This window comes from Aedes albopictus, chromosome 2 (genome assembly GCF_035046485.1).
Source record: "Aedes albopictus strain Foshan chromosome 2, AalbF5, whole genome shotgun sequence".
NCBI classification, from domain to species: Eukaryota; Metazoa; Arthropoda; class Insecta; order Diptera; family Culicidae; genus Aedes; species Aedes albopictus.
Genome location: NC_085137.1, coordinates 10,419,188 through 10,491,276, shown reverse-complemented (window position 1 = coordinate 10,491,276; position 72,089 = coordinate 10,419,188). Strand labels below are relative to the sequence as shown.

General features: G+C 41.2%; 1 protein-coding gene across 1 annotated transcript; it reads right to left on the bottom strand.

Annotated features, from left to right (window-relative positions):
- Nucleotides 1-27,001: 27,001 nt before the first annotated feature.
- On the bottom strand, nucleotides 27,002-37,143 carry LOC109398348 (zinc finger protein 91). Its single transcript, XM_062853370.1, has 5 exons — nucleotides 37,108-37,143; nucleotides 34,798-35,889; nucleotides 34,255-34,738; nucleotides 27,557-27,649; nucleotides 27,002-27,485 (listed from the first exon to the last, which is right to left on the bottom strand). The coding sequence occupies exons 1-5, from the start codon at nucleotides 37,141-37,143 to the stop codon at nucleotides 27,091-27,093; spliced, it is 2,100 nt and encodes a 699-aa protein (XP_062709354.1). The 3' UTR covers nucleotides 27,002-27,090.
- Nucleotides 37,144-72,089: the final 34,946 nt, after the last annotated feature.

The following is a 72,089-nucleotide window of genomic DNA, read 5'->3' as shown; positions in this document are numbered from 1 at the left end:
GGGGTTTGAGAAATCTTACGCGCCATACAAAAATATTTGGGTTCTCATATAAAAAATCTTACAAGGGGGGGGGGGGTGTCGAAAAATCATAAAAATGCCCTTACGTAATAAATGGACAGCCCCTTCCCGAAAAAAAGGCACTTTCCCCTCCAACATCCCAAACTACGGCGCGCGAACCGAACTCTGCAGTCTGGATGCCATGCTGCTGCTGGCATCTCGTTATCTAAAGATCCCAGAGAGAATATCTTAAAAAGCTAGGTTCTGCTCCATATATACTTCTTCAGAAATTTAAGAATGGTCAGTAGACTTCAAGAAGAAATTTTTAAAAATAAAAAAAACAGAGGAAATTAATTACAAAAAAAAAACTCCAGAAGAAACCCAGGAAAAAAAACCCTAACAGTATCTAAGAAGGATTCTAGGAAGAACTCTTAGAAAAATCAACAGAACTGTAGGATAAATACCGATACCAGAAGAAAATACGAGAGTAGCACCTGAATGAACTTGAAAAATCCCTGAAGAATCTTCTAGAGTAATCTCTGAATAAATTTTTAACAAAAAATCAAATGAAAATTCTGGATGAATACAAGAATAAACCAGCACCTTTCAATAAAAAATGAATGAAATATTCTTCAATAACTTTGTTTCGTCAATTTATGAAAAGCCAGGAGTTGAAACTATTGAAATCAAACCACTTACACAGGGGAACCAAATGTGAACACTGTCGCATAATGCAGACTCTTTAGTTTAAAGTAAAGCGTTGCTCATGTGAATGTTTCAGTTTTTTTTTTTCAGCAATACAATATATTTTGCATAGCCTTGCAAATGCAAGTGATCGTTATGAAACTGAACCTATCAAACGATGCTTTCACGCAATAGAAATCTCCGGACGTCAAAGGTGACTAGATTACGGTTTTTCTACTCACGTGAAAAAAGGGGAGTTCAACCATCTGCTCACTTACACGGCCCAGCTGATGGCAGGCACTAACCCGAATCAAATTGACCGCGCATTGTTTTTTCCTTCTTCTTCTGTGTCCACTTGGTGTAATTAATATTTTATGGTGTAATTTTATCCGCCCATCCGCGCGTGTAAACACCGACCACAGCAGGCGGAAGACGGCATCAACAGATCTCCTCATCCAAGCAGGCACAGATCGAGAAAAAAAAACATAAGCAGTGCACAGCAGCAGTCGAGGTGGAGTGTCGTGTACCACGCTTGCTTTGATGTTGTATCACTCCGCAGTCCGCGGAAGGGGAAGCAACAAGCAGAAAGGTCCAAACCGTATCCGTCGTCGAGGCCCTTCTTCCGCACACTCGTTCACTGTGGAGGAAAAAGGCATCCAGTACAAAAAAGTGAAATCATTTACATGCTTTTCAATTAGAGCTGGCGCTTAATTTAATCGTTATTTACGTTTTTTTTTCACGTCCGCTGGACGGCGGCATGCTGGGCTTCTGTTGACTCGTTGCTGCCTTGTTGAGTCGATCGTAATGTCCTCACCGGTTGCGTTGCGGTTACGTCCGGTCATTACGCAATCGGTTGTGCGTGGGATTTTTTCTATCATAATCAAATTTAAAGAACAAACTGACAAAAATATCGATGACATATGGTATTGGATCCGTGGATAACCGGTTTTTCTATAGACATCAAAGTTGACCAACGGCCTACTGTTCTTTCGTGCACCCTTCGCCTTCGCAGTGGAGAGAGCTCGAACCTTCTTGTGCTGTTTGATTAGGTGCGTGCGATTCTCGAAGAAAGGCTCGCGCGTAACCCCTTTTCTTGACGCGGTTATCGACCCTTGTTCTTTGCTAGCGCGTTCAGTTCAAGGAATGAGTTGACCTTTTTTTCATCAAGAAGAATGCCGTACTGAAAAGGACACAATTCAAACAAATAGTTTTAATGATTTAAATTTCCTTCGGGCTATAATGGTCAGTTGGTAGCTCCAATGGCATGGATAAAAGGTGATTTCGTATAATGTGCGAATGGTCTTTGACCGTTGTCCATCACTGCCCTAAAGAAAAGGAATACGATCCTACCGTGGGAAAGCTCGGACTTGTTTGGTCAGTTTTACGTTAATAGAAAGGATTCAGGACATTCTATGCCAGTCGACGGCTAATTGTACTTTTTTTTTCTACTTGGGATATAACAGATATCTATCGTCCGTTCTTGGGATAATACTAATTTGCATATTTTTGCTGTCCCGTTGCTGGACTTTGGTCACTTGGATTTGTAAAAAGACTGACCGTTGAAATAGCGTGAGAACCTCCACAACTTTCAAGGTGAATATTTGACCGAAACGATACAAATGCAAAACTGACATTAGTACAGGAAACTCTCAGCTAATAACTGTTGAAGTGCTAATAGAACACCAAGCGCTCTGACAAAAACTTTTTCCCATTTTGGACGTTACGCGAGAATGAGGAAGAGGAGTTTCCACAAGTAAGTTCTTCATGAATTTATCCATGAATACCTCAAGGTATTAATCTAGGATTTTATTAAGCAAGTAATCTAGGGATATCTCATCGAAGGAATGTTAGAAAAATCCAAGGAACCAGAAAGTACTTTTTTTGCCTTGTTTGCTTATGTAGAAGCTGACACCCCTAAAAGGCAAATTATCGTGTTAATGAAAATTACCCAAGAAACAGAAGAAGCTGAACAACAGTCTTTTAAACTGAAGTTTTCTTAAGAGTGATTTGTTCCACCCTTATACAGCAAAAATGTTTGTTGTTTTAAGAAATTCCTAGAGGCATCTTATGCGAAATACTTTGAAAAATCCCTAGAAGAATTCCTATATCAAATCCTGGTGATTCTTAGCGGAATATCGAAAAGAATTTTCGGAGCAATTTCTGGATCTGGATATATGCATGGAGGAATCTTTGCAATAGATCGTTGGAAAAATATATGAAGGAGTCCTCTGAAAAATAATTGGAGAAACCATATGGAAATTTCTGTAGGGATTCTCTGTTAATTTCTGAAGGAAACTCAACTGGAATTGTATCAAAAATTCCAGCATGAATTCGTGGCGAAATCTTGGCAGATATTTTTGAAGGAATACTAGAAGGGAATGACTGGTGCTGTCACAGTAGTAATTTATGGAGGAATCATATGCTGTTGTTCCTCTTGGAACTCCTGGAAAGGAGTCAATCTCCGAGTATTGTAGCTGTAGAATCGCTTTAATGGGTATTTAAATGCTATATTTCATTCAAATATCCTGAAGCAAATGGGGTTTCTCTTATTTTACTTCATCAACACTTTTTTTTGTAGTTTTCCTAGTGGGTATTTTCATGGCGTGAAATTACTCTATATTCTAATCCTGAAAGCGTGTGTGTCGTTTAGGTGTCTCATAAGCCTCGTCAAACGGAAAATTCTTCACTGGGCTCTGGGTGTTATATGTGTTATCCATTGTCGAAAGTTAGTAATGTTCAGTCTCACAGTGTTCCAGATTTAAAAATACCAGGTAAAAAATGCCAAATCATAGTAGCCTGCTAGTTTTAGCCTAAATGAATGTATGGGGTACGTTCGGTGTAGTACTAGATTTGTAGTAATGAGCTGAATTTTAGTATGGTGAGAAGGTCAATTCTGCGTTTCTGCTATGAAATGGTCCAAAAAGCGTGGGTATTATGATTCCTTGCCTAATCTGATGCTGTTTGAGCAAAACTTCGAATAACTATGTTGCAACATAAACAACATAGTTATCCAAAGTTTTGCTCAAACAGCATCAAATTAGGCAAGGAATCATAATACCCACGCTTTTTGCACCATTTCTTTGCAGAAACGGAGAATTGGCCTTCTCACTATACTAAAATTCAGCTCATTACTACAAATCTAGTACTACACCGAACGTGCCCTATTGGCGCATGATTTAGCGCTCAATTTCATGTTAATGGCATTTTCATTATTTGTAGATTTCTTCCTTAACCGATTCTGCATACATAGACGAGCATTTGAACGGAATATCTCCGCAAGGAGTAGCGAGGAACTATTTGTAAGAAACTAAAGTCGAAGCGTTTGGATTTCTCGTACTGCCCAAGTAACCAATTAGCATTTGAATAAGCTGTATTTTTGTTTTACATCTGCATTTGGCCTGCTTACTGACATTTTATAGCAGATTGAATGCTAAACTGTCCTATATTAACCCTCGAGCAGTCGCGTCTTTGACTACCTGCAATGACGCCACGCTCACGCTGTGTACCACAAGCGTGCATTTTTCATGGTCCGTGTACTCAGTACACGTAGCGACCGCTCCCGGGTTAACAATTAAAATGTTACTTAAAGTCTGACAGCAGTTTCGTAGCATTTCAAATGCATGGTATGCGTTGGTTAACAGCCCTACTAACAAAAGTAGCTGCATAACAGCTTATAGAGCAAACACTATTGGAAGAAAGCTCGCTTAAGCTCATATACAGCAAAAATGTTAGTTGGGAGGCATCATAACTGCTACTTTATAGCCATGAAGCGACTACGGCACCCATCGATTCCGTATTTCTAGTTATCGATCGTGTTTAAAAAAACAAAACAAACAGTGCTTAATTCTTTTGATTTTAGTAGGATGAAAATAGAAGCGTAATTTTAGTAAATTAATAGATACCCGATAGTTTTTTTTTTCAGAAGTTTCTCCAAGGCTTCCTCCAGAAGTTTCTTTTGCCACTTTCTTCAGGAATTATTTAAGAATGTCAAAAAGTATCCCTTAAGTGATTAATGTAAGGTTTAGATTTCCATCACAAACTCTTCAGAGATCACTTCAAGAATTCCTGCGGGATTTTTTTTTTTGAGAATTTCTTAAATATTTCTTGCACAAAATCTCTTGAAAATTATTTGAAGATTGCTTCAGAAATTCTTCAAGGGTCTTCTTAAAAACTACTGCAAAGCTCCCATCAATCATTTATCCAATTATACCTCGTTTAGTTTATTTTATAATTTCTGCAAGGATTCTACCAAGAATTACTTTTGTTTTTTTTTTTCAGAGAATTCTTTAGGAATTATACCATGGCGCTGTCCATAAACTATGTAGACTCAATTTTGGCAATCTCAGACCCCCCCCCCTCCCCCCTCGTAGACTTTCGTCCATACAAAATTTTCGAAATTTGTAATGACCGTAGACTTTGGCCAGACCACTCCGTCCCCCCTCAGAGTCTACGTAGTTTATGGACAGCCCCCATGGTTTTAATTTCCTTCAAAAATACCTTTGAAATTCATCCCAAAATTTCTTCAAGAGTTTTTCAAACAATGTCTTTGATAGTTCATCCAGAAAATCTACTTGAATTTTTTTCAAAGATTCGTTTAGAATTTATTCGAGTATTCTTTTAAAGATAAATTAGAACGATTTCACCAATCATTTTCTTAAGAATTCCGTTTAAAATTTACTACATGATTTCCCAGGAATTTCGCCAAATACTTTATAGAAGAAATTCTTCGAGAATTCTTTCATGTTAGGATTTCTTTCAGTATTTCCATAATAACTCCTGAGTGATTATTTTTCGTAGATTCTACCTCAAATTTCACCAATAAATTAAATAGGAATTTCACTAGAGGATCCATTGAGTGTTTTCGCCAGACATGTTTCAGAAACTCCTCTAAGAAGCCCTTTCAAGAGTTAAGGAATTCCTCAAATGAATACTTCAGAAATTCAAATAAAAAATGTGGGAATTCTTTCAAGAATTCTCACAGAAAGTCCTCCAAGAAATTCGGCCGGAATTCCTTCAATGAAGCCTTCAAGGTATCCATCAGGATTTTTTTTCCATATACCTTCAAAGATTTCTTCAGACATTTTGCTAATGATTATTTAATCAAGCATTCATCTCCAGAAATCTTTCTTGAATATCTAATAGTTAAGTTATTTCAAGGACTTTTGAACAAATTCCTCCAAGATTTCCTTCGAAAGTTGCACCAACGATTGCTTCGATAACTCCTTCAAGCGTTTCTTAAGGAATTCCTTCAGTTGTATTCTCAAGAATACCATGAAGAGTTTGTTGAAGATGTCCAAATACTATTCCTTTGGGAACTTTCTTGGAAGAACATCTGGTTCCGAAAGAATCGATGGATAATTTTTTGAAGTATTTTTTTCTGGATTTCTTAAGAATTCTTTGAATGATCTTCTAGCTATCCTCAAAGATACCATTGATCTTGGTGGACTTCCTGAAAAAATATTTCGAGAAATACTTCAGATAATCCTACGAGAATGGACATTAGTACTCAAAGGATTCCTGCACAAATTTCCTCAGGAAGTCAATGCTTACCGCAGAAATTCCTTCGTGGAATTCTTTAGGAATTCTGGTAAAGATTGATTTTTTTACTTGCACCAAAGAATTTCAGAGGAATTCTTTGGGGTTTCCGACATTAATTTGCTTCCAAATTTCTTCAAGAATCCTTTACTGTATTCCTTAAAGTACTTCTAGCTTAACGTGTGCAACGTATTTAGCTTTTCGGAAACAAACTTGTTTAGATCGCACACCGCTCTTAGGAAGAACACACATCCGGAGTAAATCACGAAAAGGTCTTAACTGACAAAATGTACACAATTTAAGTGATGATGATTAACCTGGGCTTGTTAGGGGAATATCTGTAAATAAAAGAAAATCGGGTTAAGTACGGTTTCTTTGAATTCCACTAAGAATTTGCATCCTTTGACAGATACGTATTTCGACCTCAACTGTAAGGTCGTCTTCAGTGTCTTGTACTTGAGTCGAGTCAAGTACAAGACACTGAAGACGACCTTACAGTTGAGGTCGAAATACGTATCTGTCGAAGGATGCAAATTCTTAGTGGAATTCAAAGGAACCGTACTTAACCCGATTTTCTTTTATTTACAATTTAAGTGATTATAGGAGTGAAAAGGTGCTAGATTGTCCTACTGAAAACTCACAAATTTTCTTTGATATCACTTTTTCATTTCATTTATTTAGTTAACATAAAATTCATGATAATACTGAATCAACAATTTGCCGCCATAATACTCGATTTGCAGCTGCAGCTCTCCAACGTCGGTCACGCCCAACACTCGCCAGATCACGCTCCACCTGGTCCGCCCATCGTGCTCTCTGCGCTCCACGCCTTCTTGTACCAACCGGATGGTTAGCAAACACCAACTTTGCAGGGTTGTTGTCCGGCATTCTTGCAACATGCCCTGCCCACCGTATCCTTCCGGCTTTGGCTACCTTCTGGATGCTGGGTTCGCCATAAAGTGCAGCGAGCTCGTGGTTCATCCTTCTCCGCCACACACCGTTCTCCTGCACGCCGCCGAAGATCGTCCTTAGCATCCGTCGCTCAAAAACTCCGAGTGCTTGCATGCCCTCCTCGAGCATCGTCCACGTCTCGTGCCCGTAGAGAATCACTTTTCTAACTATTGAAAATCACGGTTTGAGTGGAAGGCGTAATTCCACTCTATGTCGCACGAAACAAAAACAAGAAATACGCCTTCCACTCCTAGTGTTATGTTTACGAAAGTGAAAGGCGAAACTGAACTCAAAACGTAAACACGGCGAAATCAAACGGCGAAATTCTGTCAAAATCAAAAGCAAGATGAAAAGGCAAAAGGCGATTTTGAAATTGATATCGATTCATTGAAATTGAAATTGATAGCGCATAGTATTGGGCGAATTTAGCATTTTCGGGTATCGAATCGGGCGTAATGAAATAAATTTAATTTTGAGAGCAAAAATTTACAAATTTGTACTGTTTTCTTAAAAAAATCAAGAAAATGTGCCAGAACTGTGTCTTTTAAGCTTGTTCATGTTAAATTCCTCTGAATGCGTCTATTCGCGAATAACTCCGGACATTACGGTTGGTAGTGGGTATAGGTGTGCGAAACGCTCTTGGGGACCGTTCATAAACCACGTAGACTTTTTGGAGGGATGGGGGGGGTGTTCTCTGTCCAAAGTCTACGCTCCATATAAGTTTCAAAATTTTTGTATGGACAAAAGTCTACGGGGGGGAGGGGGGTCTGAGATGGCCAAATTTTGGTCTACGTGGTTTATGAACAGTCCCTTGGGTTCTGTTCACATATTATGCTAGATTTCATAGTTTTTTTTGTGTAGTAATCCTTCAGGAATATCATCAAAGATATGTCAAAATCAACCCAATGATTCTTTCTAGAATACATTTTAGATTTCATCTAGAAGATTTTTCCTTTGGGAATTTCTCCAAAATTCCTTTAGAAAATCTTTCAAAGATTCATTCAGATATAACCCTAAGAATGATCTCAGAAATTCATCACAAATATTTTTCAATGAGGAACTCCTGTCCTTCTGTCAGATTCCTTTTGAGAGAAATCTCTAAAGGAATCCACGGAGAAATTCGTTAAGGTTGATCTAAAGGTGGCCTTGAAGGACTTTATTAAGAAATCCGTAGAGATATTCCTGAAAGAATGTTTGAAGAAATTTCTAAAAAAAAAATGAAAGAATTTTTAAATCAAATACCTGTGTTCCATCCCAGGAAGCATGTAAGGAGGATCCTGGAAGGGCCTCTAAATTCTGGCTTTTGCGCCAGACGACCGTGATCGTCTGCCAGAATTCTAGATCGGTTTGCCCTGCTAGCTCGTGTTCCCAACCCTTCACAAAAATCCACCTTCAAATAACCTCCCCATAAACTTTCCCAAATTTCCTTCCCCAAGCAGGTATTCCCAAAAATTAATAAATTCACAAAATTCAAATTCTATCCTTACAGTTTAATCCAAAATTTTATTACTTTAGTAGTGGGTCGAAACCATTAAAAGAAAAGTATTTATTAATCAAATTTGTAAAAAGACTTATTTCTAAATTCCGCTTAAAAAGCTATTTTCAAATATTTTCAGCAAAAATCTCCCTCATACATCCTTCATCATGGCAGTCTGACTGCAAACTAACTTTTTGAAACAACATTCCCTAAGTGTGACGTCACTCTGTTTATATGTGTTTTATGTACCTTTTCGTGAGTTATTGCATGCTAATATTGTTTGTTCACGTATTTTCCTCTCTCTTCTTCTATCGGTGGTAGTGCATGTTTGTGTTGGTGCAGTAGAATGGTTTTGTACTTACAGCTTGTCTATTGGTTTGCGGGTTACCTTCACCACCAGCGTAAGGGCGCCGGTAGGATGTCGCTGTCGGGCGTTGCTCGACAATCGTAAACCTCCGAGAAGAAGACGGAGCGCCGGCTACGGTGACAGCGAGAGCGAAGGCGGCGGCGGCGAGACCGTGAGGTGTTCGCCAAAACTTCTGACACGATCGGACGATGCTTGGGACGTCGTGCTATGGGCCGGAGAGAGGACGACGGTGAATCGAGGATACGATTCGTCTTGGCGCCCTACACGTGCTCCGATCACAATGCTCGGCTCCTGCGATCGACGCTTCGGTGGGGTGGGAGTGGGGTGCAATCAGGACTGCTCGAGTACCATGGATTTTCCTCCCGGGGCGTGAGTCTGGGCGATACGCACTGGCAGTGGGAAACTTTCCCCCTACAGATCACTCGCTGAATTCCGCAACCACATGTGGGACGGGTGGTGCCAACGAGGCCGAATCCTTCATTCGATGACCACGCACTCTGAACAGGCTCTTAGTGGCGCGCAGCCACGAGGCGAAGAACCTATCCAGGGGATCGCCCGCAGTCTGATCGGTAGCACACTGATTGGCTTCTGTGTCGCGATTCTCGGACCTCCACTAAACCACCACTATAGCACCAATATCGCAATAAAGCCCCCAACCGGGCACGCGGTCACTGTCGGTGACTGGAATAAAAACCAATTAGCACCCAATAGCACCACATGAAAATCTCCAAAATTTACCTCACGTTAATTCTTCTGTTTTCGCTTTTAATTTGTTTCCAACAATATTTCGTAATTTTGACTCACGATCACTTTCCTAGCTACAAATTTTCATGATTATTTCGTTACAATTTTGATTTACAATTGCTTACTTTTTCTCCTAGGTTTATTGAACTCACTCACGACTTTGATTTAGGAAATAATTCACGGTGTGAAAATAGCTTTGAAAATAGAATAGAAATTTAGATTACTTTGAATTCACTTGTATTAGGTTCACTTTATAATTACTTTTAAAAAACTTTTAATTAAGTTTCAATCTCACTGAATTAATTTCACTTTTAATTTGTACAACTTTACTGTTCGGCAGTCTGTATGGGAAAGACCGAGCTTTCGCTCCGTTAGACCCTAGACCCCTATATTCTCCTCAATTTTCCTTTAATTTCCGGTTTCCATTCTCTTGAAAATTATTCTCTTCCAAAAATTTCCTTTTGCTTACCAGATCGATTTACTAGCTCCTCCTTTTCACACATATCACATTCTCCCTATTTAACTATTTACACCCCTGATTCGAGCACTTACTTAACGGTTGCCTACTTTGTAGGCGCACATTCCAAATAAACTAGGGATGTCTATGAAACCTCTCACGAGTCAGTTTCAAGCAAAATACCAAGGGGTGACATTAACCTTCTAAGCATCGTCACCCCCATCGATTTTCACGTGTCTTGCTTTCTAAAAAGCTGAGCGGTTAGTACGAGAAGTCCCAACTCATAGGCTTAATTGTAAAACCAATAATATTGCACAGTAGGCCTAGCTGCTTTAATGCTTGTAATGCATTTTCGATGTACTGCAAACTTGACTGCAAACATTAATAATGACTAAAAATAGTAGAATGAGTCGGTTCTATCATTTTACGGGATTCTTTCAATGAATAGCTGTGTATGTGTAGAATAGAAATCTTGAAGGAATTTTTAAAGGATTGCTCGAGAATTTTTTGAAGATATTCCTAGAAACAAAATTCTTGGAGGAGTTCCTGAAAGAATCAATGTAACCCTAAACAAAGCTTGGAAGAGTTTTTTCAGCAAGCCATGGAAAAAGTTCTAAATCTTAGAGGTTTTCGTTTGTAGAAGTCCTTGAAGTAACTACTAGATAAATCGTAGGAGATATCTTAGGAATATTCGGAAAGAAACATTTGATGATGTTCGCATCGTACTCTTGTGCTGTGCGGACGTAAGCTCTCTCTGCTGCAGGAAGTTTTACTACCTAAAGCAATTCTACAGTACTTCTCAGTACTACCCACAATAGCACTTTTCAGCGCTAAATTTATACCTACTGATTCCTTTTCGATCCTTGCCTGGACCCGTGCCTTCGATTATTCGTTGGACCCGTTTACGGAAGTCAAATTCCGTGAAACGGTGGTAATCCTACTTGGACACCGATTAGGGAAAAAACCTCCTGGAAGGTCGCTTCAAATTAAATCATGGTTGCATCATCGAACAAAAGGAAGGGTGAATCCTTGAATTCACCGCTTCCTTCCAAAAAAGTCGGTTTCAAAACTGTCGCTAAGCGCGGCAAAGTTAGAAGGAAAGGTGAACTTTCAGCTTCTCCGCTTCCTTCTACTAAAACAATTGTTTCGGATGAAAATTTCGTTGAAATGAGTAATCCTTATGAAACGCTGAACAGTTTTTCGGAACAGCAAATTGAGGATGCCTCTAGCCCAGGTACTTCAATTTCTGCTAAAAAACAACGGGTGCCGCCAATCGTGGTCAGCGTCTGTGAATTTGCTGGTTTTAGGCAGGAGATCTTGAACTCCATAAGGGGAATCAAGGTTTCCTTCCAAATTGCCAGGAAAGGAGACTGCCGCGTATTGCCGGAAACCCTGAAAGATCGGGATCTTCTTCTCAAGTACCTTACTGAGAAGAAGCATAAATTTTTCACATACGACGACAGGTCTGCACGCTTGTTCAAAGTCGTATTAAAAGGTCTCTCTAGTGATGACAAATCACCTGATGAGATCAAAACTGAACTCAACTTATTACTTGGGTTCACTCCAGTCCAAGTAATAAAAATGAAAAAGAGAACCCGCTCTGAGAATCCTCGGCAGGGTATCTCTCAAGAATTTTATTTAGTTCACTTCAACAAAAGTGATCTAAATAACTTGAAATATTTGCAAAAGGCGAAGAAAATGTTTCTTGTTCAAGTGACATGGGAACATTTTCGTAAGCCTGGGGGAAATTTCCAGAACCCAACTCAGTGCCGTCAGTGCCAAGGTTGGGGGCACGGAACGAAACATTGCCACATGGATGCTAAATGCATGATTTGTGGAGGTTCTTCTCACGCTAAGGACAACTGTCCGGTAAGGGAAGATACCAGGAAGTTTAAATGTACGAATTGCGGTGGCAACCATAAGTCAAACTTTTGGGATTGCCCTATCCGCAAAAAAGTTGTCGAATCGCGTGCCCGGCAGATGAATGGGAACGCTAGTCGTACCCGAAACTCTGCAGGTAGAATTTCTAACAACACAAATTCTTCCATCAACGATCGGTTGAATAATTTTCATACCGCTCGTACCTATTCCCCGGAGGTAGCTAACCACCAAACAAACCTTCGAGCGAATAATCTACCCTCCAGCAGTGGAGTGAGTAATATTTCTAATTTTGTTCAAACGAATCGAGCTACCTATGCCCATGTGGCTGCGGGTAAGCAAAATTTAAATAATTCCTTTCACCAAACATCAAATTCGGAAAATGCACGTGATTCAGGCATGTCTGCTTCCGATTTTGACTTTTTATCTGAACAATTGCAACAAATGATTGATGCAATGTTCAAAACTCAAACTATGGCTGAAGCAGTCCAAGTTGGAGTTAAATTTACAAATAAAATAGTAATTGGATTACGTTTTGGTAATGGATCCAAATAAATTTTTGAACATTTTAAATTGGAATGCTCGTTCTCTAAATGGCAAAGAGGATGAGCTATTCCATTTTTTAACAGTTTATAATGTGCATATTGCAGTTATTACTGAAACTTATCTAAAACCTGGGTCTTCAATCAAACGAAACCCAAACTATTTTATTTATAGAAATGATCGCCTAGATGGAGCATGTGGTGGAGTTGCTATCATCGTTGACAGGGGCATCAAGCACCAATTTTTTTCATCATTCGAAACCAAAGTTTTTGAAACTTTGGGTGTTTCTGTTGAAACAAACTTTGGTAAACATACTTTCATTGCGGCCTACTTGCCTTTTCAATGCACTGGCCAGCAAATAGATTTTCTTAAATCTGATTTGCGAAAATTAACTCGCAACAGGTCCAAATTTTTCATAATTGGTGATTTTAATGCGAAACACCGTTCGTGGAATAATCTTCAGTCCAATTCAAACGGCAGGATTTTATTTGATCAGTGCTCTTCAGGATATTTTTCTATTCTATATCCCGATAGCCCCACTTGTTTTTCTTCTGCTAGAAATCCCTCAACAATTGATTTGGTCTTAACTGACTCAAGTCAGCATTGCAGCCAATTGATTACTCATGCTGACTTTGATTCTGACCATCTTCCTGTAACATTTCAAATTTCCCATGAAGCGATTTTTAATCCCATCAGCTCTACTTTCAATTATCACAGAGCTGACTGGGATACATATAAAACATACATCGATAGCCATTTAGATGTTAATGTTTTATTGGAAACACATTTTGATATTGACAATGCTCTTGAAACTTTGACTAGTACTATAGTCGAAGCTAGAAGCGCATCAATACCAAAGTGTGAAGTCAAATTCGACTCAGTTATTATTGACGACGATCTGAAACTTCTGATCCGTCTTAAAAACGTGAGAAGAAGACAATTCCAACGAACTCGAGATCCTGCTTTGAAAGTAATCTGGCAGGATCTTCAGAAGTAAATCAAAAAACGTTTCACAGAATTGAGAAACAAAAATTTTGCAAATAAAGTTTCTCAATTAAACCCCGGCTCTAAGCCGTTTTGGAAATTGACAAAAAATTTGAAAAAACCTCAGAAGCCTATTCCTGCGCTGAAAGAGGATAACAAAATATTATTAACTAATTCTGAAAAAGCACAAAAACTTGCCAAACAGTTTGAAAGTGCGCATAATTTCAGTATAGGTCTCACTAGTCCAATAGAACATTAGGTTGCCCGCGAATTCGAAAACATTCTCAATCATGAGAATATTTTCGACAATTCATTGGGCACTGATTTGGACGAAATGAGATCTATTATAAAGAAGTTTAAGAATATGAAAGCTCCGGGTGATGACGGAATTTTCTATATTCTCATCAAAAAACTTCCAGAAAGTTGCTTATCATTTTTGGTTAATATATTTAACAAATGTTTTCAGTTAGCATATTTCCCTGAAAAATGGAAAAATGCTAAAGTTGTTCCAATTTTGAAGCCTGACAAAAATCCTGCCGAAGCTTCTAGTTATCGTCCAATTAGCTTACTGTCATCTATCAGTAAACTTTTTGAAAAACTTATTTCAAATAGAATGATGATTCATATTGATGAAAATTCTATTTTTGCCAATGAGCAGTTCGGATTCCGCCATGGTCATTCGACTCCTCATCAACTTTTACGGGTAACGAATTTCATTCGATCCAATAAATCTGAAGGTTACTCCACTGGTGTAGCACTTCTTGACATAGAAAAAGCATTCGATAGTGTTTGGCACGAAGGCTTGATCGTAAAATTGAAACATTTTAATTTTCCACTATATATTATTAAAATTATTCAAAACTATTTATCGGATCGAACACTTCAGGTAAATTATCAAAATTCCAAGTCAGATAGATTACCTGTAAGAGCTGGTGTTCCACAAGGCAGCATACTGGGACCAATCTTATACAATATGTTTACCTCCGACTTACCTGATTTGCCACAAGGATGTCAAAAATCGTTATTTGCAGATGACACAGGAATCTCAGCCAAGGGGCGAAGTTTGCGTGTCATTTGTAGTAGATTGCAAAAAAGTTTAGATATTTTTTGTTCTTATTTGCAAAAATGGAAGATTTCTCCAAATGCTTCCAAAACTCAACTTATCATATTCCACATAAGCCAAGAGCTCTTTATTTGAAACCCTCAAGTAGACATGTTGTCACTATGAGGGGAACACCAATAAATTGGTCGGAAGAAGTTAGGTATCTAGGGCTCTTACTAGATAAAAACTTAACTTTTAAAAACCACATAGAAAGTATTCAAACTAAGTGCAATAAATACATTAAGTGTTTATACCCACTTATTAATAGAAAATCAAAACTTTGTCGCAAAAATAATTTTTTGATTTATAAACAAATTTTCAGACCGGCCATGTTGTACGCTGTCCCAATATGGTCGAGCTGTTGCAATACCAGAAAGAAGCAACTTCAGAGGATTCAAAATACAATTTTGAAAATGATTCTGAAGTTGCCTCCCTGGTATAGCACTAATGAGTTGCATCAAATTTCTAATATTGAAACATTGGAACAGATGTCAACTAAAATCATTGCCAACTTTCGTCAAAAATCGTTGCAGTCTTCTATTGCTACGATTAGCTCTTTGTATAATTAGTTTAAGTTAGGTTAGGGTTAGGATAAGTTGAAAAAAAAATGTATTTCTGACATGCAGGTGAAAAATAAAGCCTGCAAAAAATCTTAACTGCTACAGCAAATGAAATGTAATATGTTATTAATTAGTATTGATAATAGCTTAAATTTATTTCACCAAATTAGGATGATAGTGTGTTATAATACACAGAACACCTAGATTAAGTTGAAGAATGTAAAAATTGATTGAGATACTAATAAAGTTTATTAAAAAAAAAAAAAAACATTTGATGAAACCGTTGGAAGTATTCCTAAGTGCTTCGTGAAGAAAATCTGGAAGAATCCTTGGTGATATCTGTAAAAGAATTAAAAAAAAAAACAATGTAGAAATTCACGAATCATTAAAAGAATTCCGGAATGATTCTTTGAAGGAATTCCCATCAAATTCCCTGAAGGAATTTCTGTGGGAACGCTTGAAAGATTTGTATAATTTTATGTGAATTTCTAAAGTTATACTTTTATTTGAATTATCATTATCATTATCTTACTGGGCTTAATTTAAGAGGAATGGACTTGTCTCTCCAGCTATTTTGAAATAAGTCTCTGGATCTGAAATGGTACCAACATTTTCGAATTCTCGGACAGCATCTTTTGCTTTAGCACCAACAAGGTATTGGAGAAAGCTTTCTTCCATAATATCACTGTCGGTGTCGGACAGTGGGGGTTAGATGGATCACACACTCAAGCACGCACACATTTTTCAAAAACCTCAAAAGTTATTGTTAGCGCACCCGTCGATTTTCGAGCCCCTTGCTATCACCAGCACTACCCGATGAAGGTCTACCACTGAATGACATCGCTCGTCATCGATGCCAGTCGTTCGGTAGCAAACTAATTGGTATCCCAAGTCATTTGTCCTTAAAATGTTAGTTAGAAAGTGCACAATCAAAATTCCTCTGAAGATTTCTTTCGGTATTATCGAATCTGTCCAGAGAAACGACGGCATTGTCAGTTCAATGACTTGGCTGACCTTTTCGTAAAGATGGCTTAGCAGAAGAGCGGATGAAAGTTCCAGCCGGGGTGTCGACTGCTTGCGCAAGATTGAAGTGCTAATGGATGAAGTTGCGGATGGCGAAGTTCCTGATCGCTCTCGGCGCGAGATCAAACAGGGCTGTAACAAGTGAATTTTGAAAAATTTCAACGATGTTCCTCGATGTTTTTCCCTGAGAGGTTACGTAGGCATTTTTCAGTATTGTGCTGGAAGATTCGTATCTAACGAAATTGCACTTTGTTTATGGGAAGAATTCAGGCATTCTTCAAAAATTTTTTAAAATAATCTTTTAAGAATTAATTTAGTTTATTCAACTACAATTTATGCTCTTTTTAAAGAATCCAGCTGACAGGATCTGTAGGTTGCTATAGTGTGTGTGTGTGTGTGTGTGTGTGTGTGTGTGTGTGTGTGTGTGTGTGTGTGTGTGTGTGTGTGTGTGTGTGTGTGTGTGTGTGTGTGTGTGTGTGTGTGCGTGTGTGTGAGTGTGTGTGCGTGTGTGTGTGTATGTGTGTGCATGTATCGATATCTCTGCACGAAGTTCTGGCAAAAAGTCTTCAAATTCACTTTGCAGAGAGCTTACAGAAATCAAACCATGAAGAATTTGCATTAACTTAGAATTCACGAATTAGCAGATATCGAAAAAAAATTAAGTAAAATGAGCGATGATTCATGAAAAAAAAGTTTTTTTTTCCATTTTTTACTGGGTAATTCTCGCTGAGACCGGCCCACTATTTACACCTTGTCTTCAAAAATGTTTAAGGGTGCGATTTTCTGAAAGTCCTCGTAAAAAAAGTAAGAAAAATGCATTTGGTTACTCACATTGACGGACCCCCGTTAGTTAGAGCCACAACAATTTTTGCAGACCCCTCGATTTTGGTCAAATGCTCATTTAAACCATTATAACTCGAAAGTTTCTCCAAAAACCACCTCAAAGCGAATTGTTGTTGAAAAGAGGAAAGATAGAGCTACTGTTTACAATAATAAAAAATTGGGTCGGCTGTATTGATTTTGGACGCCATCTTAGATTTTTATACCAAAACATGTTTTTCACCATGATGGCAACCACCGATTTTCAAAATTTTTGCATCAATTGAAAGCTGAGACATTTATACATAACATATCAAAAATTTAGAGATGTCTTTTATTCCTATCAAAAGTTATCTGCAGTTTTGTAAATTAAGCCACGTTTTCTCCATACATTACCATGCGCACCGGCAACGACATACTACACCATCCGAGCTCACGCCTGCATGTATTCACAATGGCACCTGCCGCAAAATTGTATTGTATTTATTTTACGAAACGGTAAAATTTGGGCAAATCGGAAGTACGTTTCCGTTTTTTACCGTTTCTCAATGATGCGGGCATTGCTTTCATAGCTTTTATAGTGTTTTGAAAAGCTTAAACCTTCAGCTTTCCATTAGTGGGTTCAGATTTTAAATTTGTGTTCGTGTACACTGTGAAAAAACGTTGCATTTATGTAAATGGCCGGCACCGGACCCAGTGCGCAAAAGTGACATGGTTTACAAAACGGCAGATAACTTTTGAAAGAAGAAAAATACATCTCAATTTTTTGGTATGTTATGTATAAATGTCTCAGCTTTCAATTGATGCAAAAATTTTGAAAATCGGTGGTTGCCATCATGGTGAAAAAAATGTTTTGGTATAAAAATCCAACATGGCGTCCAAAACCAATATGACCGACCCAATTTTTTATTATTGATAATAGTAGCTTTATCTGCCTCTTTTCAACAACAATTCGTTTTGAGATGGTTTTTGGAGAAACTTTAGAGTTATGATTAAGTTATAATTGAGCCACCATTTGACCAAAATCGAGGGGTCTGCAAAAAATGTTGTGGCTCTAACTAACGAGGCGTCCGTCAATTTGAGTAACCAAATGAATTTTCCTTACTTTTTTAGCGAGACTTTCAGAAAATCGCCACCTCAAACATTTTTTAAGACAAGGTGTAAATAGTGGACCGATCTCAGCGAGAATTACCCACTATTTAAATTTTTCCGATGTTTGCATTTAAGAATAACTGAAACAGTTTAATATGTTAGTTAGATTTATCTATCAAGAAAAAAACATATTTAAGCGTGTGTTGAATCCCGGGACATTTCCGGGACACTTTACAATGCGGGACAACTATCTTAATTTAAAATTATTAAATTATAAATTTTGCATGATCACTAGGACCGCCTTATGGCAAATCAAACGATTCATTTTCGTAAGCGCTTGGATAGATTTTCATAGGTAAGCTCGTTCATATGATTCAAATAATCAACAGTACATCATATTCAAAATTAAACGACATTCTTCATGCATTTACTCAACAAACATTGACAGGTTCGTCGCTTCAAATGTTGACCCAAGTTTCTAAGTCACTTAGGGAACGTCCATAAATTACGTCACGCAAAAATCGACCATTTTCAACCCCCCCTCCCCCCTATGTCACACTTTTTGTATGGGACCTCTGAAATTTTTGTATGGATCGTCACACTTTGCTGAACCCCCCCTCCCCCCTCAAAGCGTGACGTAATTTATGGACGTTCCCTTATTGTCAATAATATTTTTATTATTTCATTTGGCAACGCACGTCACACAAACATTCCTTCCTTTTTCGATGACCGTAAGGACGTGAATGTAGCCTACAGATTTGAATTCAAACAATTTATCGTTTTACCACACCTTTTATTCGGCTCGTTAACACATCACGCTGTAAATTTGTTTATTACTCCCGCAATGCCCCATCTCTTTGCAAGTTTCATCACATTGCAAAACTCGCAAAAAAAAAGACGGCAGAACAAAAAACCACCTACAGGCATCCTACCGAGCAGCTTGGCTTTTTTTCGGTTATATGTACTCACCTCCTCCTCCAGAGATCCCAATCAGTTGCTCTGACAGAGCGGTGGACGGACACACCGCAAGCGAACGCCGGCCAGCCAGCCGTTTGTAATTGATTGATATATGGATTCGCTTCGAAAATTGCAAGTACTTACAGCGAAAGCACAAGTGCACATTGCGCTTGTGATAGGTAGGTACCATAAAAAGAGGAACGAAACCGAAAGAAATGCTACTTGCAACAGGTGGTTCTGGTGGAAATTTCGCATGTGCCAACAGTTTGTTTTGTTTTATGGCTTATTAGATTCGAGCGAGAGGATAATCCACTTTCAACGTGGGGCTGGGGTGCATCATTGATTTATATCGATTTGATGGCTCGCAGCTGGGCTTGGTTTCTCTTGTGCATTGAAAGTTGTTGTTCGTTACAGTTCGTTTTTATTGTAATAATATAAATTAAAAGATTTCATATTCATACTACACTTAGTCGTACTTTGGTTTAGTTCGCGATTTTGCTTCATCTTGGTTTCTAGATGCTAAAATTAGTTTAAAAGTCTTCAAATAAGGAACGATTCTTTTGTTTTCTTTTGCGCGGTATTCTTTACTTTGACTTAGTTTACACTTGAATTGTAAAGTTCTAACGATTTCAATGTACAAAGTGTTTATTTCACATCCATTCAACGATTTCTTAATATCTTACAACTTTAGTTACTAGATCACTGCATTCGAAACTAGGAATCGCAAATTCATAGCACTCTTAGATTATTCTATACATTCAATACTGGTCTGGTTCAATGGTTGCTTGGATTGTAGATTGTTGAAATGACTAACTTCCTAGATTAAAATTCCTTCCGCTTGATGCGGATAGCTTTTCGCAGTTTCCTGTCTGTTGACGTGCTGCTTGAGATGGTACTTCAGTGCGTTCTTCTGGGCAAACGACCTTCCGCAGATGTCGCACTCGAACGGATGAAATCCACTGTGGATCCTCCTGTGCACGATCAGATTGCTCACGCTCGAGTAGGTCTTCGAGCAGGTCTCGCAGGGAACCCTAATCTTCGAATGGATCGACCGACTGTGCTCCTGCAGGGCACGACTGTCCACGAAAGCTTTGGAACAGTTCTCGTAGGAGCACTTGTACGGCCGTTCCGAGGTGTGTCGCCTCCGGTGGATGACCAGGTAGCTGGTGGTGCTGAAGTTCTTGCCGCAAATCTCGCACTAGAAAATTTCACACAATTCCTGTTGATTAATCACACTCTTTCTCTCAGATGGGACAGACAGGCAAGTCAGGGTTTGAAATGGGCTGCTCTGCGCGGAACGCAGATCAGTGGCTCACCTGGTACGGCCGTTCGCCGGAGTGGGTCCTACGGTGCCGTGCCAGATATTCAGCCGAACGAAAGTGCTTGTTGCAGATCGAGCACTTGACGTGACTAACCGTGGGAGCGGGTTTGGTAGTCGATGGTTCCGGACTGGTCGAGGAAGGGGTGCTGGTAGTGGTGGTGGTGGGGGGATTCGATTGGTCCGATGAGTGTTCCGAGAAGGAGCTTGAATCGATGGTCGACGTTTGCGAGTGGGGTCCTTCGTTGCTGCCGGTGGTAGTAGGAAGGCTGATGGAGTCATGCTTCTTCAAATGGTACTTGAGGGCCGTCGATTGGGCAAAAGATTTTGGGCAGTAGTCGCATTTGTACGGGTGTATGCCGAGATGAATCCGTCGATGAACGATGAGTCCGGAACTACTTGCGAAGGTTTTCAGACAGATGTCGCATGTTACCTGAAGGAAGAAAAGATAGAAATATAGAAGTTATAGTTGTGTCTACAAAATTCAGACAAGTTTCTAGACACTTCAATCTGATGATGGTGAATGCAATATAAGATCACAGACAAACAGACGCAAACCTTAGAAAAAATGCGATTAAATCCATCGTCACGAAACATAATCGCCCAATGTCAATATCGCTAAATTCGTCCAGTGTGGCAAAAAATCATCCCATTTATCTTGTACCGACTTTTCGAACCCTCTAAGCAGAATACCCTCTTCTAATGAGTGTAATCAGTTTCGTACCTTTCAATTCCGCCCTATGTTGCTTATCCTATGACAGATACGCGTATTTCGACTACCACTTGTAATCTTCCTCAGTGTCAGTTATCCACTTAGTGGTACGAAGCTACGAAACTGATTACACTCATTCGAATCCCATTCATTTTTACAATCTTTTCAGTCAGTTTTCCTTCTAGTCATGTTTAAAACGATTTCATTCAATCAGAATGCATTGTTACTCAAATGACTAGCGGGGCACAAAACAAAAACGACCTGCAAGATTCCGCCAGACTGAAACATTATCGAATGTCGGGTCAATTTTTATCGAATGTTGGGCCACTATTGGACCAATATCGATCATCTGTTGGGTCTATGTTGGGATTGGTGGCCAAAATAAAAACAGGCGAATGATAGGTTTATGTCGGGTTTGACGTCCTCAATGATGGCAAAAGCTTTGAACCTACAACACCACAAATTTATGCTGCCTAGCTGGGGCTTAATTGAATGATATATGCCTTGACTGATGCCGGAGGGGAATTGAATGATCAGAGGCTAGTCAATTGATATTCCGATGGTAAATGTAAAAATGAATGGTTGCCTATCTTAATTTCAGTTTGAAATGTCGGTTGATACTGACACTTCGCAACACTGGTTTCGTCAAGCGCTCATTTAGTGGCGGTAGCAAACGCCAAACAGTAGCAAACGCTATGCTAGCGACGTCAGTTAGCAAATGACGAATTACTCAGTATTTAAACAAACCACTGCAAAAATGAATAAGGAAAAGTGAGCAGAGTAAGACTTTCGTTTGTCTATGACAGTATGATTGTGTAAAACACAATTCAGATCTGGTTTATGGATACTTGATGTTGTAAAGTAGTTTTACATACGGGCTCACAATCTTGAATGACGATTGACGAATGACAAAGCCCTCCAAAACCATATCGTAGAATCGTCCATAGATATTTCGACTAAACTCCAATCAAATATGTGAAACATTGACCTAAGAAACAGATCAGGGCCTGCATGGCTCGTCGACCAGTCTAGATAATTCTGAAGAAAAACAACGTCCGTTTTTTCCACTTTGTACCTTTACTTACATTGGAAGCCACTCTGATGGGCTTGGTGGTCTAGTGGCTATCGCTTCTGATTCGCATGCAGAAGGTCCTGGGTCCAATCCCTGGCTCGTCTCTTTCTACCTACTTTGTATCTCCAGATTGAGTTTAAATAAGGGCGAAAGTAACATGAGAGAGTTCTCTTTATCGACTCTCGCTTCTTCAAATTGAAGTGACAAGATGCAAGTTTCATTAAACTTTTTTACGCTTAAATGAAAGATTGCTATGCAATCTAGCGTCTAAGTGTAAAAGATTTCGATTGAATTTGCATCTTGTCACTTAAATTTGCAGAAGAGAGAGTCGATAAAGAGAACTCTCTCATGTTACTTTCGCCCTTATTTAAACTCAATCTCAGTGTACGCAGAATATGCCACCGCAAGCGAAAAATAGGCAACAAAGAAGGCACGGCAACAACGCTTTGTTTATTCGTTAGCAGATAATGACAAAATCGCTCCCGAGTTTGTTCACAACAAAAACGGTTAGAATATTTGTCTCGTTCTATTCACATCGTTATTTTCGCATTGTTTTACAACTGAAACTCAACTCTGAGGTTTGCAACAGTCTTATTTTGTCCAAATCCTTATGAATTCAATAATGTGGGTCGAAAATTTCTACAGAAAAGCCGGAATATCAGCACACGCACGGCGAACGATGTTTGTTTTATTGCTCTCATCCCCTGACATGCGTTTGTTGCGGAGCGCTTTTGTTACCAACATGCACCGCTTAGGACAAAGCGTTTGTTTTTCGGCGTGATCCGTTTTTCGTACCCTGCTTAATCTAGATCTTTCTATCGATCTACTTTCTCTCTTTCTCTCCTCTACATACAACTCATTTATAATCGCATGTTCATAGCCATCGCTAGAACAAAAACGGGTTGAAAATGCCGTTTTCCTTCCTTCCAAATTTCGCAGCACAGTGTCAATCTATCATATAACGACTATAAGTAAGGCAACAAAGCGAACTGTGCCGGATCGCTTCATCGACTCCCAGATCCCTCATCCTACCCTAGTAACACAACCCCGGGAACGCAGAGTGCTCTCGGTCTCTAGTAGCAACAGCCATCACACTCTAACATTCCGTTCCCTTCCCCACTGTAAGGACTTATTCATTGCCGGTATTGATCAAAAATGTATGATCTCTTGCACTTTCAGAATAAGTGGAGTGTTCCAGCACTCTCGGGAACTACCCAAGCAGCACACATGTCACAAAGGAGTGTCGAGAGCGCTGGTTTTTGTTTGGACACAAGTCATTTTCAAGTTATTCTGTCTTTGCGTTAAAATAACCCAGAACCCGTAGCTTCCGGGAAGGTAAGCCCAGCTCCCTGGGTTAGTGGGTTGGTGTCAGGCCCTGCGAGCCAGCCGTAAAAAAGACTAGCACCGGAAAATCAACAAGAGAAGAATGCGAACCGATACCAATGGCGACGACCACAGCAACAAAAAGGGACTGGCGATTGGAAGCTCGGTACGTGGAACTGCATATCTCTCAACTTCATCGGGAGCAGCCGCATACTCGCCGATATACTGAAGGACCGCGGGTTCGGAATCGTAGCGCTGCAGGAGGTGTGTTGAACAGGATCTATGGTGCGAACGTTTAGAGGTAATCATACCATCTACCAGAGTTGCGGCAACACACGTGAGCTGGGAACAGCTTTTATAGTGATGGGCGACATGCAGAGGCACGTGATCGGTTGGTGGTCGATCGACGAAAGAATGTGCAGGTTGAGGATCAAGGGCCGATTCTTCAACATTAGCATAATAAACGTGCACAGCCCACACTCCGGAAGCACTGATGATGACAAAGACGCATTTTACGCGCAGCTCGAACGCGAGTACGACCGTTGCCCAAACCACGACGTCAAGATCATCATAGGAGATCTAAACGCTCAGGTAGGCCAGGAGGAGGAATTCAGACCGACGATTGAAAAGTTCAGCGCCCACCAGCTGACGAACGAAAAAGGCCTACGCCTCATCGATTTTGCCGCCTCCAAGAACATGGCCATTCGTAGCACCTTCTTCCAGCACAGCCTCCCTTATCGTTACACCTGGAGATCACCACAACAAACGGAATCGCAAATCGACCACGTTCTGATTGATGGACGGCACTTCTCCGACATTATCGACGTCAGGACCTATCGTGGCGCTAATATCGACTCCGATCACTACCTGGTGATGGTTAAACTGCGCCCAAAACTCTCCGTTATTAACAACGTACATTACCGGCGGCCGCCCCGGTACGATCTAGAGCAACTGAAGCAACCGGATGTCGCCTTAGCATACGCGCAGAATCTCGAGGCAGCGTTGCCGGACGAGGGTGTGCTCGATGTGGCCCCTCTGGAGGACTGCTGGAGTACAGTCAAAGCAGCCATCAACAACGCAGCCGAGAGCACTATCGGGTACGTAGAACGGAGTCGACGAAACGATTGGTTCGACGAGGAGTGCAAAGCGGTTCTGGAGGAGAAGGATGCAGCGCAGGCGGTAATGCTGCAGCATGGAACCCGACAGAATGTGGAGCGATACAGACAGAAGCGGAAGCAGCAGACCCGTCTCTTCCAGGAGAAAAAGCGTCGCCTGGAAGAAGCGGAGTACGAGGAAATGGATCTGCTGTGCCGTTCACAGGAAACACGCAAGTTCTACCAGAAGCTCAACGCATCCCGCAAAGGCTACGTGCCGCAAGCCGATATCTGCAGGGATAAGGACGGGAGCCTCCTGACGGACAAACGTGAGGTGATCGAAAGGTGGAGGCAGCACTTCGACGAGCACCTGAATGGCGAAGAGAATGTAGGCACGGAGGACCAAGGCAGCGGAGGAAATGACTATGTTGGTGCAGCAGAAGACGGGAACGAACCAACTCCCACGCTGAGGGAAGTTAAGGATGCATTCCACCAGCTCAAAAACAACAAAACGGCTGGTAAGGACGGTATCGCAGCAGAACTCATCAAGATGGGTCCGGAAAAGTTGGCCACCTGTCTGCACCATTTAGTAGTCAAGATCTGGGAAACCGAACAGCTACCGGAGGAGTGGAATGAAGGGGTAATCTGCTCCATTAACAAGAAAGGCGACCATTTGGAATGTGAGAACTTCAGGGCGATCACTATTTTGAATGCTGCCTACAAAGTGCTATCCCAGATCATCTTCCGTCGTCTGTCACCTAAAACAAATGAGTTCGTGGGAAGTTATCAAGCCGGTTCCATCGACGGCCGGTCGACAACGGATCAGATCTTTACCGTACGGCAAATCCTCCAGAAATGCCGTGAATACCAGGTCCCAACGCACCACCTGTTCATCGACTTCAAAGCGGCATACGACAGTATCGACCGCGCAGAGCTATGGAGAATCATGGACGAAAACGGCTTTCCTGGGAAGCTGACTAGACTTATTAAAGCAACGATGGACGGTTTGCAAAACTGCGTAAGGGTTTCGGGTGAACTATCCAGTTCATTCGAATCTCAGAGCTGTACACCCGCCTGAAATTCGAAGCAGCAAAGGTCGAACTGGTGGTGAATGCCTCAAAAACAAAGTACATGCTGGTAGGCGAAACCGAACACGACCGGATCCGTCTGGGTAGTAATGTTACGATAGACGGGGATACTTTCGAGGTGGTGGAGGAATTCGTCTACCTCGGATCCTTACTGACGGCTGACAACGACGCGTGCCGTTAAATTCGGTGTCGCATCATCAGCGGAAGTCGGGCCTACTACGGGCTCCAGAAGAAACTGCTGTCGAAAAAGATTCACCCACGCACCAAATGCACCATGTACAAAACGCTAATAAGACCGGTAATCCTCTACGGGCACGAGACATGGACCATGCTCGAGGAGGACCTACAAGCACTCGGAGTTTTCGAGCGATGCGTGCTAAGAACGATCTTCGGCGGTGTGCAGGAGAACGGTGTGTGGCGGAGAAGGATGAACCACGAGCTCGCTGCACTTTACGGCGAACCCAGCTTCTAGAAGATGGCCAAAGCTGGAAGGATACGGTGGGCAGGGCATGTTGCAAGAATGCCGGACAACAACCCTGCAAAGCTGGTGTTTGCAACTGATCCAGCTGGCACAAGAAGGCGTGGAGGGCAGAGAGCACTATGTGCGGAACAGGTGGGGCCTGATCTGGCGAGCATTGGGAGCGACCGAGGATGGAGAGCGGCAGCCACAAACCGAGTATTGTGGCGTACTACTGTTGATTACATCTTGTCTTAAATGTGATGTTGAACAAATAAATGTATGTTTGCATTGTGACAGCAGTCGAGTTATATCATACATAAAAGGCTACGGTGGCGCTATCTGTTTATTCCATAGCGACCATTTCAGTTACTTTAGTGATCCGTTGGTCCAAAGAAATTCTGGACGTTCTGCGATGGCCATCACAGGTTGAGCAGCTTCCTGCGAGCTTAATAAAAGAAAATAGTTTAGAGTAAGAGCAACTTGAGCTTCTGACTTTAGTGGCACGAACGTCAATGGTCTGCACAATATTGTTTGACCAACCCATACCGATAGTTTGTCATTTTTTATTAAGGAGTTTTGAAGACCTTATTGATGTTGATGTTGGTGTTTCAAGAATTCGAGATTTTTTTTCGTCAGATCAGAATTTAGACACAGATCTGATTCTGCGAGGTGTAAAAAAATCACTGAATAAAGAATACCTCATTTACAATACCATAGTTTGTAAGGTAAAGGACTAATGACACTTACCCTTTCACCGGTATGAAGCCTCGTATGGACGGAAAGGGCTCTCGAATCCACAAACGCCTTCTCGCAGTATTTGCATTTAAATGGGCGTTCACCTGAAATAATAAAATTAAAGTTCAACATTTCCACAAAACCCCTCAATACCCCATCTCATACCGGTATGCCTCCTCCGGTGGATGATCAGATGCGACGACCGTGGAAAGACCTTCGAGCAGAACTCGCACTGATTTGGTCGATCCTTGCAGTGCTGGTTGAGGTGCGTCTGCAGTTCCTCCGACGTCCCGAACGGCTTACCGCACACGTTGCATTTGTACTCCAGGGCACTGGGGGATCCCACCGAGGCTCCAGCCGGACTATTGACCTCACTACCGGCTCCTCCGCCAGCGACACTGCTGCTGCAGTTCGAATTGGAGTCCAACGATGGGTGCAGTGGATCCGGCGGTGGGTTTTCGTGCTTCTTCATGTGGTGTTTCAGGTTGTTGTACTGGGGAAAGGTTTTCTCACCTGTTGTGGAATCAATTAGAGTGATTTGGGAGATGTTATTTTTGTCATATGTATATCGATATGATACTTACAAACTTCACACTTGTACGGATGGACTCCCGTGTGCAGTCGGTTGTGCACGGTTAGCGCGGAAGCGCTGGAGAAAGTCTTTTCACATTTCATGCCTGGGAAGAAGGAATGGAAAAGGGTGACGATGAGAGATATTCGTGTATATTAAAACCAGCGCATTTCGCCGTAGATAATCGCGCAAAAATGTACAAAATCGCTCAGAAAAGGCCTTTGCAATCCCCATAAAATCCTCTTACCTTCTCTTTGCCACCCCTGATTTGTTGCCACCTGAGCTTCCTTAAAAACTCCATGAAACTTCCCTGAAACTCGACCCTCTGTGTTCAACCCCCTGAAATTTCTCTTGCTCCTTCTCTCAAGGAGATGTTTTGGTGTCCCTGAATTCCTGTAAACCCAACCCTTGAACTTTCTTGAAAACTCTTTTATCTGTTTTGACCCCTTTGCATCTCCTCCTAAAACCCCTCTTGCAACCATGTGGTCCTATTTTATTTTCTGCCCCGTCGCTATTTAAACTTCTCTGAGATCCTTTTGAAACCCCTCTGAAACCCCTCTGAAACTTTGAACCAATCTGAAACAGATTGGTTATTATAGAAAGTCAAAAGACAGATAATTGAAACGACAATCGGTTGAAGTGCAATTTGGTAAGGGACAAATTGTCGAGAACTAATCTCGACTTTCTGTCTTTAAACCCCTATGGAACTGCACTGCACTCTTCTGAAACACCTTTCAACCTCTCCTCTAAACCATTCCTCTCTCCACCACTCCGAGACTATTGTAGACCGCTCTGTCCACGCATGGGTCTCCTCTTCGATAGATTTTGCGGGTTCACGGGGAGAAACACGATCACTTAGCTAGGTCTTACTAAGAGATGTAGGTCATACGATGATGATGTTCCAGGAGTAAATATGAGATATTATTTTTAGTACTTTTGCCTCTTATATCAAACAAAAAATGTCCCTTTTTGATCTCTTGATCTAAAAAATATGCTATTTTTTGAAGGGTTGTTTGAATGCCCCTTTAGAAATATCTGTGACTCTGTGAGATTCAATTCCATATTTTTAGGGACACCTTCGGTAACTCCTTTGGGTTTTCAAACGGCATTATTTCATGTTCTTCAAGTTCTTCGGAAATTTCTTTGGGAACCTATTCTACCATTCCCCTTTCAAATCTTCTGAAAATTACTTGGATTTTAATCTTTGAGAATACTTCCAGTTGTGCATTTGTATCGTATTTGTATTCCGGAGGGATCCTAACAAGAATTCCAGAGGAATCCTAATAGGAACTCCGGAGGAATTCTAATAAGAGTTCTCAACAGGAAATCCGGTGTAATCCGGAGTGTTATTCCGGAGAAATCTCTGGCAGGAATGCCACGGGAATCTTGGCAATAATTCCAGCAGAATCCTGAATTTCAATGGGAATCCTGACGTGAATTCTAGCGGAATCCAGGCAGGAATTCCACCAAAATCCAGGCAGTAAATCTAGAGCGTAATCCTAACAGGGATTCCTGAGGAATTCTGACAGAAAGGGAGTCTCGACAGGGATTTCAGAGGAGTCTCGATAGGAATTCCGGAGGAGTCCCGGCAGAGATTGCGGGGGCGTTCCGGCTGGGATTCCGTGGGAGCCCCGACAAGGATTTCGTGGGAGTTCCGACAAGGATGACAGAAAAATGCTGAGCGGATTCCCACAGCAATTCTTGTCAGGATTTCCACTGATCATGATTTCCACTGAAATCCTTGCCAGAATTCAAGATGGAATCTTTGTCAGGGTTTGACAGAATTTTTTATCTGGATTCTCACTGAAACACCTGCAAGGAACCCTCTGAAATCCGTATTAGGATTACCCTGAAATTCCTTCAAGATTTTCCTTGAATCCCTGCCAGAAATCATCTGAAATTGCTGCCAGGTTTCTACTAGAATTTCTACCAGAATACCGCTAGAGTTTCTGCCATGGTTCTGCAGAAATTATTGCCTAGATTCCCATGGAATTCCTGCCAGATTTGCGCTGGAATCCCTGTCCTGATTCCCCTCGAACCCCTGTCAGGATTTTTTCTGTAGTCCCTGTCAGGATTCTTGTTAGGTCTGCTTCAGAATTCCTGTTAGGATTTCACCGGAATAACTCTCAAGATTACACCGGATATCCTGTTGGGATATCTCCGGAAATCCGGTGATCCTCCGGAACTCTTATTAGAATTCCTTCGGAATTCCTATTAGGATTCCTCTGGAATTCTTGTTAGGTTTTTTTTTTCGGAGTTTCAGTTTGGATTTCTGCGGAGTTTTTTTACAGAATTTCTCCGCAATACCTCTGAAATTCCTGTCATGATTTGTGCAGAATTTCTGTAAGCATTTTCCTGTCATCTCTGCCAAGCTTCCCCTGCAATACCTGTCAATATACTCCAGCTGTTTCTGGCAGGATTTTCCCTGGAATTCCTATTAGGTTTTCCCCGAAATTCCTGTCAGGATTTCTCTGGAATTCCTGTCAGGATTTTACTTGTATCTCTGTCAGGATTCTTCTGGTATCCCTATGGAAGCACCGCATATCATCACCACCTTCTCATTCTATAAAGTTGGTAACGTCAAAATTGAACATTACTATACAAAAATATCAGTATCAGATTTAGAGCGATATTTTCACTAAAATTATAAATATAGGGTGGAATAGGTTAAAATGGGCCACTTCATAAACTCATACCATCACTGCCTTCCTATTGTGTAAAGATAAAACATCAAGTTTTTACTTTTACTGTACAAAAAAATCATCAGCATGGGATTCAGGGGGTTACTTTTATTAAAATGATAAATATAAGGAAACATAGGGTAAAATTGACCATTTCTTGAACTCAGCACCCCATCTCATCACTGCCATCCAATTCAGATAACATTAAATTGGTCGATTACTTTGTAAAATAAATCTACAAAACTAATTTATGGAGAACTGTTATATATGTAATAACTGTTATAACTTATATAGGATGATATGGGGTAAAATGGATCATTACTTAGACATGTCACAGCATGGCCCCATCATCATTCAGTGCTGTAGAGCTGATAACAATTTACTTGTCCAATCATAAGCTTACATTATTGCAGCGTTTGAAGCTATGGACGTTATATTCACCAATACTACTAATATAAAGGGAAATGGGGTAAAATATGCCACTTCTTAGACTAAGCATAGCATGATATCATCGTCATTCAATTTTGTAGATACATATAAAAGCATGAAATATGTTCATTCATGTACAAAAAAATCTGAATCAATTGAAATTACAGGCATACATTCATTAAAACTATAAATTTAGGGTGAAATAGGGCAAAATGGGGCACTTTTTAGGCTCAGCGCTGCATGAACTCTTCATTGCTCTATTACCATATTCGTCAATTTATATGCAAAAAAAAATGTGCAGAGTGAAGAGTTATGAAAGTAAGTATATCCATTGAAAACGGTTGATTTAGGGTAAAATGGGACAAAATGAACCTCTTCCCGAGGTCTGCACAAGATGAAACCATCACCGTTCGATTTATTGGCCCATTTTCTATGGGAAATGCATTAGTTCGAGTTTCAAAACCAGCGACTTCTAAAAAAGTTCGATTACGGGTCCGTTTCTGCCCACTGTGCAATATTTGGCCAAACGGCATTCGGTCAAATGGCCGGACACCCTTGTAGCCGCATAAGCGTTGCCCTTCAAATATCCTGAATCCTAACGCTTTTTCATTATTTATGGGATAAGTAAAGCCCCTTATGTGCCCTTATTATACCCAAAGCTCCTCCTTAAGGTGCCATTCGACTGTTTGCCATTATGCTAAATATTTGCCATTGAAGTCCGACATTTATCCAAGGTTGCTATGATTCACTTTGTGTTGGTCATTTGTTGGACTTATTTGGTCAAATATATGTCTCGTCTAATGGGACCTTCACACTCCCTGCCCTTGTAACAGTTTAAGCACAGAGAAACAGACTCTACTCGCACTGCATCGTTCACATTTTAAACGGTGGATTCAAATATTTGGTAGTTGGTCGAGTAGTGGTTGTTCGGTCAAGCGCAGCATGATTTGTATTGGGCGATTACTTTTTTTTTATTTGTTCCAAGAATTACGCCTATTTCTCTGTGTTTCAAGTTGATGGTTTTCAAGACCAAAATTTGTTTTTAAAATTGATTTCAAACAATGATGATACCATGAATGCAATTTGAGCTGATACTCTGTTGAAACATCTTTGAATCTCCTTTAGTTTCATACCCAGTTAGTCTTGAAGGGGATCAATAAATCAATACTATTTCATATTAGTTTTATGGTGTTCCAATGCCCTCTGGAAGTCCATTTGACTTAATAATTCATCACTCACTTCATCTTCAAATCTTCACTGTACCATCCCCCAAAATAACACTTTAGAATTCCTGAGACTCGACTTAGGGTAATTCGCCAATTGTTGAACGGTTAGTACTGGCATTTTTGTTTTCGTTTATGTATCCGTGCATATTTCCACTTTAGTTGAACAATATCTAGTGAACGTCTACATCCATTCATTCAGTATACTTCCCATTGAATTTAAATTCCCTTAAATTCCATTTTCTAAGAGAAAATAGAACATTTGTATGGGAAGTCTTTTACCCAAATGTTGAACGCTTCCTTAAGCTAGCTCATCCTAATGTTGGACGATTCTCGCTAATTGTTGAACGGTTCAAGCTTTGTTCGTAGTTGATGACGTATAACCCGACATCAACCTATCATTGACCTGTTTTTATTTTGGCTACCAAACCCAACATAGACCCTACAGTTAACCCATGTAGGTCCAACAGTGGTCCAACATTTGATAAAATTTGACCCGACTTTGACCCGACATCCTATAATTTTTCACTCTGGCGGAATTTTCCCGGATTTTTCGTGTTTTGTGGCCAGTAAGCATTTGAGTGGCATTTTATTCAAATGACAGGGAATTGCTTCTCATTTGAAAAGAGCTCTAGTGAACTGAAATCGTTTTAAACATGACTAGATGTAAAAAATGTCTGAAAAGATTCGAAAACGAATGAAGAAAAGAACGCCTTTGAAAGCCCCTGAAACACTCCTGGATACCCATGGGACTCACTCAACCCCCTAGAACATCCCTGCAACGACACTGATATCCCTTTCAAACTCGTGAATCGCTCGTAAATTCCTCTGCAACGCCCAGAAATGCTCCTGGGACCACCTTAACACTCTGAATCCCTGTGGAACACCTCTGGAACGCCCTTGAAACCCATTGAAAACCCCTGGAACCATCATGAAGCCCTCTGCAACACTCCTGGGACATCCTTCGAACGCCCATGAAACCTCATGACATGCACGATTAGGTAAAGTGGTAAAAAAAATCTGGTAGTCATGCTAACATCGTAGGTTATGTCAGTGTTCAACAATTGGATCCTAGAATCATAATGATAGTGTGACAAGAAAAATATTTTTTACAAATGAAATTACAATGAAAATGTGATTTTAAACAATGGTAAACTGTTAAGGACATTCTTCCAGTTCTTGTAACTATGGTGTGACTTTGATATTTGTGGTCGATTTGCCAGCAAAGCTTATTTCGTAAGAGCAATTTCTTAAAATTAATCTTAAGAATTGTGCAGTTTTCGTGTCATCAGCGGTACAAAATTTGCAATCAATATTTTTGACGTAAAATATGTATAATTTTGTAACTTGATTGGATCAATATCGTGACACACATGAATACGCATCTACATCATACGTTAACGTTGACTACCATCTACCTAGGGAGGCGCTTCGTCGCAATTTTAGAACTTTTTTTTCAAATAATACTTGATCTGTAAGATACGTGTCGATTTGATTTTAATTGTTTGTGATAAGGTTGGTAGTTTTAAATTGTACTGTTTTTGTTATAATTTAAGTTAGACATCATTGGGACTTTGCATAGTCTGTTGATGAGTAATAAAGATAAAGATAAAGATAAAGAACGTTGAGCAAAAATTACCTAAGTTAGATTTATAATAAAATTTTCAAAAACTGTTTAACATTTGGGTGGTGTTCAACAATTAGCGAATTACCCTAGACTGAATTTCTAAAGTTTTCTGTTTGATGACAGAATTTGAATTTTACTTGCCAGCAGTCACACGAACTTTATAGTTGGAGAAAACATTATTTGTTCCTAGGTAGGTCTTTTTCCTTTACCTTCTTCGTTCTGGCTCTGCGTTTCCATTGGAACTTGGCCTATCTACCTTCAACATAGTATTCTTTAAGCTCATTTACTGCTATTAATGAAATGGCTTTTATGCCTATCATATTTTCCTGATACTGTTTATGTAAACACAATGATACATTTTGTTCAAGAAATCGGGAAAATGTTCTCTACTTATCGAATCAAACCCACCGTCTTCGGATCAGCGATCCAAAATGTTAGGCTTACTGAAGACCAGTAGGTAGATATTGTTATTAATTACTTGATGAAAAAAAATACGTTGTTAAATTCTGATCTTCGAAGTAAAGAATACGATTATTGTTTCCGTTCATCTGCTGGGTATGTGGTTCAACAACTTTGTTTCTACAAAATCCCTGTTTCCTCAAAATCATCGTGTAATTTGTACCTAATGCGTTGAATGAATCAAGAACAGTCATCATTTACACCTAACGAACCTAGTAGGTTTCGTTACAACTCTCAAATGTATTCTTCTAATCAAGTTTGCTTACTGAACCATAGCATTGTTTATACTTACATTTCAGTCGACTGCCCGGCGTATGCAACCGAGCATGTACGGACAAAGCCCTACTGTCCACAAACGCCTTCCCGCAGGTCGTACACTTAAAGGGTCGCTCCCCTGTGTGCCTTCTCCGATGAATCACCAGGTAGCTACTGCCGGAGAAGTTCTTCCCGCAAATCTCGCACTTGTTCGCCCGGACACCCTCGTGCGATCCCTTGATGTGGGCCTTCAGGTTCTTGTGATTCCGATAGGACCGATCGCAGATGTGGCACTTGAAGGGCCGATCCGGTTGCGTTGCCGGTTCTGGGCCCTTACTGGACGAATCGCAGCGACCTTCTTCCTCCCGCGATATGAGCGATGTGAAGCCGATCGAAGATGAAGACGACACGATGGACGAGAACGATGGAAGTCCCACATTGGTGCTGGTATCGACGATCGTCTCCTGTATTGGCAACTCGGTTTTGGCTTGCTCCTGATTGGGCGATTTGGCATAGGGTTCCTGTAATTGAAAGGTACTTGTTAGTATGGGGGGTTCAGTCGGCGCTAGGGCATATTTACTATTGGAACAATAGCTTCATCTTCTGACATCGATGAGTAGTCTTCGTCTTCGTATTGCTCGTACTGATGAAGGCTTGTTACATTCGATTCACTACTGACTTTGGCGTTCTGCAGGTATGATCCTCCCGTTGTTGCAGCTGTTGCCATCTGTTGAAGTTCCACGTTTCCCAGGACAAAGTAGGTCTTCCCAGGTAACGTTCCTTGCTGGGACTCCAGCATAGGAGGTGACTCCTCCGTTAATAATTCACTAATACATTCACTATCCGACCCGAATGGTTCAATACTGCTGAGGTCATGTTCCATTGGACTATCTACGACGGAGGTCTTACTACTGCCACTACTGCTACCACCATAGCTGCTAGCTTCCGCCAGGGCAGGGCGTCCGACCTGCCCATAAACCGCACTACCCGTCCCCACTCCCTCTCCCCCCGTCACCGATCCACTCGTCGATGCCGTCGTTGATTGCACATAGTTTCGATTGCAGATATCACATTTACCTCTCGCTTCCAGCAACCCATTGATGCTGGACTCCGTCCTGGATGTCCCGTACTCCCGCCGGCACTGCTCACATCGGTACACCTGAATGTCCGTGCTGCCGCAACGGTGCCGATTAAAGCTACCCTGGCTGGCGAATCCTTCCCCGCAGAATTCGCACTGGAACACGTGGTCACCCCCAGCCGCACCCCCGCCGGAACTTCCCCCCGCGGAACCATTCAAACTGATCCGATTTGCCTGAAGGTACTCGCAGAATTCACACTTGCACGTCTGCTGCTGAGGCTGTGGCTGGGGTTGGCCTACCGCCGCCACCTGTTTTACATAATCGCTGGCGGTCGCGGTCACCGGTATCGAGGCCGTCGTCGCTGTCGTGGACTTCTGAAAAACAAATTGAGAGAAGAAAAAAAAACGTGATAAACACTTTTTTAATTTAATTTGCTTCAATCTGTTCGCGGCTTCGCGCGGACACACCGACTGCCATGGATGTCTACAGTCGTCGTCATCGTTTTGTAGGGATTTTTTTTGTGTGTTGCTGGTGAGCTGAGTTTTTTCCTTTCCTGGCTCAATGAATCGTTTCGTTCCCCTGGGATGGGGCCACTAAAGTGGAAGAGAGTTTCCCCCGAAAAAAAAAACCTGTGAAAAGTGAGTTTGTTCAACAAATAAGCGTGGTTTGGTCTTTTGGTACGGATCGGCTCGTGGATGTTTGGATGATCGAGGATGGGGAGAAAAGTGTGAAAAAATGAACAGCGGAGGGAAGCAACAGTTTCCCTAACTGCTGGTGGAAGCAGTCAATGGAGAAAAAAAGTGTGAATGAAAATTTGTTTTGTTGACGATTGGATGAGAGTTTGAAGAATGTGAAACGAATTTAACTAGATGAACTGAGAAGAATTAAGGAAAGAGAAAATTGGTATGTTCTACGATATTTGGGAATGAACATTTAAAAAAACGAACAAAATAATGGATGGAATAGTGCTGATATTGGATCGATATTTTCTTATTTTGGTACTTAATTCTCGACATAAATCTTCACATTTACTCATTCACAACATAAGCATAGGTTCGCATAAGGATCAGTGCATTACGCACAGAAAAACTGTTAGAAAGAATCAGAGGCGCGACCACGTTCAATGCCGTGGGTAGGACAAATGTATAGAATCATTGACATTTTTACACTTTTTAGTTAGCTTCACATCTTCTTCGAGGTGCCATTATTTTACCTAGTGGTTAAGGTTATGGATTGCCAATCCGGAGACGGTGGGTTCGATTCCCGTTCCGGTCGGGAAAATTTTCTCGACTCCCAGGGCAAGAGTCTGACCAATCGCTTCAAAGGATCCGATGGAGAGATTCGACGACACAACCGTTACAAACTTTCCAACTTACGACGGATACCTACGGAACATCTTTGGCTCCGTATCTTGTGACGAAGTGTCTACAGAAACTTTCTGAAGATGGGTTGGAAAGTCATCCCGTTGCTGACTTCGCTCTTGATCGAAACTTTTACAATGTAGAATCTACATGGGTAACATACTCATGGGGACCGACAGCATCGAAGAATATCGGGAACTCAGTCATGAGCTAACTCCGCTGGGTTAACTTTTCGCAAATGGGCTTCCAACAATTCGGCTATCATACATGTAGGGTCTAGCTCTAATCCATAGTAAGATTCAATAAACCGCGATCAGATTATTTACAGAAAATACCTAATTCTACAATTACTTGCGCTCTGAAACAGCGTCTTTATGTCACCACGTCTCAGTCAATTTTCTCCTCGGTGGATCCCGACTACTACGACCATTTCTTCTAGTTGTCGCTTACATCGAGCATATGTCTCGGAACACCGAAGCAAATCATCTACTCATTATTTTATAATAACATTATCAAGTTCCTACAATCCTCCTTTTGCTTTTTTATTCCATAAGTCTAAAATAATGTATTTATTGTAAAACGCTTCGTAACAAATTCTCTTTCTGATTATAAGTCATTTATTTCCAGTACGATATATCTACAGTTTTGTAGGGTTGGTCATTTTCTCCGCGATTTGCAAACAAGTCTACCCGTATTTCACAAACATCTTTATACGGTTACCCTGATTTGCACATGTAGCTAGTTTGAAGTAACTTGCATTGTTTCTAAACTGCTTCTCTGATGTATACTGTATGTTGATTTCATAACAAAACGCGCTGCCAACATCAAGTCGGCATTTCTGAATCATCGCAACTAATCAAGCATCACCTCTGCTGCTGTTTGTGTTAGTGAGATCGGAGAAACGTCAGACTCCCGCCTGCTGATTGGCTGCGACGACTCTGGCGACGGTTTCATCCGCGACGGATTCAAATCGTCGCGTTCGATAAGGGGGGAAACCGTCAAAACTATACTCCTTTCTATTCGGGTTTCAATGCACTATTCATTGGAATAATCTGTATTTATATTTGTAATCTTTTATTGTTTTCTTTATTCATTCCATTTCCGCTTTCGTTTGAATCGTAGTGCTCCCCGAATTTCTTTTTTATGTATCAGTTTTTTTCAAATGAAATTGTCATACATCAGTCCAGCCTCTGTCTACCTTACCACTTTTATGTAAGATGGCTGATATGGATGATTGTTTCAGCTCTTAGAAAATTCTGGAATCCATATTTTGTGAAGATCGCATACAACCCTTAAATGCTATAATAAGTAAAATAAAAATTCATGTCTTTCTGATTTGCGCGAATTGCGAGCAACAACCCACGATTGACTGAACACTACCAACCAATAACAGTCTGCATATTCCAGATCACTTATAAATAGCTACAGCGCATTAGACCACATTTGAATTTGAGTTTTATATTCCATCATAGTAGGCACGTAGTACAATGGAATCCTAGGCAACATACTTTACCACTTCAATATGCAAAACAAGACGCTTTCGTAAGCAAACGTTTTCTTCCATTTCCATATTTTTTTCTTTTCTTGAACTCTCCCAATGCTTTTGCAATTATGCACCAAATTCAACATAATTCAATACGACAACTATTTTAAGTGAACTCTCCCAGTTTAGGCTCTGCCAACAAGCAGCAAATCAGTGGATCCTCCCGGTCCGTTTTCTTCTAACCTTCAAGTAAGTGTACTCTCCCAGCCCAGATGCTGCTACTATGCATTTTTTCAACTCTAGTGTACCCTCCCGGTCCGGGTTGTACTGCCTCTATTAATTATGACATCGCATTTAAGCAGTCTCTCACATAGTGGACCCTCCCGGTCCGGGATTTACTAAATTCCTTCAGTAATTAAACCGCATTTAAGCGAAACCACAGTGGACTCTCCCAGCCCGGGACTTTTACACCGCATTTAAGCAACTTCTCATAGTGGACCCTCCCGGTCCGGGATTTACTGAATTCTTTCAGTTCTGTAACCGCATTTAAGCATTTCCTCAAAGTGGACCCTCCCGGTCCGGGGTTACTGAACATTTTCAGTTATTAAAACGCATTTAAGCAACTTCTTTCAGTGGACTCTCCCAGCCCAGGCAATTTTTTTTTCTTTTCAGCCAGCTCCAACTTTTTTTTTAAGCTTACCTAAATCCCATCCTAGTCGCCAGGTTGTAGGGTCTAGCTCTAATCCATAGTAAGATTCAATAAACCGCGATCAGATTATTTACAGAAAATACCTAATTCTACAATTACTTGCGCTCTGAAACAGCGTCTTTATGTCACCACGTCTCAGTCAATTTTCTCCTCGGTGGATCCCGACTACTACGACCATTTCTTCTAGTTGTCGCTTACATCGAGCATATGTCTCGGAACACCGAAGCAAATCATCTACTCATTATTTTATAATAACATTATCAAGTTCCTACAATACAAGCCGTTCCTTCGAGAGTACGTTCATCTCTCATTCAAGAGATGTGGTGTCTTAAAAAGAGGTAGAAGGTTCGCAATGTCTACCCACTGGTAGTAACGTACACAGATCGAAAAAAGAGAGTAAAATTCTGTGACATATGATGCACATGTTTGGAGCGTGGAATATCACAGAAGTTTACATGACATATCATGTAAAAGTAATAAAATATCATGTAAACTTCCATTATATGTCATGTAATTCCTCATGACTCTGAGTTTTTACATGATATATAACACAAATTTACATGATATATCATGTAAACCATCATAACACTAAGTTTACATGACTAAAATGAAGTTTACATGACGTGTAAATCTCATTATTTTTATTTGTGTACTACTTTTACCTATTTGTCAAAGCACCAAATGTCTGGACTTTCGCTGATATATATATACCGGTGGTTATTGGACCATACGGCAGAGACTGCACAAGCTTTGGATTTGTTAATATCTTTATTGTTCTTCATTTGAAGGATATAAAAAGAGATTGACTCCATTGCCTCGCTCATAAAAGTAAGCGCTGGAACTCCTACACTGAGCGCTGGAATTCTACACTGATTTTTCATTTGGGCCTTACTGACATTTTCGAGTTCTCTTCATCGATCCTCTCTTTGTGTTTTCACAGAATGTGTATTGAGTTTCCCAAAGATTTTTTGGTTGAAATGCGAAGAAGACGACTACATGTTGCTATAGAAACAAAAAGAATAATAATTTTGTTTGTTTTGATCAAGTTATTAGCGAAAGAGAGAGTCGACGAAGAGAAATCGATCGAGTCAGTTAGGCCCTTATGAAAAATCATTGTCGAATTGTTTTCATCGAACTGCACACTGATGTTCATAGCCATGTTTAAGAAACTCTGATCATAGCAGGTTACACAGTGCAGTTGTCAAATTTTTTTGAGAACTGCGTCCAGAAAGCATCAAGAAGTGAATCAAAACTGACAACAGTGCTGTAATGGTTCATTACGCAACGCAAATCAGTGCTGTAATAAACCATTACAGCACTGCTAATTTGGTGTGGGAAAGTAGGCCTTTTCCTGGCAGATTTGCGTGAGGTAAAACAGCCTATTACGATGAGAAATTGCAAAATAGTAGTTTACGCAACAAGGTGTAAAATGAAGTTTTTTTACAGCACGAGTCGTACATTTATCCAACGAGGCTGTGTTGCGTACAACGTTTTCGTAATTTTATAAATTACCACTACCATAGTTTTTAACAAAATTTTTTTATCAAACTGTACACTGATCTTCATAGCCATGTAGGTATAACTGAAATTCTTTGAATTGTGAAATTTGTATTCACGAACCACCCTAAAGTTCCTGAGTTGTTCTGGACTTACTCTTTTATACTTTAAACAATACCCTTAGTCAGAAATATATGCGCCTTTTGAACTGTGCGGCCGCAATATCGAGTACAGATCCGAAAGTCTTTCGATAGATCCTCTTACAATTCTGTAGACAGGATCGATTTTGTTACGGGATCGCGGTTTAGCGTCTAAGAATGCGTGTCTAAGCTAATCGCGGGCGCGGAAACCAGTTTTGGAATCGGTGAAACTTTCGGTGTGATGAGCGAAGCCGAAAAGGATTTAGAAGAAATTTCTAAAGGTGTGGCAGAAAGCGTTGTTGGCGTGCCTACTAGCCTGGAGGAAGCTGGGGGCAGCACATCGGGCCAGTTAAATTTGCCACGGTTAGCTGAAAGTGGTGTTAAAGAAGAATCCGATTCTGAAAGTGAGCTATTTCGTTCTCCAATCGGTGCGCGTCGTCTCAGTTTTGAAGTTCTTTCGTCCAAAGATCCACGCTATAAGAAGCGGACAACGATGGACGACGCCGCGATGAAACAATTAATCGCTGCCTTGACTGGTATTGCCCAGGGTAACACACAGCGGCGTTTCGATGTACGAGATGAAAGATCTGGTTGTGCAGTTTGATCCAGATATTCCCACAACGCCTACCGCGGAACAATGGATTGACTCTATTGTAAAGGCAGCGGCACTATACCAGGGTAACGACGAGTGGAAGCTGCAATGTGGCATTCTGAACCTAAATGGCGGGGCCAAGCTTTGGTTCAGTGGAGTCACGGTGAATACGTGGGACGATTTTAAGGACAAACGCCTTGAAATCCCGCTTCAATAGTGCATCAGAACTTCAGACGCACAAATCTCAAGAAGCAAGCTTCAAACAACAGTGTATTTCATTATTCTGTTCTTGCTCACTTGTAATAAGCTTAAAATGAGAAGCTCAGGTGCACTGGTTTTGTTTACAAAGAGATTTGTGCCTTCGAAATCGTGAGTAGATGTCAAAGTCGGCCATTGTGGCGGCCATTTTGGGATTCCAACAAGTCTGTCCTTAAAACAGCATTATTATTATTATTATTATTAGCTTTGTTAGGGAGATTTTCAGCCCGAGGCTGGTTCATCTCCAATAAAACAGCATTAATTCGAGATTTCCTTAAGTCTGTTGATGATGTCGGTATTCATCAAGCCATGATCAATCGAAAAAAGCTGCCGCAAGAGAGCATTGAGACGTACTTCTACAGCCACGTAGCTCTTGGCAGGAAAGGCAAATTACCTGATGAAGCAATCATCAAGTATATCGTGTTGGGCTTGGAGGGCAGATACGGTACTACTCAAGCGAGTGCCCTGCCGGATTTACTCAAGCAGCTGAAATGGTTAGGAGAAGTACGTGAGCTAAAACCTACTGACGGGTGCGTGCGTACATCCAGCTTGAAGACAGCGAAGACCTTAGGAGTTCCGAGTGCCAACATCAAGTGCTATCGTTGTAATGGTGAAGGTCATGAGGCTGCCAATTGCAGTGTGAAAAATGATGGAAAATCTCACGCAAACTTTGAGTGCTACCGATGCAATCAGGCCATATCGCTAAAAACTGCAATAAATCTGCTCCGAAACAGTTCTCTCGACCCATGCAAGAAATTCATCAGCCTAGTAATTTCGTGAAAACGGTAGTTATTGGAAATTCCTAAATCGATGCACTTTACGATTGTGGTTCGGCGGTAACTACGATCAAGGAGAGCTGCGCTGGTGTAGGTATTGAAAAGTATTGACCCGTGTGACATCTCACTTGTGGGATTTGGTGGTAATAAGGTTCAAGTTCGGGGAAAAAGTACCGAAGTGATTAAAGTAGAGTAAGTAGACGGTGTTCAAGTAGAGAGCGATGTGTGCATAGTGCCCAATAAGGTTCAATGGAACTCGATGATCATCGGTAAAGATAATCTCGATCGAGAGGACATTTTCGTTTTGTGAAGGGGAAGGGTAGCGTGAGAATAGAGAAGATCGTGGAATCGCAGAACGATGAGAGGCAGAGTGGACCCTCGCCAGGTCAGAGTGGTACACAGGGCAACGTGTACAGCATCCAAGCGTATGAACCGATTGTTGCCGGAGAGATTAACGTGAACAGTGTTGGTGAAGAGCGGGAGAAAAATTTCGAGTTGATAAAGTGCTATCGACAATGTTTCGCAAAAAAACTATCGTGAAATGGGTACCGCAAAGGGGTGTGAGATGGTGATTGAGCTCATCGGACCCGAAAAACCTATAAATACGAAGCAGTATCGAATTGAGTACTCGCGAGAAAAGGTGGTTGAGAGTACGGTAAACGATCTGTTGGAGGCTAACATTATTCGACCATCTAGCTCGCCGTACAGCGAAAACAGAAGCATTACTTCGACAAGTCATGACGTCCGGCAAGACAATACCTTGAAGGCGAACTTGTACTTGTGGAAAAGGATCCTCAAGCTACCGGTTTCAGCAAAAAATTGGAGCCGAAGTACAAAGGGCCGTACCTAGTGCAACGAGCCCTGGGAAATGACCGTTATATAATTGTCGATGTGCCTGGAGTGCAGCTGAAACAGAAGAAAACGTCAACTGTCTTTGCTGCCGATCGAATGAAGCCTTGGGCCGTCAATGCGTTGCTGGAGGACAGCGAGGACGACAACACGAGTTCCGATGACCCCGATGAACATAAGGATTATCGCCGGGGCGGGATATAACCTGTGGTTTCCGTTATAACTGAAATTCTTTGAATTGTGAAATTTGTATTTACGAACCACCCTTAAGTTCCTAAGTTCGTCTGGATTTACTCTTTTATACTTTAAAGAATACTGTGGCGAAGAGGGTTTTCGGAAATCCTGCAGCAGAAACTCACTTGTTGTGGGAGTTTAATCAGCTCAAAGATTTTAGTATCCGATAGTATTTCTAACACAATTCGCCCACAGTAATCTATATAATTCTTACAATAGCTTGCAAATTCACAATTTTCACGTTTTCCAGTATCTTCAAACCAAAACAATCTTCTTCTCAATCTCATCTTCGTCTATCGATGATCGCCTGTCCAGTTGTCCGTCAGGTAGTGGCTCACCATCTAGACAGTGGGCTGATGCGGCGAACATCCTCCCCCCCGTGTCGCCTCAGCTTCCGGTTTGGCGTCACCAGATCTAACCACGTCCAGCACAGCCAACTTCGTAGCAGGTCGCTTCAGAATTCCTCCTGATGTTTGCACTTCTGCTCGACGCGATACTCCATCTTTCCCAGGAATCGTTCTGCTCACTCGTCCTCGTATCCAGCGGTTTCTCACATTCTCGTCGACCACGAGCACCAGGTCCCCTACCTGGATCGGTTTTACGTCTCGGAACCACTTCGTCCGACGGATTATAGTGGGCAAGTATTCTATTACCCATCGGCGCCAAAAGTTGTCGAGAGTATGCTTGACCATATTCCAACTATTCCGCAAAGCTGCTCCTGCATCCGTTGGAAACTTTTCCGGTTCTCGTACTCCAGTTGAACTCAACATCAGGAAGTGATTGGGAGTCAACGATTCGTGATCCGCCGTTTCCAGAGGGATGAATGTTAATGGTCTGGAGTTGACCATGCTTTCCGCCTCCGCCAGCACAGTAGTGAACGACTCGTCATCCAGTTTTCTCACCTCCGGGATGGATCCCAGCGCTGACTTCACAGCACGAACCATTCTTTCCCAACAACCGCCCATGTGAGGGGCAGCTGGGGGATTGAACCGCCACTGGGTTTGGGCATTCGTAAAAGTACTGCCCAATTCGGTGTGGATTCGCTTGATTTCATCTTGTAGTTCCCGACTGGCCCCGACAAAGTTCGTCCCATTGTCAGAATAGATCTCCTGTGGGGAGCCTCGTCGAGCAATAAACCTCCTGAACGCCTTCTTACATGCATCGGTGGACAGACTTGCAACCACCTCCAGATGTATCGCTCTGACCGTAAGACAGGTGAATAGACACACCCATCGCTTCGCTACACTTCGTCCTATCTTCACCGAATATGGTCCAAAAATGTCTACGCCAACAAACGTGAATGGGCGTACTCCTGGCTGCATTCGTACTGCTGGAAGGGGTCCCATCTTCGGTGGTATCGGAGTTGTCTTGTAGACACGACACCACATGCAACGCTTCCTGCTTAGGCGCACTTCAACTCGTAGCCGAGGCACGTAGAATTTCTGGCGCACTTCGTTTACGATAGTCTCGTCGTTAGCATGACCATACTTCCGGTGATAGAAATCCAGCAGTAGCGCCGTAATCTGATGGTTTCTAGGTAGGATAATGGGAAACTTGGCATCATAAGCTAGCACCTCTGCTTCCGCGGCTCTGCTGCCTACCCGCAGCACTCCTTGTTCATCAGCAAACGCCGACTGCTTCAAAAGACTACTGGACGCTCCTACTTGCTTCTGCTGATCACTGCTTTGTTCTAAATTTCGCTTCAGGATTGCTACTTCGTCCGGAAATGATTCAGATTGCGCCATCATCCACAAAGTCCTTTCTGCTTTCTGAATCTGCCCACTTGTGAGCCCGATAGTGTCTGTCGTTCTAGTATCCTTCCGGGCACGCAGTTTATCCACGAAGTGGTACACTTTTCCCCTCGTCATCATCCTGCTGACTCAGCAATGCGTGCTTCCGAGCGATGAACAGTTTTTCACGATCCAACTTTTCCTGGAATTCTCGTTCTCGCAGTTCTCGCTCCATATTCATCTTCTCGCGGCTCAAATCCTCCAACAGCTTCTTTTCTTCCTCCATAAGCTGTAGCTCACGCTCTATTCTAGCCCTACGAGCGCTCGACGAACTTGAAATGCCGCTAATAACACTCGGCACCGACGGCGGTACAATTCCCTCACTAGTACAACATTTGCCACAGACGAAATTAACTGTGCGTACCGTGGCCGAACTAACATTTGCACAGGAGAAATGATACCAAAGGCTGCACTTCTGGCACTGTACCATGTACAACTCCGAGTTATTCGGCCGGTTGCAGTGGCCACAACCACGTAACTCACCTCCAGCCTCGTCCACCATGGACGGGATGAACGAATCTTCCGACGCTCTATCGTCATCACCCGGTGGAGTGAGGTTAGCATTCGCCTGCTCCATAGCTCTTGTCCGGGACCGGGTTTGTCTCACGTTAGACTGAAGGCTCATCTCTATTCCGGTTAAAATCTTTGAGAAAACTGTGGCGAAGAGGGTTTTCGGAAATCCTGCAGCAGAAACTCACTTGTTGTGGGAGTTTAATCAGCTCAAAGATTTTAGTATCCGATAGTATTTCTAACACAATTCGCCCACAGTAATCTATATAATTCTTACAATAGCTTGCAAATTCACAATTTTCACGTTTTCCAGTATCTTCAAACCAAAACAATCTTCTTCTCAATCTCATCTTCGTCTATCGATGATCGCCTGTCCAGTTGTCCGTCAGGTAGTGGCTCACCATCTAGACAGTGGGCTGATGCGGCGAACAAATACCCTTAGTCAGTAATATATCACCTTTTGAACTGAGCGGCCGGAATATCGAGTACAGATCCGAAAGTCTTTCGATTGATCCTCTTACACATGTTTAACCCTAAAAGGGATACCTTCATGGCCTCACTTTCGTCACCTCGCTGAGTGTGTTCCATCAAAGACGAGCTCTGAAAGGCGCCTGGGTCCAATGGACCCCAGGTATCCCTTTTAGGGTTAAGAATGCTGTTCAAATCTGCATTCTGCACCTTGTAGCGTAAGCTACTATTTAATGATTGAACCCTATGCAATGCATGATGTAGGATATGTTAAGCTGAAAAAGTGGATTTTGACCCATGTGGCACAAACGAGGTAAGATTAAACTCTTTACAATCACAGCAAACAAAAAACAGTGGCAATAAAACCAAATCGGTATCGATTGGAAAACGCAAAAACCGAGGAAACGCAGAATACACTGCGTTAAACGCAACCATATAAGTGAACGTTTATACTAATCAACAACGTCTTCATAATTCCGCCCTTATTTAGACGTAAGTTTGAGACTAAAGAAGAGTAAATGATTGTCTCGGAGAAACATAAGGTCCGCTGTACCATTCCTCCGGTTAGCGCAGTATACTGTGCAAAATACTGTGGAGGACGCCCTGGTACTCCACAGGCTCCGTTAACGGTTAGGTTTTTATTAGATTCCCGTAGCCATTAATTCCCATAGGCACGGTAAGTATATAGTCGCATCACAGTAAGAATTGACCACCTGAGTCACCTGTTTAGTGGACTCTTATCACCAAAACAGGCGGTCCATAGTGTTATTCTTAGCCAATTGAGACAACCGCTACCGACACTACACAGCTATCCAGGCTGATCGAGAAAAGAAGTTAATATTGATGAACAACTTAATACGTGATCGAACAGTCAACAAATGGATCATTTACCGTAGAAAGTTCTGATAAAACAGCAAGTTTTATTAGGAGGAGCCCTACCACCACATTCCCAACGATGAGGGCTACTCGCAGCCTTGGATACAGTTAGGATTGTTGAACCTCCACCAGCGTCAGCTGATCAGGTCAGCCGCGTGTTCTCCGAAGCGAGGGTTTATGTTATTATCCAGTTACGTTACCCGAAAAAAAAACTCAACGGCACGCTCGCCGAAGAGAATCTGCAGATGTACCCACATATCTACAACCGGTCGGCATCTGTTTAATACGACCACTCGCGGAGGGTGCGAAATTTCCGTCTGCGAAAGTCGCCGTCGGAGGACCTACTCGCATCCGTCGCCGTTCTACGCGGTGTCTGGTCTGGTTTGCGACGAGGACGACGGTATGCTACGCGTGTGTTACTCAGCGGATACAGTCACGAGTTAATAATACGAAACTTTCCCCCATGATGCGAGGGTGTCAGTCGTAGTCGTCGTCGTAGTCGTGAGCTCCCGTTAAAGGTCACGTCGCAGGTCACTAGAGAGCACACACAGTCTGCGCGCCGGCCGCCCGTTCAGAAGTTGGTCAAGTGTTTAAATGGGCGCACGCGGAAGAAAGTGCCGCTTCTGCTGCTGCTGCTCGTTTGGGCAATTTGCGCCTACCTAAATAACTGCTGGCTGGGCTGACTCAGCTGGTGTTGTACGCCGGACGCCGAACGCCCGCCGCCGGTGGATGTCGAAATTCCGTTGTTTGTTTTGGTTCCAATCGAATGATGATGTAGGTCAAGGAAGCGGTGCGAATTAGCGAACGGAAGTGCAATTTGGGGGAAAGCGTACAGGAAACACATACTGCAAATGGGTGGTCGAGGATGTCAAATAATTGAACATTTGCTACATTGTAGCTGAAAGGTGGAGTTGGCGTTAAATGAGTTTAAAGACATCTTTTATTTCATGTGACATGGGCGTTATTGAGTTCTAAATTAACCCGTAAACGCCCGGGACGATCTACTTTTGGCAGAAATGCAATATCTTCTTTGTTTTTAAACTTTTCACCCTGGATTTTTTTATAGTCAAGGGGAATAGTTGTGCTAAGAAATGCATGGTACCTCCCCACTTTGAATCCTCCCCTCTTTTGCTAGTAGCCGAAAAAACGTGGCTTTTTTGTATTTTTATAAATTTTACATGTTTTTACTCAAATTTCATCTTTTTGCTAGATAATCATCAAAAGTTTTCACTGATCCTTGACATGCAATGTATTACTTCCCATCACAGTCTGTTGAAGTTTTGAACCCAAAGCTATTCTAAGGCATCCAAAGTACTCCGAAGTTTGTGTCACAAATCCAACATCCTATACCAAATTTTATACACGATGAATCCTCACAGAACAGTCTACGGTACTCAGGAAGCCTCAAAGCACTCCAAGAATACTCATGGTACTTGAATTGGGTGATCTAGGTCATCCAAACTGCTTTGGAATTCGTTTTCTTAATATCTACAACATCTACTATCATTTGTGTTCACTCTGATCATAAAATTTTGTCACGTTGATGTGCATTAGACCTCGCAATGCTATGAGCAACTCGATATTGTGGTAGTTGGACATTCCGAGAAATACAAATGGCCTCCAAAACACAAGTTTGGGATACAATATCTACATACTGTATCATGCTTTAATGGTAAAAAATACTCTTGGGATGTAGTCTATACTGCAGGTGAAGCCTCAGTGCACAACTATAACGCTTTTGGTACATTCATGGGGTATTCCAGGCATTCCAAACTATTTGGAATTAGGACCTTTAAGTTCTACAGGCTCTACTCTTGTTTCTGTTCACTCTATCGGCATAATTTATCACGATTGTGTCTGTTGCACCTCAAAATATTGCGAGTATCTCTATGTGTTGCTATTTGGGTGTCCACTGGTATTCAAATAGAGCCAATGTATTTTGAAGTATGGGTCGCAATATCTGTAAATCTTATGATATTTTTATTGTACCGAGTATAATCTTCGCTACTCTTAGAGCCAAGGAGTGCAATTCTGATAACTTAGCAACATCCACTTGGTGATCTAGGTCATCCAAATTATCCAAGACCTTCAAGGTCTATAAGCTCTACTGAATCTCTTTACTTTCTCGGTGTAGCAAAAAATCCTTCAGGAATTCTTCCAAGATTTTCACCAAGAATTCCTCAAATAATCTTCCCAGGTATTTCTCCAAGAAATCCTGGAAGAATTCTTCTAGAATTTTTTAAAGAAATTCCTCGAAAATTCTTCCAGGAGCTCCTCCTACAAGAATCCCTCCAGGAATTTTTCCAAGAATTTCTTCAAGAATTCCACCAGAAATTTCTTAAAGAATTTCTCCAGATATCAGACTAAAAAATCTGCCAAGAATTCCTCAGAGGGATTATGAATTCCTCCCACAATTTCTCCAGGATTTTTTATAGACTTCTGCTTAGAAATTCTCCAAACATTCCTCCGGAAATTCCTCCAAGAGTTTCTCCAGGAATTGCTCTATGATTTTTCCAAGAAGCTCTCAAGGAATTTCTCTAGAAAATCCTTAAAGAATTTGTTCCGAAACCTCCGGGAAATCGTCCAAAAATTACTCCAGGGGTTCATCCGGGAATATTTTCTGGCATTTCTCTAGAAATTCCTCCATGAAACCGCGAATAAATTTGTCAAGGATTTCTAACAGGAATTACTTCAGGAAATCCACCAGAAACTTCATCAGGAATTCATCGTAGAATTCTTCCAGGGACTTTTTTGAATTTTTTTTTTTCAAAAATTCCTCCACAAATTCTTTCAGGAAACCTTTAGTAATTCCTAAAAAAAAAAACTCCTGAGATAGCTCTAAGAATTCGTCCGAGAATTCCTTCAGGGATTTCCTCAGAAATACCACCGAAAACTGTTGAGCAATCACGCCAAAAATCCCTCCCGAAATTCCTCAAGAAACTTCTTCGGGAATTACTCCAGGAACTTCTCCATGAACCAGGAAACAGGAAGTCCTCCAAGGAATCCCCAAGGAATATCTTCGAGAATTCATTCAGGAATTCCTCCAAGACATCTGCCTAGAATTATTTCAAGAATCCCACCAGGAATTCCTCTAAAAAATCTTACAGGACCTTCCCCAAGAATTTCTCCAGGGGTTACTTTAAGTCTTAAGACTACTGCCAAGAATCCCTTCAGGTATTCCGTCAGGAATATATCCAAGGATTTTTTTCAACCCCAAAGTATTCCTGCGAGAACTCTTTCAGGTAATTCTCCAGGAACTGCTCCGAGACTTCTGCCCAGAATTTCTCCAAGAATCCCATCAGGAATTTCTCCAAAAATTTCACCAAAAATTCCTCCAGAAAATTTCTTCAGGTATTCCTCCAAAACTTCTGCTAAGAATTTCTCCAAGAATCCGTCCAGGAAAACCTCCAGGATATATTTCAGAAATTCGTCCAGCAAGTACTCCAGTCCAGTAATTCCTTCAAGAATTTCTCCTGGAGTGACTCTACCAATTCCTCCTGGAATTACTACAGGAATTAATCCGGGAAATACTCCAGGAATTCCTACAAGAAATATTCCGGGAATTCCTTCAGAAAACACTCCAAAATTTTCTCCAGGAATTCCTCCAGGATTTCCTCCAAGATTTATTCCAGGAAGTACTCCAGGAAATCCTACAAGAAATGTTCCAGGAATTTCTCCTGGAATTATCCCAGGAAATAAAAATTACAAAAAATAACATCGAAAATTCCTCCAGTCCAGTTCCTTCAGGACTTCTTCAAGTAAATCCTTCAAGAATTCCTCTAAGAATTCCCCCAAGATAAAAGAACATCCTCACACTATAGAATTCTTCCAGAAAGTACTCCAGGAATTCCTGTAGGATTTTATACAGAAACTTCTTCAAGAAATTCTTGAACAAATTCCTGGTAGAATTCTTGTTGGAATTCTTGGAGGAATTCCAGAAAGAATTGTTCAAGGTATTCCCGAAGAAATTCCTAAAAAAAATCTTGGTGGAATTATTGAAAGAAGTCTTGAAGGTATTCGTAAAGTAATTCATGGAAGGGAATTCTGGCAAGAATTCTGTATTGTTGGAGGAATTCCTGGAGGAGTTCTTCGATGATTTCTTGATGGAATCCCTGGAGAATTTCCTGTAGGCATTCCTGGAGGAATTTCACAAGGATTTCCTGGAAGAATTCCTGAAGGTATTTATTGAAAAATCCCTAGAGAATATTCCTAGAGTAATTTATAAAGGAATCCCTGCCCAAATTCCTGGAGGGATTCTTGGAGGAATTTTTGATAGAAGCATTGGAGCAGGTTTTGGAGAAATTCTTAACAGAGTTACTGTCGGAATTCCTGGACGGATTCTTGGAGAAATTCTTAGCAGAAGTTTTTTTTAGGAATAACTGAAGAAATTCTTGGATAAATTCCTGGAGGATTTTTTGGAGAAATTTCTGGAGAAGTCTCGGAGCAGTTCCTCGGAGGAATGCCTGGAGTTGTCCCAGGAGTATTTTCTTGAGGAATTTCTGAAGGTTTCCTGAAGAATCTTGGAGGTGTTCAGGAAGAAATTGGTGGTAGATTTTTTGGATGAATTCTTGAAGGTATTTCTTGAAAAAATCCGTGGAGGAATTTGTGGAGAAAAGCGTTATGGTTGTGCACTGAGGCTCCACCAGCAGTATAGACTACATCTCAAGAATATTTTTACAATTAAAGCGTGATACAGTATGTAGATATCGTAACCCAAGCTTCAAAGTGTTTTGGATGCCATTTGTATTTCACGGAATGTCCAACTACTACTATATCGAGTTGCTCGTAGCATTGCGAGGTCTAATGGACATCAACGTGACTAAATTTCATGAACAGAGTGAACACAAATGATGGTAGATGTTATAGATCTTAAGAAAATTAATTCCAGAGTAATTTGGATGACCTAGATCATGTATCATGAATATTCTAGGAGTGCTTTGAGGTTTCAGAGTACCGTAGCTCTGGGATCTAAACTTCAACAGACTATGATGGGTAGTAATACATTGCATGTCAAGGATCAGTGAAAACTATTGATAATTAGCAAAAAAGGTAAAATTTCAGTAAAAACATGAAAAATTTATAAAAAATACAAAAAAAGCCACGTTTTTTCGGCTACCAGCAAAAGGGGGGGGGGGTATTATGCATTTCTTTGCAAAACAATTCCCCTTGACTATAAAAAAATCCAGGGTAAAATGTTTAAAAACATTTCTGCCAAAAGTAGATCTTCCCGGGTGTTTGCGGGTTAAAAATTTGTTAAAACAGGTTGAAACTAGCAGACACATGCCAAAAGTGTTCCAAGGTATAAAAAATTTCGACAATTTAAAACGCGTCCACATTGATCATTGCCTCAGTACAAACTACACAAGAGCTGCCACTGTCTCTACCCGCAATCATGTACTTCATCTTGGTTGAAAAAGCTTCAGTTTGTCTCAAAAAATCTACTTGGTCTCTATCACACGGTTATCAAATTTGGTCTTAACCTGCTGCATGACCCTTATTAATTCAATTAATTGCTTCATTACACCAATTTCAATGCCCATCGTCCTCAACAATAAACTGTTCTCTCTTCCAACCCACGCACATCATTTCACCCATGCCTGATTCTGAACAAATTCCATAAAATTTAGTCCACAGTAAATTAATACACGGGATGACGCCAATCGAACAAAAAAAAATATCGTGGCGTCACCTAACATGTTGGGAACTATACACTTCAGTCCTCCGTTTGACTCCTCCGCCGAATTCGGTCCCATAAACAGCCCCTCATTCGACATTGGGAATTAAATTGTGAGCCGAAATTGGGCCCAACTCGCGTCCCCTGTGCAGCCAGCGCCAGCGTCGTGATGCTACAATTTGGAAGGAGAATTTCCTATGGCACCATTCGACCACCGTCACCGGTTGCCGAAAAACTGTTGCACATTTGCGTCCACACATCGCATCGGAGAGCTACAGAACGGAGTTACGTGCGGGACGAGAATGACACACTTCCTTGCACTCACGTCGTCGTCGCAAGAAACAAAAACGGTTCCAGAGCTCAATTGAGCCAATTTTGCGCTGGGGTTGGGGGTAGCCCTCACTCAAAATTTGTTGTGGCGTGCATCGGTATGGTATGGTATGGCATACGGTCGTTGGGGGTTAATGCGGGCGCACCCGAAATGCACCGAATTGGGCCTTGTTCTCGCAGTCAGTCAGTGGGTCAAACGGGTTCCGGTGCTAGTTGCAAAAATTGTTTTGGAAACATATCGGGACCGCAAACCTACCGCATTGCATGAGATGCAAGGGGAAGTAAAAATGGCATTCGGATACAAATGTGGCTTCTATCAGTGCAATTATCTGCACCCACTGGAACTGGGCTTGCCTCTATTCAACTTAGTGGCCTTTGTTTAGGAGCTGCGTTACCCCTTAACCCACCCTGAGAGACGCCGCTGTTAAAACGTTTCATCTAAGATGAGGAACTCCTGAGAATGAGCAGAGAGTATAGTAATTACGTCATCATTACACGATCGAAGCAGGTCGATCGGGAAGAGACCTCGTTTTGTAGGATTCAGTGTCGCTTCAGGCTATTCGGTGAACGGTCACCAAGGTTTTAAAATAAGACTAATGTATATATGCAAATACTCGACTCGAGTTAAAATAAATGTAGTTTGTAGAGTTTGTGCAAAAAATAAATAGTGTAAATGTAAACTCACTGTTTTAATAACGATTATCTCATTTTGTCGGAAGTAAGAGTCCACTAAGTAGGTGACCCCTAATGCATGGTGGGTCATGATGGGCACCGGGGGTCTAATAAAAACCTAACCACTAACGATGCCTGTGTAGTACTAGGGCGCCCACCACAGTATTTTGCCCTTACTGCGTCAACCGGAGCAATGGTGCAGTGGACATTATATTTCTCCGAGACAAACAACTGCCCTTCTTTAGTCTCAAACTTGAGGCTTAAAAAGGGCGGGATTATGAAGATGTTATTGATCAGTTCAAATTGTCGCCACCTAGGGGAAATTGTGTATTTTCGGTAGTTTTGTTCTCTTCGGAGGTTTTTTCATAGCTGTTGAACTCAGAGTAGGCCTCAAATCCTTTCCAACTAAGCTGAGTTCTACGTCCAAGTATCAGGAAATTTGGTCGACCAAAGCCCCTCATGACAAAGTGAACAAACCTCCCGATAATTCCCATCGTCACCCTATATGGCTTCGTATTATGCAATTTACACAGTGTATTCTGTGTATCCTCGCCTTCGGCATTTTCCAATCGAAACCGATCAATCAGTTCAGATCAAGCATAAAAAAACAGCAACAATCAATCTTTGCAGACTTATTTAAAATGGTACAGGCCAAGTGGCTTTAGCCCAAGAACCTTACTTTCGTAAGTGGATTGTCTAACTAGCAAACCTCGTGAATCCGATGTTTGCTACTTGAAATGGCAAACTCGCGTGTCATGCCTCGAGCCTGTGTGCTTGTCAGCAACGCAATTGTTGCTACTTTCGTCTCTGAATTAACCGCCAGAGATGTATGTGCTATCACAATTGATGTCTCTGTTGGAAACCTCAACAGGAATTTCGTCTATTGTTCGATTTATTTATGCTTTTAAACAAGGTATCGCATACTGCAATTCAAAAGACCTTCCGCTAATCGTCGGCAGTGATGCCAGTGCTCACCATATCATCTGGGGCAGCTCAGCCAATAACTTGAGAGGCTTCAGTTTGATGGAGTACTGAAGTATTACATATCTTTGATTACTTAATATAGGCAACCGCCCAACCTTCATGGTATGAGTGTGCTATAGAATTTCATCCGGGTGCCAGTTCGCGCGCGTTGCTTCGGTGGTTCGATTTTTCCATTTTGTATTCCGGGATTTGACTGTGCTCATCTTCGTACGGGACGGTTTAGCGTGATTTTGAAGCAAAATGAAAAAGCCGCTTTTTTTTTCATTCGGGCCGGCTGCGTCGTCGTCGTCGCCGATTTGACTATGCTCACCTTCGTACGGGGCGGTTTAGTGTGATTTTGGTGGCGAAGTGAAGAGGCCGCTTTTTTTTTTCATTCGGACCGGCCGCGTCGTCGTCGTCGTCAATTTGAATGTGCACATCGTCGTACCCGTGTATAGTTGTAGCGGTTCAGTGTGATTTCGGAGAAGAGGCCAGTAAGTGGAAGATGCTGCAGCACATACGCACTGGACACTTCGAAGGATGTTTATTGGTGAGCTCTTTCCATTTTATCATAATAATTAATGCTATAGGATGTATAAAATTCTGCTCTGGTTTTTGTGTATTTATCTAACTAATATTGAAAAGTTCGTCACGTCATGTGCCGGCGCTAGTTTTCAATGCACATTCAGTTGATAATAAATATTTTTCTTTTATTTTTCGCATATACACACAAATTTGAATGGTTCGTCATCTTCGGTGTCGACATTTGTAATATTTTAGTCAAAATGAATAAATGTTTTGACTCAAGTAAAGGTTGCATGAATCAAATCACTTACCAAAGTGAATCCAAATCATGTGACTCTCCCCTCCCCACTAACAAAAACTCCTTCCCGTGACAGTCGTGGAGAAGATGAGGTGATCTCGGTCTCTAGTAGCAACGTACGTCACACTAACATTCCTTTCCTTCCTCGATGACCGTAAGGACGTGGCCGGCGCCGTTATTTCAGGAATCCCCGATCAATAATTGGAATCTCTTTACTGATTTGGTTGCGGCCAAATTTCATGGATACTCACCATCCATTAACACTCCAAGTGATTTAGATGATGCCGTTGATATTACAACGGCCTTCATCATGGAAGCTTTTGAAGGAGCTTGCCCTCTACAGACTGTGAAGACCACAAGGGGAACCCCTTGATGGAACTTTGATTGGGCCAAGCTCAGGAAACAATGTAGAAAGAGTTGGAGCAGACGACGTTCAGCTGGTTCGGATGCTTTCAGGTCGACTCGCAGGGCAAGCAGACTCTTTGGTCTGCTGAACTGTCCGGCTTCAAAAACCTTTGCACAAATGATTCCTGTTTGAGTGAAGTCAGTCGGTAAACCCTTTTAAGTTGTTAGGTTTTTCGCACCACGATGGTGCAGTGCACGTTCAGTGTGCCAGTTTGGATCAAATTGACCCCAACATCCTACTAAGGTTAAACAAAATTCTTGAGTAATCCAAGGTATTCCGAGTGAATGAACTTCGTTTTCCAAATGGCGATTTCACTTCCTCTGATGAGATGCGTGGAGTATTGTAGAGGGATTAGGGGCATAATGGACACCCGGGGCGAAATGGACACCACTGTTTTTGCCGAAACCGTTGACTTTTATGTAAAACTTTTAATGCATAAGTGTAAAGGAACAAGTCATGGTTCTATTTTTAAAAAGTACCATCTACAGGGTGTTAGGTTCCCGAGTGCAAACTTTTTAAAGGGTGATAGAGGACCATAAATGGAGAAAAAAATTGTTCTACGCATATGGTCAAATCTCAACCGTTACGTAGTTATTGAACTTCCCATGTGTATGACTCTTATTGCCTTAACTGTCAATAACTTGAAAATGGCCAAACATATCGAAGTTTTTTTTACCCTAATTCGAAAGATTATTGAATTTTCCAACAAATGGCATCTTTGAATCGATTGGTTTAGTTAAATAACTAAGTTTTCTAGAGCAAAATGGCTGAAAATAGTGTATTTTTATTCGTTGTTGTCAATTATCTTTGAAACCTGCGTAATAAATAAAAATTCTTTCTTTGGCAAAGTTGTGGCCCCTGTTCCACTCTACAATTCGTTCTTTGACGCCAAACTTCTAACTCTTATCGTTTTCTTGCAATTTTGATTTAAATGTGCGGCACAATGCGCAAAAAAGTGCTTTTAATGACAGTTGCAAATTTATGATCTGAAATGCGATGTTAAAATCGAAATTGCAACAAAACGATAAGAGATAGAAGTTTGTTGTCAAAGAACGAATTGTAGAGTGGAACAGGGGCCACAACTTTGCCAAAGAAAGAATTTTTATTTATTACGCATGTTTCAAAGATAATTGACAAAAACCAATAAAAATACACTATTTTTAGCTATTTTGCTCTAGAAAACTTAGTTATTTAACCAAACCAATCGATTCAAAGATGCCCTTTGTTAGAAAATTCAATAATCTTTCGAATAGGGGTAAAAAAACTTCGATAAGTTTGACTATTTCCAAGTTATTGCCAGTTAAGGCAATAAGAGTCATAAACATGGGAAGTTCAATAACTACGTAACGATTGAGATTTGACCATATGCGTAGAACAATTTTTTTCTCCATTTATGGTCCTCTATCACCCTTTAAAAAGTTTGCACTCAGGAACCTAACACCCTGTATATTGCCCCAAAATAACCAAAATATCATTGAAATTGAAATAAGGTGACGATGGGTATTATCGGCAGGTTTGTTCTCTTCGTCATGAGGGGTTTTTGTCGACCAAATTTCCTGAAACTTGGTCATATAATTCAGCTTGGTTGGGAAGGATTTGTGACCAACTCTGAGTTCAACAGCTTTCAAAAAAACCCCCATGACGTAGAGAACAAAACTGCCGAAAATACACAATTTCCCCTATGTTTTTCATATGGTGAAATTCTTATAATTTCGAAGCAGCATCAAATAAGGTATTACGAGTTTTGGAGTGTGTCCACCATAAAAACAAAAGAATTGTTACCTTTCCTACATGTATACGGAGATTTAGCAATGGATGAAGTATTTTTTTTTATCAAAATTTACTTAAAAAGCTATTTTAATGTTGTAGTCGATTCGGGGCGAAATGAACACTGGCAATTATGAATGGATGTACGCGCATTACATACTGTTAGGCGTTTTAAACATTTTGTAAAAAATCAATCCGATTATTTTAGCCTAAAGTTTAATTAATTAACTTTGATGTTATGTTAACTTGTCTAAGATGGAGTATTATATCTGTGGTATTGATCTCCGTAGGCAAATTACTTAACTGGTTGGTGTAATCAAAGAATTAGCATAAAATATGCGGGGGTGTCCTTTATGCCCCGATGGGTGTCCATTTCGCCCTGTACCTTTCCTGCCAGCCCTGAAAAACACACGGTTTACAATTCATTATTTCTTCACAATAAAGACATTCTACAAGCTGTAAATGTTTGAAATACGTAGGAAACAAGTTAAAGCTGTAAGCCAACTGATAATATGTTAAGTTTTTCTCCGTTATACAGGCCTAACGTACTCATTTGCTTGGGGTATCCATTATGCCCCTAATACCCCTAACTATAGAATCGACACTTAATAATTCATGTTAACCAACATGTTAAAAAACGATATCACTTCTCGACATTGCGTCTAGTAGCGATTAGGTAGCGGTTTTCCTACGAATGGTTTTGCCAAGCACTACCTAACTTTGTAAGTTGGTATGCGCATCAGCATTCTTTTCAACCTGATACAAAGCGCCCTTCAAGAAGTTCAGATAGTTGCGTCTCTTTAATTCTGAAATCGAAGTGACTGAACAAGCAAAATACGTTGGAGTTATTCTGAATTCCAAGCTTTCCTGGACATCTCAAATTGAGTTCAGAATCAAGAAAGCTGGTTGGATTTACGCAACTCTAGACACAACTGTTGTTCGATATTGGCATATGGATGTCGTATGTGGTGGCATAAGAGCGAAGCGAGAACGAACAAATCAAAATTATGATATGCTTAATGGCGAAGTCTGAGCGTTCTCTTCAACTCCCACGATAGCACTCGAAGTTCTCTTTGACGTTTTCCCGCTAAACATTCATCTCAAACAAGAAGCATTTTCTTGCACTTATCATCGCATCTACGGGTATTCGGTATACTAGAGGAAACTCCTGTGAACGGCAGATCTCGTTGTTTGCCTTTTTGGTGAATTGAGACAAAGTTGTCTCCAAGTGATCTTTCAAATGCTTGTAATTTGCCATATAGGACATTTTCCTCGAAATTCCCTTTCCGGAAAGAGTGGACATCTGGTTATCTGGAGAGAAGTAGTTCAGACAGCATCGTATGTTACACTGGTGCTGGTACTGGCGTCTACTCTCGTGAGCTAAGGCTACACCAGTCTTACTCACTTGGTAGACACTACATCGTTTTCAGGCCGAAAACTTTTGTGCGGAGTGCAATTGGCTTTTACTTCGGCCAACTCTAGGTCAATGATAGTTATCGCTTGTCGAACTCGTATCAAGGAAATGTCAATTTCTTGATTTTGCTTTGGCTGATCAAGCCAAGTAGAAATTACACTATTGAAAATGCGTTGACATCCATGAGCACAACAGAACATATGCTCGATGAACAAATTGAGATTTGAATTATGAAAAGAAATCCACGTACTCCGGTGGGAATCGAACCCACGACTCCCAATTCGCTAGACGAGCGCTTGTATTTCTTCAAGCTACGGAGTCACTTGACTATCTCCGTCGCCAGTAGGCGTAGAACTGAACTCGATTCCACAGTCGCACATGGTTTTGCATCTTTTCACAATCCAAATCTCTTTCGGTTGAGATTAGATGAACATATAACACAAAAGTGTAATTTTTACCACGTAACTGCAAACTCTTTGTAATACCTGAAACTCACTAATCAAAGTCTCACTAAACATAGCATTTGGCACATAAATTATAACAATTGTCTCCACGAAACAAACGACAGGGACTCGAAACGAAAACCAACATTCCATTACCGCTCATTCAATTGAAACAGAACCAAATCAATGTTCCTGTCCGATTCCCGAAACCACCAGGAAACAAATCCGGCATATAAAAAGGCCCCCATTGTGTCGTTTTTCTCACCGTAGGTTCTTCTCCATGGGAATCTTGTGTTGTGTTGGTCGTCCTTCCGATGCGATGTTGCGGCCTTGTCCGGCAGATGCTCTGGAACCAGGAACCCAACCAAACCTCTAGAAAACCACCGAAAAAAAACTGCAGAAACGAACAAAGTAGGGTGAAGCCTGGACAACGGCAACCCAAAGTGGCTCTGAATGGATGGCATTGCACGATGATGGTTCGCAGAGAGGCGTCAGGGATAGATACATTCGAAGCGAAACCGCTCTGGACAGCAACTATGGGGGGCAAGATTCGCCATAGCCGAGCTATGGCGACGGTGAGAGATTACAACAGTTTGCATTTTTTTTGTCGGTGATTTCCCAAAGTGACCATCATCACGGTGGTGGTTTTCAAAAAAAAAAACATTCGAGAAAGAACGTGCGAATGGTCGTCGCCGAACGATGGAAAAAAGCGAAACAATTATTTAGCTCATACCTTCAATACGGCAGTAGCGCCAAGGTGGTGGCGCCCAACACGGTTAGAATGATACCGAAACGAGGGGGTTGTGTGGACGTGGACATCCACCGGGGATCGGATTTTTTTACGCTGCGTTTAGCTAAACTCCCACCATCGCTACTGACTGAATGATGCTGGGAAATGGTCAGGTTCGCGGTTTCACTAACCCAGTCAGTTACGACGTGATGTGATGACCAAAAGGGATGACGGCACGGCACAGTCAAGTGAGAGGACAAAAAAAAGCGACATGACCAACACGTTTGGTGGAATATTAGCTTTTGGTAGCGAGATTTGAGGGTATGGTGGCATTTTTGTATTCACAGAAGTGTTTTATGCGAAAAAATAAACGAGGCACTTGTTGATTACTGTTGTTGCTTTAGAGCTAATGCGTTGAGCAAAGGGAATTAACCGATTGCCGCATTCTACATTACACGGTTAAGCATTTTTTTAGTTTCTTAGATATGATATGACCTTCTTTGTGAATTGTTCCAATATTTATTTTTATGATTTTTATTTATTAAATTGATTACCACTCAGAATACCATGATAGGAAAAAAGTGGGAACTAAAAGTTTGAGCAGCTCGTTCTCAGCCGCCTGTCAATCGATTATCAATTTTCTTTCAGGGATCTTTTACCAAACTATTCTACTTTTATTTTATACAAAATTCATGTTCTTAGGGATGCTCATTTTTCCTCCGGAATAGCGCACGGTGTCAAAATTTTGATTATTATAAAACTTTCATGTCCCTCGGATTTTTCTTCATAGAATGTTAGAATTTCGGCTATAATTTATAAATGCAAAATTTGAAAATATTCTATCGGGAAAAAGTTGAGTTAGATGAGTTTTTAGCTATTTTCCATACTAAAAATCAATAATTACAATTTTAGTCCAAAAAACATCCCATACAAAATGAATGGAAAAATTTTCGCCGATGAAATATTTTCTAGTTTTTCGATTATGAATATATAGCCCAAATACTAATCATTTTCGAAGAAAAATCCAAGGTACATGAATGTTCGATAATAATCGAAATTTTGACACCGTGTAGCGTGAGTAAGGAACGTTTTTGAAAAAAAAAAATGATATTTTTTTGTTTGCATGAAAAATTTAAGTCTGACCAAGATCGTGACAACTTAAAATGAGTGCAACACGTGATTTCTGCTAATCGGGCATAGTGTAGAGGTAATACAAAATGTTCGCAACTATCTTGAACATCCTTAGCTACGATCAATTGCGGCTCTCAACGAACAAGCGCTCCAGTGCTCTTGCCAAGCATCCTAGAGGGTTAGGGTCTTCAGCAAAGTTGCCTAGATTGATTGGTGCTAAATTTTTATGTTTTTGTTTTAATCTAGATCTGCTGAAACTGATCTAGATAAGTTTTATCTTTCAATATGACGCTCTAGTGTTCTTGGTATGCATCCTAGAGGGTTGGAGTCTTCGACAAAGTGTTTTGAATTGGTTGGTGCTACATTTTAACGTCTTTGGTTAAATTTTTAGATTAAGATTTCATGATCACGGTATTCCGCGTAAAGTTTTTTTTATCACGGTATTCGGAGTGTTACACATAACTTGATTGTAATTTTTAGGATTGGCATTTTTAGATTGGATAAACTACTAATTTCAACTTCATTTACAACAGTTTAGGTCCATTCAATAAGTGTTGTTGTGATACAGCAAATAATGGTGAGCATCAATGTAAATAAGAACATGCCGGCACAATGGTCGATTGGTTTGATTACAAAATTAGCAAAAATTTGTTCTTGAACCATTTAATCAATAGCAAAATTTGATATTTGAAGATCAATCAACAGCTCACTGCTATTGATTAGATCTTTTATTCTTCGATCACTTAACCTAATTTACAGCTCTTTTGTCCTCCAGAACACTCAAATGGTTGCTTTGATCACCGTTTACGTTATCCTTTTCTATTGCGATTGGTGTTTTTCGGTAACGATTGAAAACTCCTTCTTTATCCTTCTTTATTCTTCTTTATATTATAGTAGAATATAAACTTACGGTCAGAAAAGGACCTCCAGAGCACTGTGTGAACGATCCAATTGAAAGCTGTACTTGAACTTTGTACAGCACCTAAGAGGCCGTCCATATACCACGTGGACAACTTGGAGGAGGGAGGGGGTTAGACAAAAGTCCACGCTTGTCCACGAAGAGGGGGGTGGGGGTCTGTCAAATGTCCACGTAGACAACATTGATTTAAGAATTGAAAAAAAAAAATAACTAAACAAATCATATTGTACCCATCGGTGATGTGACACTCCTCCATAGCAGTTCTCAATAGATATTATTTTATTATACTTATTTAGTTGGTAGCAGCTTCTCCAATGATAAACTAGATTGTATTTTATATAATACTAGCTATCCCCGTCAAACCCTGTCTTACCTACTGTGTTTTTTGACGATCCAAGTCTAACTCTCCGGTCAAAAGGCATGGGTAATCGATTTTCAAAAAATTCAATATTGCTTCACGTTTTTTGGTTCATAAACCTTCCTTGGGTGAAAACTAACAGTACAAAACAAAGACGACTAAAATCGGGCGTGTCCACGTGGACATTGGGGGAGGGGGGTAGGGGTCAAAGAAAAGTCCATGCTTGTCCACGGGGAGGGAGTCAAAAATCGTGATTTTTCTGTCCACGTGGTATATGGACGGCCCCTAAATGTATTCTATTCTTATTCTATTATATCCAACTGGTTGCCGTTGCGCTGCTTTCACTTTCTACCCTATCATGGTAGAATGAAGAGCACGAGGATGTTGATTGTTGGCTGTTCGTTGTTCCTTTTTCCAGTTCGATTGGGGGTCCATAATGAGTTGCCGTTCGCTGATGTCCAAGTATCCGGGTCCATTTGAGCCATGGGTTCAAACGAGGGTTAGTGTCCGCTGCTCTAAGGGGAAAAGAGCAACTGGCGAAAGTGCCGGGACTATTCGAACCCATGACCATCTGCTTATGAAGCAAACGTGTGACCAATTGCGCCACGGGCCCCAGCTTACCAAGAGCTAAATGCACTATGATGACGATTTTCCAGGAGTAAATGTGAGATATTATTTTCAGTACTTTTACCTCTTATCTCAAACAAACAAATTCCACTTTTTGATATCCGTATCAAATAATTCTATTATTGAGCTTTTTCTTGTGCTCGGGATAGGTTGTAAAAAATTTTAACCTTCATCCCGTCAACATACATTTTTCACCTTCGGAAAAATACAAACAGTCTCGAAAACTTTTGTCTTTTAAGATTCTGGGGACATGGGTACCCGAGCAGAGTCTAACAACAAAATGATAGCAAATTAAAAACTCGATTTGTATTCAGCAACAAATTGATATCATATTTTGATATCAGCTTGTATTCACTAAATTTGATTTCAAATTTAGATTTCGTTTTGCTGTCACTTCAAACTATTATAAAAAATAAGTTTTTAAGTTATTTTTAGGCAACCTAACTCTAGGAATATACCATTAGTGTAGTTATTTTATAGCATTTAGGAGTTCATATCAATCAAAAAACACCTATATTTACGACTCACTCAAAGTGCAAATTTTCGGTAATACCAATCCGTGTGGTCAATTATGAATTTCAAATAACTCAACGTACATATGTACAGATGGGTAAATTATTGGTTAAATTGGGGAAAAATCCACAGCTCAGGTGAGATTTGAACTCACGACCCTTATTCGCTAGACAAGTGCTTTACCAATTAAGCTACCGAGCCAATTAATGACCCGGCAACTTAGTTGTCATAAGGTCCTATATTTAACAATTTTTCCATTTTTTCGTACTGATTACAAAAATAGTTATCAATTTGCTATCACTGATAGCAGGAATTGTTTTCAACTTGCTGTTACGGGAACATTGTCCTGCTCTCATTTTTGATGTTTTAACCGTTAAAACGACCAAAACGACAACAACCTGAGTTATCATAATTTACAACATCATAACATCAAAAGATGTTTACAATTTGCTGTCAGACTTTGCTCGGGTACCTGGTTCACATGGTTCCAGAGTTATTCCGGATTGTCTTGGGGTACCAAAATTGGCCACATACTTTGCACAACGTATAACTCAAGATCCCGATGATATAGAAGAATAGTTTCTTCGGCAAATTTATTCAGCAGGCTTAGAACTATTTGACAACGGTGATCTAAGTTCGAGACTCGTCCGCTAAGCGGCGCCAATGTCAACAATGTTCAAACCTCTATATCTCAGAATTAAGATGAGTTAGAAAGATGCCGTCTTCGGCAAAGTTATTCAGCAAGCAAAGAACTATCTGACAGTTGAATCTATGTTTTGTGATTTATCCGATAAGTAGCCTAGTGTCAAAAAAGTTCAAAAACGTATATCTCGAAACTCCTATGATCTAAAAGTGTGTCGTTTTCAGCAAAGTTGTTCAGTTTACTAAGAACTATCTTGGTGGCGCCTAGTGTCAAGAAAGTATTACCAGTATATCTCGAAACTCTTATAAGTTCGAAGGGTTCAGTAGGTAAAGTGGGATTTGTTTTGGATCACATCTAGGGATTCCTCGAAGGGTTTCTTATGAGCTCAGCAAGGAATCCCACACCATCAAAGGTACATTCAGCAATTTCTGTAAGGATTACTCGAGGAATTCTTCCGCGGATTCTTCTAAGAATTTCACCACAAATTTATCTAGAAATCACCCTCACATGCTTGTAAAATTTTATCCTCAGGGATGCCACCAGGTATTCCTGAGGGAATTGCTTTCATGAGTGTTCCACTGTTCACTGTTGTTCTTTCGTGTGTTCTTTACTTGCTAGACAGTTTTTCTGAAAACTGCATCAAAGTGGTAGAATGTATAACAAAGAACTCCATTACCAAATAGTTCTAAACTTACTCATCAGCTCTGCGGTAAATGGCATTCTTATAGCTCGTTGGAGTTTCGGGATACACACATATTTGTTTCTTTTGTTGTTACTAGGTGCAATCTAGCGAATAAACACCGAAATAAGACCTCTATTATGACATAGTTCCTAGCTTGCTTTTTGTATTTTCATATATAGGGGTTGACCTGCTGATGGCTTACTTCTAGCTCATTTTGGGCTTCGAGATACACGTATTTGAACATTTATTTGTGGTGCCACCTAGCGAGCTAATTATGATTCAAGAACTCCATCAATAGAGCATTCTAAGCTTACTGAACATCTTTGCTGAAGACGTCATTCATGCTTATCAGAACACATAGATATACATAGGTATTTGAACGTTGAATTGGCGCTCTCGCCGTCTAGTACAAGAATTTCGAACCAAGATTGCCACATAGTTCTAAACTTGCTTGGAAAACATTGCCGAAGATGGCATACTTCGATCTCATAAGGGTTTTGGATTATAGAGGTTTGAGCATTTTCCCACTGTCGCCGCCTAGCGGAACAATCTCGAACCAAAGTCGCCGTTTTCAGATTATTCTTCGTTTTTCGAACAACGTTGTTGAAAACGGCACACTTCTATCATATTAGAGTTTCGAGAAATACGTGTTTAAACTTTTTTGACACGAAGTAGGAGCCACCTAGCGGATAAATCTCGAAACATGCAATCAATTGTAATAAGTGTCTGTATTACCCACATAGTTGTATACTGTAAGCTTACTATCTCACATATTTTGCTCAACCATTTCGGACTTGGTAAGCAGCTTATCCGAGGCCCTTATTTTTAAGTCATTTTGAAACTTGAAAGTTCACATAAGGTAGCTAGATAGCCTTCTAAGCAGCTTCTGCCCAGTCAACCAGTGATCGTATAAGATGTTGAATGAGATGGCAAAGTGGAGGCGATATGCGTACATTTTATCATCTTATCTCATATCTTATACATTCCCAGTCAACCAGTGATCGTATAAGATGCTGTATAAGATGATTGAGTGGAGGCGATATGCGTACATTTTACATGCGCCTAAATGGAGGCATGCATGCATATGGCCTCCACTTTATCATCTTATGCAACATATTGTACGATTACTGGTTGTCTGCAGCTTCCAAGCTGCTTGAGAGGCTAACAATGCAATGAGCCTTGCCGGAACTTGTGCCTAAAGTTCCAGCATGGCTCATCGTTAGTCTCATAAGCAGCCAGAAAGATCCATTCGGAACTTTATCTGAACTTCGTGGAACTTGAAAGTGCATTTTGCCATGGAAAGTGGAACTTTGAATTGCTTGGGATTCTTCTATCTCATTGGGATATAACTCAAGATCCCCGTTGTGCAAAGTATGTGGTCAACTTTGGTACCCCAAGACAATCCGGAATAACTCCGGAACTGTGTCCCCGCAATGCTGAACTAGAATAGTTTTTCGGGAAATCTATAGTCACGACCAAAAGCGGCGCTGGTCGAGGCAAAAATGTATGCTGAAATTTTTTGAAATTCTTTCTCTTTCTCGTAGCAAGATGGCAAGACATTTCTCTCTAGTGTAAACGTGGAGTTAAGTGTTCATGCAGCTGTTCTCTACATAAGTTCCACTCGAAAGAACTGCTTTTTATTGATGGTAAAACTGGACAGAATAGTCTGTGCTAAAGGAAGAAATGATGCAGCACTTCAGAAGCGTGGGTAGAATGATTTCAAGTTTAGTTTGATGCTTTTTAAGCAAAACTTTGGGTAACAATGTTGTTGAAGAAGCAAGCAATGGAGAAAACAACACAGTTACTCAAAGCTTTGCTCCAAAAGTACCAAATTAGGCGAGGAATCATTATACCTACGCTTTTTGCACCATTTTATTGCAGAAACGGAGAATTTACAAGCTCACCTCATTACTACAAATCAATACTTAAGTTATCGTGTATTATTGTAAAATTTGTCACATCCAACCATCTAGCAGGACATTCTCATTGATTGTCTATGAATAGTTAAAAAAAATCATAGCAAACAACAGATGGACCCGGGTCGATTTTAATTTATCTATTGTCTTCCACAAAATACCTATTTCCCGCTGCCATTACTCGCACTACACAAAGACTCGAAACGGACGGGTAATCCACCCCAACCAACCCTTATCCCTGTAAAACCCTTCCCGATCCCGCACCTATCCACCGCTTCAATAAAACTATACGATTCGACCCACGACGGCGAGCGTAATATAATGGCCATAAAACCCCCGGCACTCTGATGATGGGCCAGGCAGGCCAGTAGAGTGGGATTTTTATCCCTGTGTGCTCCGCTCACTCATCGAACAACCCTTTTTTTTCCACTCATCTAAAAATCCGGAAAACTATCATCGTCCCCCGGACACGGCGAATGGCATTCCTGTTATTTTAATTTTAAAATAGAAAACGAGTTTTTTTTTGTTGCTTTCTTTCCTCCCAACTTTTGCCCGGCGGAGCGAAAACTCTCACTATAGGCGGCAGCCCATTCCCGGATATACCCGACAACCCCTTCTCATGGGCCGGCTCAGGATAGTGAGTGCTATCGCTCTTCTTGGGCTTCCTTCCGTTTCGCTTCGTACGTTTTTTCCTCGAATTTCGTACTTCTGGAACGATGAGATTTGCTGTTGAACACCAGAAATGCCCCTTTTTTTTAATTTCGAAACTTTACACCCGCACGGTTTCCCCGCCGCCATCATCATCCGGTGCTGCTGCGCAGTCCCGGTCTTTAAATTTAAATTCCATCTTATGTGCGGTGAGATTTCTGGACGGGAAAAAGCTGCGGTGATTTGAGATCCCAGGGCAGACGACGGTGGCCATAAAAATAATAACGGGAAAAGGGAAAAGCGGCGATTTCAATGCTACTTTTCTTTCTCGGATACGCCGACATTGAACGGTAGGATCTGAGCGTGTTTTTGAGTTTTACATCCTTCAGTTTTAAAGATAACCGAGACCTTAAAATGAAGCAAACGGATTTCAAATCTTTTGATTCGATCCCAAATAGCTTCATCTTACAAAAGTGAAAACAATACATACATAACTATTTTTGTTTGAAGCGTTTGAATAACCCTCCACAGTACACAGGAAACCATAAATGATGATCCATTTTTCATATCTGCATCTAGGGGGCGTAAATCGTAGTATATATCGAAAACATAATGAAACATGGGACTCCTGGGGTCCCGGGGGCTTTTCAGGGGTTTCTCGGAAGTTTCTGGAGATCTCATGGGGTCCAGGTGGACTTCTAGGATGTCCCAGGGAGATCCCAGGAGGGCTCAGGGGCGTTGCGGAGGTTCTCAGGAGGTTCCAAGGAGTCCCAGAGTCATTTCAAGAAGTTTCAGGAAATCTCAAGAGCATTATGGAGGTTCTCAGGGGGCTTGAGGGAGACCTCAAGAGTCCTCATGGGCGCTTCAGAGGGACGAGGTGCCAAATTTTGCCTACGTGGTTTGTGAACAGACTCATCCTAGATTTCGCTAAATATACCGTTACCTCAGTTTGGGATCCACTATGCTTTGTAATACCCCTTTATTGTAAAAAGTGATCCTAGAGAACTCCTAGGACAGCTTTTGAGAAATTAAATTAGCATGACCCGTGAACCCAGATTGGGAACCACTGAATGCAAAATCTGAAAAAAAAAATTTTTTTCACTTTCTCATCGCACTTCAGATTTTTGAGAAATAATTTTCATGACCCGTGACCCCTTTGTCGTAACGAAAGATGATATTAGAAATCACATCTTGTCGCTACTGCAATGGTAACCAGAATGACCTGTTCGTTTTCATTAGATGATTTCTAATATCATCTTTCGTTAGGGGCTGTCCATTAATTACGTAAGAGTTTACAGGGGGAGGGGGGGGGGGGGTTTGAAAAATCTTACGAGCCATACAAAAATTTTTGAGCTTTCATACAAAAAATCTTACAAGGGGGGGTGGGGGAGTCGAAAAATCGTAAAAAATCCTTTACGTAATTAATGGACAGCCCCTTACGACACCCTTTATATTGTAAAAAGTACTATTGAGACGCAAAATCTTTGAAACATTTACCCTTCTCCTTGGACTTTAGGTTTTTGCAAAACCAGCATTAGAACCACTGAGTTTAGGAACTCCTCTTCATAATAAAATTTAATAATTGCTTCTTGACACACAGAATCTGGAAACAATTTTCACTTTCTCATCGCACCTTTAATTATTGCATGACCCGGGACCCCAGATTGGAAACCTCTGAGCTTTGCAACACCAACTTATAGTATGAAGTGCTCCTTGAGACGCAGAATCTTAAAAACATTTACACCTTCTCCTCGGACTTCCGGTTCTTGCGAAATCAGCATCGGGACCCCAGCTTGGGTACTACTGAATTTTGCAACGCCACTATACTTCTTGAGATGCAGAATATGAAAACCTTTTCCACTTTCTAATCGCACTTTTGATATTTACAAAAAATAGCATGGCCCGTGGCCTTTGCTTGGAAACCTCTGATCTGTGTAACACACCTTTATGAGGCATTTTACGAAATGACAACAGTGTTGATGATGATATTAATTTTCACGGGTTAGGACGCTACCTTCTGTCAAAATTTCATTCATATAATCGGCTCGTAAAATGGACTATAGGGCACTGCACTGTTTTGATTTTGTATGGGATTTTGACGTTTCTTGGCCTTGTTGTTTACAAAATTTCTGTAAGAGTGAAAAAGAAGGAGAGGAATTCATGCAGTGCCCTATTGTACACTAGCTGTCACGGCAAACGTCGTACTGCCTGCCTACTGTGTTTTTGACAGCCGGTTTCATGGGAAAGTGTGGCTCAAAATGGAATTTTAGATTTTCTCGTTTTTCTTGCCTTCACGGACACTTTTCCCAACTATTTTTTCACGCGAACACTTCGGAGCCCTGGGCGAATGCAACAGTGAAAGAATGACGTTTGTCCGTTGAACCGTTCCCGAGCCTGTTCGTGACATACAAACACCATCTTATTTTAGCCTTTCTCGTACACTAAGTGTACTGGAAAGGCAATATGTTCACTCCAAAAATTACTTTTTGATAGAAGGCCCGGAGGGTCGAGTCACATTACCAATCGACGAATTGAAGTGATGTCTGTGTGTGTGTACAAATAAACTCACATCACTTTTTGGCAGTAAACCTCAACCGATTTTTATGACCATTGTTTCCTATTGGTTCCTCATGGTTCGGATCGGTCCAGCCGTTCCGGAGTTATGGCCATTTAGGTGTTCCGGACCGGTACCCCAGGCAGGGTCCAGATATGAAAACGCTACAAACCCATCCATGCGACACATCAAACTATGGTATTTTCGATAACTTGATTAATGGTAACCATGAAAATGGTCTCAGACCATATCTGAACCGGTAGTGTCCCGGAACCAAATATAAAAGTGAACTAAACCCATGCATGCGACATATCAAACCGCGGCTTTGCGATAACCTAATCAACAGTAAGCAAAAAAACATTCTCAGATCATTTCGGAACCGGTAGTATTCCGGAACCGGTTCCAGATGTTCCGCTGGAGGTGGCTAGTTATAAAAGTTAACCAAACCCATGCATGCGACATAGCAAATGGCGGCTTTTTTGATAACCTGACGAACGGTAGGCAGGAAAATGGTCTCAGAACATATCTGAGCCGGTAGTGTTCCGGAACCGGTTCCGGGTGTCCCGCCGGAAGTGGCCAAACATAAACGTGAATTAAACCCATGCATGCGACATATCAAACCGCGGGTTTTTCGATAACCTGATTAAAAATAAGCAGGAAAACATTATCAGATCAAATCGGAACCGCTACTGTTCCGGAACCGGTTCCAGATGTCCCGCTGGAGGTGGCCAACCCAAGCAACACACATGTTATATTAAAGTTACGGCAGCGCAAGTTTTGGTTGTATAGAAGTTTATTTTACGTTATTTAAACACAATGTTAAAATTACGTCAAATAAACTTCTATACAACCAAAACTTGCGCTGCCGTAACTCTATTATAACATGTGTGTTGCTTGGGAAGTATGAAAATTCACCAAACCCATGCATGCGACATAGCAATTCATTCATTTATTTAGTATTACATCAAATTCAAGATAAAACTAATTCAACAATATTTCTCCATAATACACGGTTCGTGGCTGCCGCTCTCCATCCTCGGTCGCGCCCGATGCTCGCCAAGTCACGCTCCACCTGGTCCGCCCATCGTGCTCTCTGCGCTCCACGCCTTCTTGTGCCAACCGGATCAGTTGCAAACACCAGTTTTGCAGGGTTGTTGTCCGGCATTCTTGCAACATGCCCTGCCCACCGTATCCTTCCGGCTTTGGCCACCTTCTGGATGCTGGGTTCGCCGTAAAGTGCAGCGAGCTCGTGGTTCATCCTTCTCCGCCACACGCCGTTCTCCTGCACACCGCCGAAGATCGTTCTTAGCACGCGTCGCTCGAAAACTCCGAGTGCTTGTAGGTCCTCCTCGAGCATGGTCCATGTCTCGTGCCCGTAGAGGATCACCGGTCTTATTAGCGTTTTGTACATGGTGCATTTGGTGCGTGGGTGAATCTTTTTCGACCGCAGTTTCTTCTGGAGCCCGTAGTAGGCCCGACTTCCGCTGATGATGCGCCTCCGAATTTCACGGCTCACGTTGTTGTCAGCCGTCAGTAAGGATCCAAGGTAGACGAATTCCTCCACCACCTCGAAAGTATCCCCGTCTATCGTAACACTACTACCCAGACGGATCCGGTCGTTTTCGGTTCCGCCTACCAGCATGTACTTTGTTTTTGAGGCATTCACCACCAGTCCGACCTTTGCTGCTTCGCGTTTCAGGCGGGTGTACAGTTCTGCCACCGTTCCAAATGTTCTAGCGATAATGTCCATGTCGTCCGCAAAGCACACAAATTGACCGGATTTTGTGAAAATCGTTCCCCGGCTGTTGAGCCCGGCTCGTCGCATCACACCTTCCAGAGCGATGTTGAAGAGTAGACATGAGAGTCCGTCACCTTGTCGCAGTCCCCGGCGAGATACGAATGAACTGGATAGTTCACCCGAAACCCTTACGCAGTTTTGCACACCGTCCATCGTTGCTTTAATCAGTCTAGTCAGCTTCCCAGGAAAGCCGTTTTCGTCCATGATTCTCTATAGCTCTGCGCAGTCGATACTGTCGT

Bases quoted from the DNA above. Each gene is read 5' to 3' on its own strand.
- LOC109398348 (XM_062853370.1), bottom strand. From the start codon at position 37,143: ATGATTTGCTTCGGTGTTCCGAGACATATGCTCGAT. The intron at 34,739-34,797 runs GTAAATATGCCC...TTTCAATTACAG, and splicing joins ATGAAGCTATTGTTCCAATA to GAACCCTATGCCAAATCGCC. The intron at 27,650-34,254 runs GTAAGTATAAAC...CCTTCTTCCCAG, and splicing joins GCCGGGCAGTCGACTGAAAT to GCATGAAATGTGAAAAGACT.